The sequence below is a fragment of the Populus trichocarpa genome, chromosome 10 (genome assembly GCF_000002775.5).
Source record: "Populus trichocarpa isolate Nisqually-1 chromosome 10, P.trichocarpa_v4.1, whole genome shotgun sequence".
NCBI classification, from domain to species: Eukaryota; Viridiplantae; Streptophyta; class Magnoliopsida; order Malpighiales; family Salicaceae; genus Populus; species Populus trichocarpa.
In genome coordinates, this window is record NC_037294.2 from 15,938,662 (window position 1) to 16,009,559 (window position 70,898).

At 34.1% G+C, this 70,898-nt stretch overlaps 7 protein-coding genes and 2 long non-coding RNA genes across 10 annotated transcripts; 3 read left to right on the forward strand and 6 right to left on the reverse strand.

Annotated features, from left to right (window-relative positions):
• Nucleotides 1-796: 796 nt before the first annotated feature.
• On the reverse strand, nt 797-3,596 carry LOC112328971 (desiccation-related protein PCC13-62-like). Its single transcript, XM_052456487.1, has 3 exons — nt 3,582-3,596; nt 1,091-1,557; nt 797-1,017 (listed from the first exon to the last, which is right to left on the reverse strand). The coding sequence occupies exons 1-3, from the start codon at nt 3,594-3,596 to the stop codon at nt 804-806; spliced, it is 696 nt and encodes a 231-aa protein (XP_052312447.1). The 3' UTR covers nt 797-803.
• A 471-nt stretch (nt 3,597-4,067) lies between these two features.
• Nucleotides 4,068-9,710, reverse strand: LOC7468114 (uncharacterized). The gene is made up of 10 exons (XM_024610742.2): nt 9,453-9,710; nt 7,828-8,702; nt 7,358-7,487; nt 6,814-7,265; nt 6,427-6,507; nt 6,230-6,328; nt 5,503-5,661; nt 5,266-5,352; nt 5,054-5,125; nt 4,068-4,531 (listed from the first exon to the last, which is right to left on the reverse strand). The coding sequence occupies exons 2-10, from the start codon at nt 8,623-8,625 to the stop codon at nt 4,214-4,216; spliced, it is 2,196 nt and encodes a 731-aa protein (XP_024466510.1). The 5' UTR covers nt 8,626-8,702; nt 9,453-9,710; the 3' UTR covers nt 4,068-4,213.
• Nucleotides 9,711-13,195: 3,485 nt separating this feature from the next.
• On the reverse strand, nt 13,196-14,886 carry LOC7468115 (F-box protein At5g49610). Its single transcript, XM_002316019.4, has one exon. It carries the CDS (start codon nt 14,462-14,464, stop codon nt 13,385-13,387), a length of 1,080 nt encoding a protein of 359 aa, XP_002316055.1. The 5' UTR covers nt 14,465-14,886; the 3' UTR covers nt 13,196-13,384.
• A 2,397-nt stretch (nt 14,887-17,283) lies between these two features.
• Nucleotides 17,284-18,106, forward strand: LOC7468116 (uncharacterized). The gene has a single exon (XM_024611302.2). The coding sequence runs from the start codon at nt 17,518-17,520 to the stop codon at nt 18,064-18,066; it is 549 nt and encodes a 182-aa protein (XP_024467070.2). The 5' UTR covers nt 17,284-17,517; the 3' UTR covers nt 18,067-18,106.
• An 821-nt stretch (nt 18,107-18,927) lies between these two features.
• Nucleotides 18,928-22,712, reverse strand: LOC7485847 (uncharacterized). 2 transcript variants are annotated; one of them, XR_008060433.1, is made up of 5 exons: nt 22,023-22,712; nt 21,290-21,766; nt 19,764-20,369; nt 19,389-19,592; nt 18,928-19,256 (listed from the first exon to the last, which is right to left on the reverse strand). It is a non-coding gene; the product is annotated as an uncharacterized LOC7485847 (long non-coding RNA). The 2 variants fall into 2 exon arrangements; XR_008060432.1 differs by having other exon boundaries at nt 18,928-19,592.
• Nucleotides 22,713-25,098: 2,386 nt separating this feature from the next.
• Nucleotides 25,099-28,713, reverse strand: LOC7468117 (serine carboxypeptidase-like 26). Its single transcript, XM_002316021.4, has 10 exons — nt 28,310-28,713; nt 28,081-28,188; nt 27,844-27,939; nt 27,669-27,761; nt 27,502-27,590; nt 27,095-27,361; nt 26,848-27,002; nt 26,643-26,738; nt 26,123-26,228; nt 25,099-25,495 (listed from the first exon to the last, which is right to left on the reverse strand). Exons 1-10 carry the CDS (start codon nt 28,584-28,586, stop codon nt 25,349-25,351), a joined length of 1,434 nt encoding a protein of 477 aa, XP_002316057.4. The 5' UTR covers nt 28,587-28,713; the 3' UTR covers nt 25,099-25,348.
• A 1,064-nt stretch (nt 28,714-29,777) lies between these two features.
• On the reverse strand, nt 29,778-34,296 carry LOC7468118 (beta-glucosidase-like SFR2, chloroplastic). The gene is made up of 10 exons (XM_006378491.3): nt 34,028-34,296; nt 32,879-33,233; nt 32,547-32,685; nt 32,159-32,325; nt 31,636-31,857; nt 31,144-31,312; nt 30,842-31,075; nt 30,589-30,738; nt 30,372-30,501; nt 29,778-30,135 (listed from the first exon to the last, which is right to left on the reverse strand). Exons 1-10 carry the CDS (start codon nt 34,197-34,199, stop codon nt 29,948-29,950), a joined length of 1,926 nt encoding a protein of 641 aa, XP_006378553.1. The 5' UTR covers nt 34,200-34,296; the 3' UTR covers nt 29,778-29,947.
• Nucleotides 34,297-57,906: 23,610 nt separating this feature from the next.
• LOC7485848 (gibberellin 2-beta-dioxygenase 2) lies at nt 57,907-62,069 on the forward strand. Its single transcript, XM_024610166.2, has 3 exons — nt 57,907-58,467; nt 60,417-60,783; nt 61,554-62,069. Exons 1-3 carry the CDS (start codon nt 57,929-57,931, stop codon nt 61,812-61,814), a joined length of 1,167 nt encoding a protein of 388 aa, XP_024465934.2. The 5' UTR covers nt 57,907-57,928; the 3' UTR covers nt 61,815-62,069.
• Nucleotides 62,070-63,815: 1,746 nt separating this feature from the next.
• Nucleotides 63,816-64,746, forward strand: LOC127905903 (uncharacterized). Its single transcript, XR_008060434.1, has 3 exons — nt 63,816-64,080; nt 64,146-64,182; nt 64,340-64,746. It is a non-coding gene; the product is annotated as an uncharacterized LOC127905903 (long non-coding RNA).
• Nucleotides 64,747-70,898: the final 6,152 nt, after the last annotated feature.

Here is a 70,898-nt window from a genome sequence, read left to right on the forward strand (position 1 = left end):
TTAAGGATTGTTTGGGTTGTGGTTAAATTCATATTTCATGATTTTTTTTAAAATATTTTATTTAAAATTAATAATTTTTATATATTTTCGAATATATGTTAATATTAAAATAAAAATAAAAATAAATTTTTTTTAATATATTTTTAAATAAAAAAATATTTTATCAATAATACACCACTTGATTGAGAACTAGTCCGTGGGATGTATCTTGTCATCTTCGTGGGTTATTCAATATTTTTTTTGGAAGTACTGTGCATATACTATGTGTAGAGCTAATTTTATTGATGTGGCACGCATCATGAAGTCCAGCCCGGCTGTTTCTGTAATTGCTAGCAAGGCGTTAGGCAGCTGATTGCAGATGAGATTTAGCAATGCGACCATCAGCTCTCCCTTTTGGTAGAATCCTCCAGGAATACTTTCATTACCACTACCATACACAACTCTCAGTATCTCCTCTGGTTTCCTTGCACATCCAAGAGAGAACTCATCTCCAGAAAGAACTTTGCCTCCAATTCTCCCCCCAGCACCCAACCTTTTTAGGAACTACAAGGCCTTCATCTTTTATACCTGCCTCTCCTAGCTTGTTTCTTAGGACCTAAATGCGATTTGTGAACTCTGCTACCGTCATAGCATGCTAGAATAGCAAAGCTCGGATTACAGCATCTTGGCCACCCTTCACAGCTAAAAGACCAGCAACAAGCTGAATACACAAACACAGACTCTGACTTAAATTCTTAAGATTATAAGGCGGAAATGTATGGGATTAAAGTTTTGTGTTAGGGCATCATACCCTTTTGGAAGTATTAGCCCTGGAGATTTGGATTTGCCCCAACATATCCTGCGAGTCCAACATAAGGAATGACATGGGATGCAATGAGATTGTGAAGTGAAGAGGCATAAGGGTCAAAGGGTGGAGACAATGCTCTCCCAAGAGCAGCATCCTTGGTTAGTGCAAATGATTTTGGACTCAAGTCCAGCAATGGCCTTGGGAATCCCTGCAAAGCGTTCTTGATTGCTCTGCATCATTAGTATACAGTCATAATTTGGATCGACTACCAAACCAAAAGATGTGAAAAAATTAATATCAGACCTCAGGTGTCCCAATTCTTGCCATGCAAACTGAATGATGGCATCTCTAGTAAAAGGGTCAAGATTAGCCACCCTAGCACCTAAGGGTGGTGGTCCTCTCGTGCTTAAATTTGGAGCAAATTTGTCCAATCCTTGACCTAAAGATCCATACAGAAAGAACTCAGCCTCAAGGTACTCTAAATTTAAAGGAAATTCAAGAAGATCAGTGTCTGATTGCGGGACTGGAGAGTCTCTAGATTTCTCTGTAATGAGTGGAGACGAATAAGAAGCTGGAACTAAAAGGAGGGTCAGAGAAGCAAGAACAATAGCTATGGTGGTAGAAGTAGATGGTGTTATGGTTCTTGTTCTGTTGAGTTCGATTTTCTTTGCTACCTGGTGACGATACTGATGGTCGTACTCTTTAGGCTCTGATTCTGAACAAGTGTATGATGCCAAAAGATTGAATTGACAGGTGGGTGGATTTGATGTCTACAGCAGTTTATTACTAAATTTATTTATTGTTATGGAACCGTACGCTACTTCTAGTCACGAGTAACTTATTTTTCTTATCACAAAAATCAACTAAATAGGTTTCCTTCGTGCGATTTAAGAAAACGATTAAGATATTGTTGGGAACGAGAATAAAATCATGTTTTTTTAAAAATATTTTAGTTTAAATTAATTTTTTTAATTGATTGTGTTTTAAGCGGAAGAAAAATAAAATAAAAAAGATCCTGTGCATGATCATTGAATAAGATCAAGGGATTCATCCGGGAGAAGCACTTCTACATAAACATAGTTTTAGCTTTTTCATACAGGGTTTCACTGGAACCCAGAATAAAAGAATAAGCTAGCTTCCCAGCTAAATTGAAAAGTGTTTTTTCTTTCTTTTTTGATAAATGGTTTGAAAAATGTTGCAGGCAAATTATATCATTCTGCATTTACATTTATTATTACTTGAAAAGTTATGATTGAAATAGAGGCAATACTAAGTAAGGTTCCGTTTTGGGTGAAATCGAGGCAATACTAAGTAAGGTTCCGTTTTGGGTGAAATCGAGGCAAGATTAACATGCTAACGTGGTTGCGGGTGAGGTTCACCCGCAACCACGTTAATAAGTATTTAGTAACCAAAATAAAAGTACTTTAGTGGGTAGGACTCACATGACACCGCTGGTTTAGGAGATTTGCTGCTTCTCGTCTGGGAAAAACAGCAACAATGGAGCATGGCTTTACTGTAGCTGTTCACTAAAGTGAACAGTTTTTTTTTTTTTTTGAAAAACCAGTGCAAGTGAATTAATTCACTCGCACTGTTCACATGAAAAGTTTTACATTTTTTTTTTGAAAAACCAGTGCAGTTAAGTGATTTCACTCATATTATTCACGTGAACGTGAACAATATTTTTGAATTTTTTTTTAAAAAAAATTAGTTTAAGATGAATTAAATTTACTCGCACTGTAATCTTAATTTTTATAAATGATAATATTTTACCTAATTTTATTGCACGCTCAAAAAATTTTAGAAAACTGTAGTTCTTGTCGAATGAATTTTGTACGTAATGAAATTGTAAATTTTTTTTTAAAAAAATTGAGTTTTACTCGAAAAACTAGTATTTAATATTATTTAATAACACTACATAAATTAGAAGGATATCGCATGATGACGTAATATTTGTGGAATTTGATCACAATTCCAATTATGTTCTTGCCGGGTCCGACCCAGTTAAAAAAAATCAGTTTTTATTTTTATTTTAATTGTGTTTTATTCAAAAAATTAGAAGGAGATCGCTTGATGACGTAACAAAAACTTCAGTTTTTGTTGTTGCGCGCTTAAGAAACCATGGAAAATATAGTCCTTATTTGATAGATTTATTTCGTATGTGATGACATTGCACATAGTTTAATGGAATAATAAAAAATATTTGATATCAATATTATTTATTTCATGAAGTAATAACAGTGATTAAATATATAATATTTAAATTAAAAATCATCCATATATATATATTATTTTATAACCTCAATTTGAAAAGTATTTTTTTAACCAAACACATTAAAACTACTTTTCCTTCAACCTCAATTTCAACCACAGTTTTAACCAAACACCTATTTTTTCAAACCAACCTTAACTAAAAGTACTTTTTATAAAACAACTTTTTTCAAACCACAACCACAACAGCTACCGCAATACCAACACACTCGTAAGGTTCCCTTTTGGGGGTGTAATGTGCCGTGAGAGCTTGTTTGGAAATATGTTTTAATTTATGTTTTTTTAATTTTTATTTTATTTTATTAAAAGTTAAATTTTTTTTTATGTTTTTGGATGTTTTGATACATTTATTTTAAAAATAATTTTTAAAAATAAATATTTTAATATAAAAAATATTTTAAAAAACAATCATATTAATAAAATATTTAAAATTAGTAAATGCATCACAATTTTGTATGGAATACGCTAAAAACTCTTAAAATTTCGGCAAGAAAAAAGTTAGTGCGTGTGTATTAACGTTAAGTACTTTAATCCGACGCATTCTTATCAGAAAAGAAAAAAAAATCAGAGATAATCGGCATAGATTAGCACGGAAGTACGAATCAACATAAACTTTTTTCAATTGTTAGTTAATAATTTTCATATGATTTGTTCTAATTTAAACCTTTTCTTTTTCCTTTTCCTTTATTTTGAAAATACATTTTCTTTATCTATCCCCTTAATTAACTCGCCAACAACGTCCGCTGGAGCCTGCCTGTTTACTCGAACAAATACTTGAGCATATAGCTGAAGCCTTGTAAAGTGGTAGTAAAAGCTGTGTTGAGTGTCACTGCCATTCTTGCTGGCAATCTATTTGTTTGATGTGATCCTCATCTGATTTCCAACAGAGAGAAAACCCAAGGTAAACAAACATCGCAGCAATATACGAAATTTGATGCAGGCTTAAGACCATTTATACTCATGCAGTATCCAACTCAATGGACCATTTTTACTCATGCAGCATCCAACTCAATGGACTTGAAACCTTTTCCCCAGGCCTTCATTCAAATTAGTAAAGATCACAGACCTCTCTTGAAGATGAAGCCTATTAGCCCTCTTTATAGGGTCACAAAATGCTTACAAGACTTGAGGTATCATGGATGTAAGAATATCTAACTTTCACCACTGCTTCTTCCCTTTTTTCTTCCTTTTATTGCCACCACTACTGCCACCTCCACTGCTCTTACCATTTCCAGCCTTGGCTGATGGGCTCTCAGTAGAGGTACCAGCACTGTGGTTGTTGAACACGCCTGCTTGCACTGCATTCTGTAACCACTCAAAGAATTCTTCTTCTGTCATGGTTTCCTCCACATTGGGGGCTGGCATCCGACCACTTCTTTGTCCTGAACTTGGTCCTTTGCCGGTATTGTGTTTGGAGGTCACACTGGTGTTTACATGAAAACTTGGCTTGTGACTGTTGGCTGGGCATCTCATTCCCTGCACCAAATTCAACATCATGCACATTCAATCCCAGTCCCTATGTGAGAGGATATACAAGCATTTTGCGTTAAAAGTAATGCCACTTGTTTATTTTGCCATAAAATAACTTTAAATTGAATTCAAATAATCTCATGATCGTGGAAATGGCATTTGAAGAAACAATATCAAACAGTTTAACAAACACATCACTGCAAGTTGATAGTATAACTCAGTCACACCACCAAGAAATTAGTGAAGGGGGGCAAGCAGTTGCAAATGCCTGCTAAATTATTCTCTCCTATTCTACTATGCCATTCCAATTAACTTGATGTTACTTGCTCCATTGGATTCGTTGAATAGCATCTAAATAAAGTCAACAGACACCAGCAACCCTTCAGTCATCCCTGATCACTAATTTTTCCTAAATTGTTTTATATTTCCTTGTCAGATAACCTCACTAGGAGTATGTTCAAGATATCAGGAGAAATTGTCTTCAAGACATGTTCAAAACTTTCAGATACCAATAGGAAATTGATTTACCTGACAAATATACCAGTCAGTGGCATCATATATCTTGCTATCTGCACAAACATATGCAGTGGGAACATCAACCTGTTGAAAATAATTTTATGTGAGAAAGCCAGATCATACTCCAATATACTGAACAAAATGATCATTTCTATATATATCACATACAAGAGAATTTTCTATTGTCCTTTTCCACAAACAAAATTCTGACCAATTGCACATACCTTCTGCAGTAATCCAAAAAGGAAGGGTTGTGAAGATTGCTCAACCCATCCATCTCCATCTTTTGCTTGATGAAAATCTTGGCAGTCCTTCAAAGTAAAACGCCCAAAATTTAAAAAAAAAACACCACCATCCCATTTGGAAGGAGCAAGTCTGGAACTATGGTAATCAGCTGAATACTAACTTTTGTAAACAAATGAGAATCAAGAAAAGAAATGTTCGGGGGGGATATAAAAAACCTGGCACCATCTTGCTTGCAATTTTGATTTCTTGGTATGTATCCAAAGATGAAAGTTGCCACACCTTTTGCAAGCTATTCTCCTTGATTCTCCAAAAGGGTCGTCACCATCAACCTCTGAACGTGCAAACCCAGAGGCAAAAAGACCATGCTCTCCATTCTGGTCAATCAATCACATTATCAGCCTAGGTTATTTGAACGGATTGGCATAATTCAGAGAAGGAAATTATTGCCCAAGACCAAGTGAAGGGCTGCATAGAGATTATCTAGATATTGCTTCCTTGCAATACATAGGACTGAGCATATGAGAATATAATGCTCTAAAACATTTCAGACAGTTCAATGTGCTTATGGGAGCAAATACGGAACAACGAAATGCCAGATGAGTGACGGTTTCGCCAAAGGTGTCATATGTCACTCTTTTCAACATAGGTTTCACAATCAATGAGAACTCCAAAACCATGGACTAGATTTATTCCCTTCCAGTTACATTTGTGGAATGACCAATGGCCGAAAGTTACACAAGTCCAAATAAAAAAGATGTGATTTTTGACTTTTCAAACACACAGCAATGCTTTGAAGCAAAACAAGCTACAAAAAAAATGAAGTAGGCAGAGAAATAAACCACTGAGCCGGTACCAATACAAAGTGGATGCATAGGAGAATAATTCAAGGTCAGCTATCAAGAGTGGCACAAAACAAAAAGAACAGAAATTATGTATGCAAACCTTTTGTGAAGTGCTTTGGAAACTACGGAAATAGTTCAGCAAGTCTTCCCTTCTCAATTCATCATCATATGCTTTTCGCTTCAAGGAATCAAGTAACACCTAAAAAAGACATTATAAGAACAATATAGTCAGATTATGAATCCAATGCTAAGTGCTTTTATTTCATGCAATAAACCAGGCCAAGCAAACAAATTTACCTCGTATGCATTTTGAAGTTTCTTAAAAGCTTCTGCAGCCTTCTCATTGCCCATGTTCTTGTCAGGATGAACCAGCATGGCCTGATAACCAATTCAAAAGGTCTGAAGTGATATATACAAGCAATTTTCAGTTTTCTCTTTTCATTTGATTACAAGAAGTTATCATGCATGTTTACAGGGTCTGTCTTTAAACTCCATAAAGGAAAATCTAATTTGGTGCTAATTAAAGGGTGACCAGCTGAAGAAACGTATCTATCCAGTCATTACAGAGTGACAAAACATGGATGTTTATTCACTGACTATACATATAGTTAAGGTTTTAAAACTTGCAACAGAATGGCATAATAGTTATTATGAAGTGTGTGAACTGACAAATAATGGCATTACCTTCTTCCTATACTCTCTCTTCAAAACAGAAACATCCATGTTTTCGTATCGGGACAAACCCAATGCAGAGTAGTGATCGGTACAGTTCAATAACCGAACAACTTCCTCTTCGGAGGTCAACTCGGAATCAGCCCCACTGGTTGAAGGTACTCCCGGGCTACGATCTGCTGAAAAACCCGGGCCAGTCTCAAAGGATGAAGCATGAAAGGAGTCCTCGTTGAAGAAGCCTGGACGACCTTCCATTCCTGCAGAATGTTCAGAGGTTCTACCAGATCTTCTCTGTCGGTTGATGTTATTCTTTAGGATGTATATCAGAATATCACTTGAGATAAATGATAGATTCAAAGCCAAAAGTAAACCAAGCCATCCAGCATATGACCACACACAGTATGTGGAATATATAGTGATGATCAAAAGTGTGAGACGTTCCTGGCTGAACATGAATGCCAAGCCTGGATGATAATGGAAATAAAACTCAATATGCTTTGACAAATATATCCAGACAATGAGGTGCTAAATGTCAACAAAGGGGAAAAGGAATTACCACTGATGATAATAACAAATACTGTTGTCCAGAAGCTTCCATAAAACCACAGGAAAACCAGTCCAGAAATGGCAACTATCAAAAGTCCAAGGATGAGACCTATGAAAACCCCCACAAATGCAGCTATGGCCTGAGTAATTCAACATTTGAAACAGATCACAACCATGCATATAAATGACAGTTAAACTGAAAAAAAATGACAATGGAAATCACCTTGAGGAGGTAGCAGGGAAGTGCAACAATGCAACATTCAGCAACAAAGTGATGCAAAATTCCATACAATTACAACATTACAAAGAGAATATGACAATAGACTAAGAATTTAAGGCTTTTAAAAATATAACAGAAAGAAACTAACAACTTAGCAAATTTAACAGCAATTGACTGGTTTGGTTTTAAAAGGAATAGGTATAAAGATGCACAGGAAGGATTCTAACAAGTGTCTAGATGAAAGCATAAACCAAGCTTACCAGGATGATAAGAATTTTGGATATTCCAACCATTGCAATAACTGACAGAATACTACACCAAATGACTGAAAAAAAGGATGTTGTCCCCAGCCGTAAAAAGGAATCCATGCCTCTGAGAGTACAGTCCAGCCATACCATTGACAAAAGAAGCACAATGTTCCCAAATTGCAAGAGCCATTTTAAAACAACAGGATATGCTTTTGCAACCTTCATTTTAACATAATCACGAGAAGCATATATATTGGTTTTTAGAGAAACAAAAGGTTGCTCCTGCCTCCCCAGCCACTCACTTGCCACCTTCAACATGGACAAAGCTGATGCCCTCAAGTTTCCAACCACCATATCCATATTTTCCATCATATTTTTCAGATGCAGACCATTCAACAAGTGACCCAGTCCACTTTTTGCATGCTCTGGGCCACTTTCACTGCCAGGTAATTTTCCATTGTCTTGTGTTACACCAGGAGTTTCCACCGAAGGACTGCCACAGTCCATTGAATTGGTCATAGAAGAGGCGGGCTCCTCAACATCCAGCACTTCATGTATCTCTTGATTCTCTTTTCTCTGAAAATCTCCAGAGTTTTTCATAAGATTGTCCTCACCCTCAGCATGGGCTGTTTTCCTCGCTCTATCTGTAGGATTACTTGGCTGGTTGCCATTGGGGAGTTCCTCTCCAGGGTAAACCTTCATTTCACTTCCTTTTCCACGTCCATTATTATCTGAATCTGAAACATTTTTCTTGTGATTTGATGAATGGCGGTCTACCCCATTCCTATGCTGATTACCTTTCCGAGCCATGGTAGTTTATTTACGAAGCACTTGTTAGAGAGAAAGGTGCATAAAATTCAAGATTCCTCACACATGAAAACCATATCCTGTCACCAAGGAACATGAAAAGTTAAGTCTGCGAACTTTTTATGCATTGCTTAATACAAGAAAAGGCAACAAAAGCTTCTCTCAACACCAAAAAATTAGATGATGCAAAATCCAAACAGCATCACAAAATATCTCAACACTTAAAATATTTATACATCAATAAAAAGCACATGCAAAAGAATCTTTTATCTTTGCAAGTCCAAATTTTCTACTTTCTAAAAGTTCTCCCCCAAAATACAATGGGAATTTTGCTCAAACAGGTGAATGTGGTTGTAGATTTGTGTTGCATGAAAGGAAACCCCAATCGACTTTAGAAACAGGGAAACAGAACCACAACAAGCAACAAAAAACCCTTTGAGCTTAATAAGAAAACTAGCAATAACATTAACCTTGCACACAGGCTACTATCACCAACAAAATGAGATCTAATGACAGAAATGGTAACACGCCCCGCATGTGGGAGATTGAAATCAAGCCAAAAAAAAACATTCCAAGAATTTCAGATGCAAACATCATCAAAAACTTAAAGAAGAAAAAAAAAAGAAACCTAGAATTCAAAGAACAAACAAATTTGGTGACTTCAACTGAAAATCAAGGGAAAAAAATGAACACCCACTAGAGAGCCAAGCCCACAAATTTAACAAAAGCAAGAAACCCAGTAGCCTACTATCCTTAACGATGTTAAGAAAAATGAGAGCTTTAAAAATAACACGACAAAAAGATGATCCGATCAGTAGTAAAAGGCGTACCTTTAGCAGCAAACCCTCAAGTCCACAGCTTACAAAGAGAGAGAAAAGTCGGACCCAGAAGACAAAATATAGTTTGTTAGTGAGAAAAAAGCCCTAAAACTGAGAAGTATATGAGCATTTGATGAAAATAAAACTAAGAAAACCAGTTCGTTATTTATTTTCTTAGCTTGACTTCTTCTGATTGAAAAACAAATAGAGGAAATAAGGCTGTTTCTGTTTGTGTGTGCAGTAATGATATTGTTAGATTTTGTGAATGAAACATAACGGAGCTGTTTTTTCTCATAAGTATCGTCATCTTCATCCATTGATGGGGTCAATGGTGTTGTTTGGTCCCTATATTACCATAATTTATTAATTTGATCCTTTAGTTTTACAATCATCTCCTGCTTAACTGCCCAAAACCAAAATAGTTCAGTCTTTTATTTCTTAAATATCATCAACATACTTTATTAATTTTTTTACGCTAGTCAACGGAAATATTGAATTGCTAGTTTTAATTAAGGGATGAATTAGGAAAAAAAACTAGTACAAGGATCAAGTTAAAACACGATTGAAAATACACTGTTAAACTCCCGAGGTGCGGATGTTTTGGGTTTGTAGTAGGGCTAGCATGGGTTTGGTATTTTTATAGATAGTTTTTGTGGCTGTAGTTGAAAAGAGTAGGATTAATAGAAAATATTTTTAATTGTGATTTTTAAAAAGTATTTTTAAAAATATGTGTTTTATTAAATTTTTGCATATAAAATAAATAAAAAACAATTTTTTATTAATAAAAATATATTATTTTAGTTTTTATAGAATCAATATTTAAAATACAATTATATATAAATTTGATGTAAAAAGTTACTTTTTTTTAATAATTGAATAAAAAACAAAAACTATCACGGGTTCTTACGAGGTTACCATACAATACAATACAGCAAACATTTAATCACTCTTTGCATTAAGCTGGTCCAGTCCAAGGTTAGTGGGCATTAATTGGTGTCTGGACGTTGTCTCCTACCCAATCGAGGCGAAATCTTTCGTTTTGCTTTTAATGTGTGGAGTATAATGAGAGCCATGGATGCTGAAAAATCAGATTAAAAACCAGTACTTAGTATGATATGATTTGAGTATGGGATTTGATCTGATTTGGTTGTTCATTGTTATAATATGATGAAGTTCATTGATATTAAATCTGAATTAAATATATACTTCAGCATAATCGGAGTGCTGGGTATTTAAACCTAATGTTTTCGGCTTGATTATGGTCCTTATATGTGCAAACCAAAATCCCAAATCGGTCAAAAATTTATCTCCATGTATAAAAACAACAATACCTTTCTGGAGTTTTATGCTCTGTTCAATTAACAGTTGTGAGAAGCCGAAACAGTAACAAAGTAGATTTTTAAAGTGATTTTTACTCGAAAATGTGGTTGTGGTTGTTTTTTAAAGTGTTTTTTATTCGGAAATGTATCAAAATAATATTTTTTTTATTTTTTAAAAATTATTTTTGACATCAGCACATCAAAATGATTTGAAAACACTAAAAAAATATTAATTTTAAAGAAAATAAAATAAATTTTTTTTATTTTTTTAAAAATATTTTTAAAATACACAAATAAATATGATACAAGTTAAATATTAAAAAAAAGAAAAGTGGTCAGTAGTTTTAAGATAGAAAGGAGGAGGAGGTTGTGAACCTGAGCCCATAGATTGGAGACTTCAAAACAGTTCTACTTCGGTTGACAAATACAGTAGAAGTAGATTTTAAGGAGCTCAGAGGCAGTGGATCTTTTGCGTTGTCCTGTTGCCAAGCACACATGGCGCTAACGAGAGAAGGAAAAGACAAATATTGTAATGAGCAGCAGCAGCATATCACAGGAATGCCATTTTATCCGCAGTGTATTGGAATTGGAATTGTTTTTTAAAATGTTTTTATTTTTTTAATTTATTAAAATAATGTTTTTTTTTAATTTTTTTAAAATTTAATCTTGATATTTGATTCAGAATTATAAAAAAAAGTTTTTGAAAAAATTAAAAATATTTAAAAATATTTTTTTAAATGGAAAACAAATACACTTAATTTATTTGATTGACTGTGAATTTCTTTTTTGAAAAAAAACCCACGTTGATTATATTGTTTAAGGACACAGGAGAGGAGATGGCAGGGCTTTATTACCTGTATAGTTGTTTTTTGAAGTATTTATTATTTTAAAAAATAGATTAAAAAAATATTTTTTTAATTTTTTAAAATTTATTTTTAATATTAAAAAATTAAAATGATATGAAAATATTTCAAAAAAATTTAAAACAAATAAAAAAAATTAAATATATTTTTAAAATACAAAAACAAATATTCTTTTATGAATAAGACAAAGTATCCACACACCCTCTCTCTCTCTCATTTATCTGGCAACAAAAGGCCTCTTTCCACGAGGCTATCAGATATGTGTAGAGTTTGATACAGGACCGACCACACGTGGGGCGTGCCTCTCCACATGCCTTCACTCCTTTCCTTTTCCGTGTACAGGTCTGGAAATTAATTCCATTGAGATTTTTTTTTCACTCTTTATTTTTCACTCAGACTCAAAATAACAAGATGGGAACAAGCTTGCTAGCTACTTTAAACCACCATCTTGAGAGTTACTGCATTATTTTTTTATTTAATAATAAAAATATCTTTAAACTAGTTTACGTGTCAATAGAAAATAATTTTTTTTTTTATGTTTCGTATAATTTTACTTTTCTCCTTGAAGCTGGTTGATCAATTATGCCTCCCAACCTCATCGCAATGACCATAATAAAAATTGCCTCAGCGTTGATGATAGATCTCAACAAACTTTTCTTAAGAAAAAGGGAAAGGATTTCAACAAACGCTCTCCCAATTTGACAAAAGAGACCTTACCAAACTCCATTTCGGCTTTCTACCAAGCCCGCCTATCCTCCAGTCAACTGCCATGGATCCGTATAATGCATGCGCCAATGCAGAGAAGGTCACAAGTCACACGGCTAGCCAGGAGTAAGGTAATTGCACCCTGCCTTCTCCTAGTGATAATTTTTATCAGTCTTCTGAAAATGGGAGTATCAGCCTTCTGAAAATACGGAATGCCCACAGCTGAGATCTCCTAGGCATAAAATATTAAAATCTCCTCCAACTGAAACCATGCTTCCCTAGCAGAAAGGTGGAAAGGTAGCCAATAAAGCATCAATCAATCAGTGGTTAAAGATTCCAAGCCGTGGGTTCGGGATTTGCAGTGTCGAGATTGAAAATTCCCCGCCAAGAATATCGAGAAAAAGAAAAAAAGAAAATCACTAGAGCAGGCTGCTAGGAACACAAAGCCAAAGTGAAGTAAAATTTGCTCACTTCCGATATGCATTCAGATTAGACTTAAACCAAACGCATTCTGAATCGAAACTTTAGTTTGAGAAAGAAGAAGAAAGGAAAGATGTTGTGTAGAGAGTCAATACTAAGCAGTTCCGGGTGGAGCTACGAGAAGCCATTTCCTATACTTCATATACATGCACAAAAGGCATTTCTCTTGCCACCCGCAGAGAGACAGTTCTAGAAGCAGGAATTCCCATGTCAGTCTAATCATAAACACACGCAGAAACAAAGGTTTTTTTTGATAGCCATCCAATAACGGAACTGAAAGGTTAAATGCTTGCCAACACGGGAAATAGAGCCCAAAAGAAGTATAATCAAGTGCAAAGCTGCAATCAATTGTCTCAGAAGAGCCACATCGCAGGCATCTCAGTTCATATAAACAAGTAGAAAATTTACCTTGCTAATTATTCATGATGAAGGAAAAGATCCAAGCCAAAGCGATAACACCATAACAAATCACATAGTTCACGAATAAAAAACATGAATATTTACCCTGATTATAATGTGGAAATACTGGAACCTATAAATTTCTGCGCATAAACTTGATCAAATACAGACCACATTTTTAATTACACAAGAAGATTGAGGTCCGGAAGGCATGTGCTGAGAACCACAATGGCAGTGGAGAACTGTTCTTCACAGAATACATCTCTTTCCACACTCTACTCTTCCGCTGATACACCAAAACCTGCTTATACGTTGCCAGGAAAACATATTCTCTCGTCTGGCTTATTGGGAAAATACCAGGTACCATTCCCCTAATACATCTCAAGCTCACCCTATCCTCCAAATGCCACTGTTCACTCTCATAGTCCTTCATCGCCCAAATTTTCATCCATGCTTCTGATATCTGAATCACAGACAAGCACCCATCCAACTCCACCAAATGCGCTCTATTCCCCGCCCTGTAAATCACCTCATCTGGCAACGAAATCTTCCTCCAAACATCACAATTCAAATCAAGTGAAAGTATATACGAACAACCACTAGTTAACCAATGAAGCGAACCATGGACAAAAACAACCTGGTTCCTATTCATGAGTGTAAAACGATCATCTTGAAAAGATACAAACTTCCTCCATTTATTTGTATCCGAATCAAATACCATGCATATAAATGTCCCATCTGGCCTGTGACCGAAAGTCCGATGATAACCAGCCAACACAACATTAAACTTCTGCACTGATAAATTACAACCTAAACCAACAAGAGTAGCCTCACCATCAGGATAAAACCTAGTCACAGGCCTCTCCCTACTCCTGGGAAGCAACCTGAACTCTCTGGTCATCGGATTACAAACATAATAAACACCCTTATCAGGGATACTAGAGCAACACAACAAGCCATTACATGAGGCCCTGACTTTCACCCTATCTTTCAAGAAATCCAGTGAAAGTTCTGATACACCCCTTAAATTATCAGCACAAATTAAGCTAGATTTCAACTCTGGTGAATCTGAAACCTCTACCAATACCATTGAGTTCTTAGTTGCTACTTCATTGTATAGTTGAACAAAATACTTATCTGATGATAATTTGTACCAAAGTTTGCATACAGTTTTGGCTCTAAACAAAGACTTAACAGGCAATCTAGCGAGAACTTGAATAATAACTTCATCAGGTAAAAACCCATCTCTTGAATTCATAATGCAATTCCAAAAAGAAAATAAAATCCCAGATACCCAGTTGAAAAAATAACAAAAAGGATATCGAGGATTAGCTTACCAGATTGAAAAGAAACCAACCTTCTCTAATCTGGGTTAATTGGGATTCCATTTTTGGTGTCAAAGATGCATTTGAGTGATAAAGAAAGGAATTTTACAGTCTCAAACATGAAGAAATGAGCAAAAAAATGGGATTTTTCTTTCTCTTTTTTAGTAACTAGAGAGTTTTGAGATCAGATTGAATAGGAGCTTGAAAGGGAGAGACTTGATCAAAGGGAAGGGAGAGAATCAGGGAATCATCAAATGCTTCATCTGTTATCTAACGGTTATGGTTTAGTTTGATAACAGATTTGATTTCTGGACCCTTGATCACTACTATAATAATGGGTCCAAATAGACGTGATAACCAGTTGCGTGCAAGATCAAGTGGTTTCACTTTCAGGTTCCGTTTTTCACTCTTTATTCTGTGTTTTTCAAGAATTTTAATTATTTTTATATGTTAATATTAAAAAAATATTGTAAAAAATAATCTCTACTCCATTATCAAATACCGTAAAAAAGTTTTAGTAAAGGAATTATTTCAAGTATTTTTACAATACACACATGAGCGATTTGATATGTTTAAATTATTTAAATATATTTATAGTAAAAGTGTACATGAATATTTTAAGAATATTAAATTTTATATTTTTTCCAATCTAAACATGCTACTTTTATAAAAATATCCACACCACGTTACTAGGCACTTTTATTTATTTACTTAAATATACATTTGTTCATTTACTTGTATAAGAACAGATCTCCTGTGATAATATCCATAGATCCTATTTTTATGTGCATATGGAGTAGCAATACACCGAAAGTATCTAGCTATTTATTTGTTTTTTTTTACTAAGAGACATATTCTTAAGTTAAAACGACAGAGTATTTCTCTATTAATTAAATTTATAAAAACGAATCTTTTTATTTATCATCAGAGTTAGATCTTGTAGATGTACATGGAGTTTTTGCACCTTACAAAGTGAATGGCTATTAAATACACTGAACGGCTTATCTATTTTTCCATGGGATGGAATCTTAGGAAAAAATATTCGAATATGAGCTTAGCATTTTGTCTTTTCATATGAAATGGGTCGTGATGAAATCTTCACACTTTTATGACACCATTTTTAGACGCAATATAAAATATATAATATAAACTCGAATTATAAAGTTATAAAATTACAATTAAAATATTTTAATTAATTATATGTTGACAATTTCAATCAAGTAGTAAATAATAATATAACATAATTAAAATAAAAATAAAATAAATAATATAAATATTTAAACACCTTAAAATACATAATTTGAATAATAGATTGATTAAAAATATTAAATTATTTTTAATAAGTGTTTTAAGAGCCATTCATTATTTAAAACACAAATAAATGACGTTTTTGTTTTGCTAGATAGATGACGTGTCGTTTACTACAACAAACTCCAGCCATCTCCGTCAATTGTGAAATCAAGATTTAACTTATTTGAACTCTAAAACCTAAACTTCAACATATGTTTGCTTAAAAACATCAAAAAATATCAAAGAATCTTCAATAACCATATTTTCAACTTTAAAACTATTTCCTAGTCAATCTAAAATCTCAAAATCAAATCAAATCTAAACAAACTTTGCAAGTCTCAATTTATTGTTTTTGTCATGTTTAAGGGCTCAAACCATTTATATTGAACTCCCTTTTCTTCCGGTAAACCCATTGATACTAAAATTAACTTTTTTTGGTCATGATTAAAGACTCAAACCACTTTTGATAAAAAAAAAATTTCCACACAAAACCAACCGCGTCTAGAATGGCCTTTATCGTGGCTGAAATGTAGTAGACAAAAAAAATTTCTCTTTTATTTCCCTTTCCAACAATTTTCTCTCATATTTTAACACACAATGACTGAAATGCAAGAAAAATAAAATTTGAGGTTATTTACTGAAAATAAAAACCCAAAAGCGCTGGATTTTTTCATCATTTTTTTATGCCTGAAATGTGGCCAACCAAAATCTTTTTTCTTCCTCTCCCTTTCCAGCACTTTCTTTCTTTTATCTCAACATTCAGGGATAGAAAAGATGGAAAAACAAAGTTTAAGGACCAAGATTTCAAAACTAAAAATAACAAGGATAAAAGGTGTAAGAAACTCTAACAACATGTTTGAAACTCTCTAAATTGAATTCGATTAGGAGGTTTTAATGAAATCTTATGTTTGGAACTCTTTTAAGTATTAAAAATTAGATTTCAAATAGAATTTAATCTCTAAAAATACTATAAAAGTAAATTAAAAGTTAACCTCTCCAACTCTTGACTCTAAAGAGAAAAAATTAAATGTTAAAATTAACTTTTATAAAATATTCATTTACTCATTTTTTTAGAAACATTTAAAGAAATAAAATGAAGGTAATGGGGGTACTGTACAAAATAAAATGAATTGATTTTATCTCATCAAAATATATGAATTTAAGTTATTTATTAATTGAATTCAAGTTAAACACTATAATTAAATTCAATTATAATAAAAAAAATTAATTCCAAACAACTTATAAATTCATAACTAAACATTGCAAAGCACTGTGAAGCAATATAATAATCCACAATGCTCAGGTGAGCATCGCGCTACAATAAAACATCTTGGCTTTTTAGTTTATTACTCTAATTTAAAATAATTAGTTTAATTTAATTAATAGTTTAATGTCCAGCAAATGCTTCACCTTATTCGTAATTATTGTAGTGCTATATATAAGCACCTGATTAGCTTGCTCCTTTATATGGCTGTACAAACGCCATACGCCAATCCTCATTCTTTTCGTTTTCTTCTTTCTTTCCTTTCTCCGAACCAATCAAATTTCTGAATTGCTTGAGAAACCAAAACAGCATATACTCACGCGCATTCGTTCTCCGCCGTCCTTCAAGAAACAAATACCACATCACACCAATTCATTTTCCAACTTCCTCGAAAACCCCAGGTATCATTACACACATCCCCTGGCTCCAGCCATGTCAGCGCCAGAACCAACTGCAAACCTCTTGACATCAAGACATCGTAGGAGGAAAGACATGTCTATGGTGACACAAGATATCAGGGCCAAGGCAGAGGTTTGTTATGGAGATGAAACATGCAGAGAGAAGATTATTTCCTTGCTGACAGAAAAGGGCTTGCCAAGTGGTCTGATAACAGTATTAGAAGAGATAGAGGAATACCGCTACATTAAGGACACAGGGTTTGTTTCGCTCAAGCACAACAGCAAGAGAAAAGATCACAAGTTCGACAAGGTAGCCGTATGCTATGACAATGAAGTCACGGCATATTTTGAGCCCAACAGGATCAGGAATTTGACTGGTGTTAAGGCCAAGGAGTTCTTGATTTGGATTACTTTGAGTGAAATTTATGTAAGCGGTGACATTCCAGTTGCGTTGATTACATTCAAGACTCCGGCAGGATTCTCCAAATCTTTCCCATTATCATCGTTCACTTTTAAAGATGAGGAGGAGGCGAATGAAGTTCATGAAGCAAAAATTGGAAAAATAAAGGGGGTGAAACTGTAAATGAAAAGATTTATTATATTCAAAACCTAATTTATTGGTCTCTCTGATTCTCGTGCTTCATTTTCTGGAGTTTTCACTTTTATGCTTATGGACATTTTTTTTTTTAATTTTTTTAATATAGTAATGATTTTTTCTTGGGCCAATTGTTTAGGTTCAAAGTAAAAGCTTGTGTAGAAAAGATAATAATAATATACCTATACCTGTTTGTTGCCTAAGAATATGCTTGATTGATTCTGCTGCTGCTTCTTGCCTATTCCCTGCATTCACGTAACCAAAGGATAATTCTGGAAAATGACATTGCCATGTCAGGACTCAGGAGTCGAGGTGGTTGAGAAAACATTAAGCCTTTTGTTTTGCACATTGGAGCCCCGGGGGCTCGGGGGGCGGGCAAAGGCAGCAACATTGAAAGGGAAATGCTAAAGACAGCATTGCACTCTTCTCCTTCTATGTGCAAACATCACGTGATTTGATCTAACGACTCACGGACAGCTGAGGCTGGCAAATACCAGCCGAGAGTACTGCTGTAGGCTACATAAACCGACAAACCCTAAACTTTGATCAGCTGAACTTAAATCTAAAATAAAAAGCCTGGAGCAATAAACACTTGGCTGCATTCCTTTCATTTGTCCTAAAACCTAGTTTTGGACTCTAATACAAGAAGATATTGCGAAGATGGTTTGTTTTGCTCAGTAGCCAATTATATGATCGAAAATTAACCCATCAAATTTTTATTTTGTTTCTACCAGAATTACTCTCGCCTTCAAATAAAAGGATTATAAATAAAATTGAAAACTTTTCTTGCTGGTTGCTGACACTAATTATTCAGAGAATTTAAATAACTTGGCAGAACTTGGCCACACATGTCAAATATAATGGCAGCCTAGAGTTGAACTAAGTAATAATATGTTCAAGCAGAGATATAGCTATCATTAGCATTTTACATAATCAATGTCAGTGCAGTCTCCTTAAGTATAAAACAGTTGGCACTTGGCATTGTTACCTGGCAACTGGGCTTTAAGGACAGTGACCAAAACATCCAAAGTGCATGACAGTTAACCTTATAATACATTAAAGCCCCAATCAAGATGGAAGCAGTGATTGCATAGAAGCTTAAAAGCATGTTCTGGCAGAAGACATTTCGATTTTGGACTGAATCCAGCCACAGAATCCGGGGATCAGAAGCACCAATTCTGCAACCAGAAGAGAAAAAGGAGGCATTTGACAAGTGCAGCAAAAACCAAACAGATCAGGCAATGGGAGGTCCAAACAGCATCAATTGTGGCAATAGTTAGGTTAGTGAAACAAGGGAATCTTTTACACACCTACGTAGCAGAGGAAAAATACAGCAAATTGAGTAACGAATAAATAACATATCCTTGGCATGTGTCAGAGAGTTCATCCAAACTATTCAAGTATAAACCTGTACATTCCAAAGGCATTTCATACATCCTTAACTTCCAGCTTTCCCTGAGATTTTATGATCAATTCCTACTTGATTTTAGAATCCGATAAAGGTCATACACAACCTGTTTTGCAAGCATAAATCAAAGTTTAGTTGAGACCATAACCAGGTGTGCTGAAAACAGATGCCTAACCAGTTATTCTGTGAGATTTTATATCAATTCCTACATTAAAAAACTGATGAAAGTCATGAGAAACCTATTTTGCTTGCATTAAATCAAAGGTTAGTTGAATACCATAGTGCTCAAAGGAGATGTCAAACAGTATTGTTGGTTATGTTTGGAGCCATATACAAGCGAGAATTCCAAGTGGAAGACATGATTTTGCATGTTTATAAAGTGGGAAGCAGGATTGTGTATGCCATAAGCCATGTCATTGTATGGGTCTTGCGTTAGTGTAGGTACAAACTGCATATCTTTGGAACAGTGAACCAATTTCTATCAATCCATTCTTGATGAGGCCTCAGCTCGCAAAGTTCAAACTCCAATTCCTCTGTTGTTTTGAAGTGCACTGTGTACTTCAGTTTATTATGAACTTTGACAATACAGCCCATCCACCATCCATCATTATACCAAGCATCAACTATTTCAGACAATTCAAAAGCGTAGGCACGTTGAATACGAGGGTGTGAAGGCCTTATGTCTAAGGGAACCAGTTTCATCATCTGTTACAAGGTTGTGATATTGAACCAGAAATTTGTCATTCTCCATCACTTCCACAATGGTTGCAGAGTACCAAGAACCCTGGAAACCAACTTCTTCACTTTTGACCTCCACCCTTGTTCCCTTGCTGAACTTGGGTTTTGGAGTCCTTCCATTACCCTCCAACACAATTGACTCTTCCTGCATTGTCATAATTTAAGATAATGAGCCCCCATGGAAACAGAAAAAAAAAATAGAAAAACACGATCATTCCATTTCCATGGAGTACAATAGCAACAATTACCAATATTATTTTTAAACATGTACTCTACACAGAGCATAAAATCATGCATGCATGCGAAAAAACAGTTTCTTTGGTCATATACATTACAGTCAGATGTAAAGTATACTGCACAATTGATATCCTAGTGTAGTATGAATGCTTATGCAACATAAGCATTTGCATTTGATTAGCTATTCTGCACATACAACTTGGGACAAAAATTTGGAGATGCTACAGCCTTTCACATTTTTAGGTGGCTGCACAGAGACCTTGATGGCATAACCTTACGTTGCAAACAAGTAAAGGCCTCAATTTATAACTAATATGTTTTACAAGGAACAAGCTGAACGTGCTGCATGTTTTCTGTTGACAGTTCAGGGAATTAGGGAATTGTCCCAATTCTCTATTTATCTAAACATAATCACATTAATTTGGATCCAAGTACAACTGGAGAATCCAGAATCTTCTTTTCTGAGGAACGCATTCATTCTTGCTTAAAAATATTTTTGAGTGCTTAGAAAAAACTCAGGAACTTAATAGCTAACAAGCCTCACCAAGATTAGCACTTATAAGCCTACTTATGTACAATCCACCTACTGGTTCTGAATTGAATCTAGCATAAGATTTTTTCCTCAGTCATAGTTTGCATAGATAACACATTATCGACAAAAAATTTCACATATTATTTTTGTCCAATTCAAAGCAGCAGCAACACATAAAAACATAGCGACCACACTCTCATTTACTGAATAATTTCTTATTAAACAACATACCATTTTCCCTTACTGTGCAACAACACATACAGAGTTCCACAAATAGAAGCCTTTAAAAGTTATACCTTGATCCATTTTCCATTAATCCAATCTTGATGAGGTCTCAACCTAGCATGTTCAAATTCCATAGTGTATTTGTAGAGTTGAAATGGACCATATACTTAAACCCACTCAGCACTGAAGAGACCACACCCTCCCACCACCCCTCATTGAACCATGCGTCAACCTTTTCATGCAGTTTAAATTTGATGACATCCTGAACTTCGGGTGGATTAGGTCTGATATTCTGTTCAGTCACTATTTCTCTCAGGGGTGCAGTTTCATCTTCGGTGACAAGGTTCAGGTATTGCACCAAACAATAATTGCACCAAACCAAGAACCATCGTAACCTTCTTCATCACTCTTGACCTCCACCAATGTCCCATCCCTAAATATTTGTTGCATTTTATCTCCAGCCTTTCCTACAGGATCGGGTTTTTTCAGTCTGCATTTTATCTTCAACATTATCTTTCTCGATTTCACCCCATCCCAGAAATATTTCTCTGCAATTCAAGCTATCACAAACTGAGTGTGCGTGTTAAACACCAAAAAAAATATCACGGAAATACAGTAACAACACTTCAAATCATTACCACAACCCATGTTCAAAAAACACTAACAAATACCTTAAAACAATCCTACGCATCTCACGATTATATATATAAAAAAAAAAAGCAAGAAAAAAGCAATCAACTTTAACCAAAACACACAAGCACACAAAAAACAAAAAAACAAAAGAAAACTGATTGTTGAAAAAACCTGATCAAGCAGAGGCGGGATCCAAGACCCTTCATCCCATTCACGATGAAGCCTTAAATTACATTGTTCAGAAACAATACCTTCGCTACATTCACCATCAAAACCAACAGCATACCTCGAATTCTCTAAAATATCCTTAACAGTCCCTTTATGCGACCCATTATCACAGTAAACATCAACTTTCTCGTTCACTTTAAAGGGCTCGTTGTTTCCTCTTGGAAGGGTTTGGCCTTACAAACCCCAAATCAACAAATTCACTGAGGCGTTTTGGACCTTTTGAATTTGATTCAACCATCAAGGTTTGGTACTCAATAAAGACTTGATTTTTATTTGATTTAACAACTGTAGCTGGATAGTAAGTTGAAGTGCTGGGACCATTTTCTCTTTTAAGGACCTCAAGTCGATCTCCTTTGTTAAAAAGGGCATGGGAAAGATGTGACATTTTGGTTTTCAATTAGCTAAAGTTCGGAATTTTAAGATTTAGAAAGTGGATTTTGGAGTATTAAGGGAAAAAGAAAAACCCCTGTGAGATAGAAAGTAGAGAGAGGGAAGGTGATCATGGGAGCTATATGTGTGATACGAGGTTGACAAAGATGTCTTGTTTAGAATGATGTTTAACTCCCACTTTTTTTTTTCAGTGTAATCTTTGTGGATGACAAGGGATGGCAAAATACGTTCAAGTCTCTTGTGTTCTTGTGAGGTTTGATTTTGTTTATTTGCTTACGGATTTAATGTGTTTTTGTATTGTAATGTAAAGTGTTTTTTATAATTGTTTTTATTTAAAAATATATTAAAATAATTTTTTTATTTTTAATATCAACATATTAAAATTATATATATAAAAATATTAATTTAATACTTTTTTATATCAAATATATTTTAAAAACACACTCAAATCCATTTAAAAGTCAATATAAAATAAGGTTTTACATATAAAGGTGAGGTTGTACGATGATGTTTCCATGGTTTATTTTTTTCCAGAATACCAGTGGCAGTCATAAAACAGAAGGGACAAGGAAATTTCTCGTATATGAATAACATATCTAAAACTCGGTTTAAAAAGGAATATTATCTTAATACTTGAATTACATATTAAAAATAAGTTAGCGAAATACTCTATAATTAAAATTGTGAAAACCAAAAGGTCCTTTTGTATATAAGAGTTGTTGACCAGAGCACTCGTAGTTTAGTTTGACTTATCTTTTTTTTTTCTTAAAAAAAAAAAGAATATTGTAGGAAGTAGTGGAGAACAAACTTGATAACTGGAGTTAGAGGTTAATTACGCTACAAGGGATTTTTAGACGAATTAGAAACATGCATTAACTCATTCTTAATTATGAGCTTACCATTATTAAATGAAATAAATACTGGTAGGAGTAGCATTTCTCTCAAGTCTCGTCAGTACGAAGTTGATAGAAAGGTACTGGCGGAGGGTTAGAGACTTGGCCGGTTGTCTTTCTTTTTTTCTTTTTTTTTAAAAAATATATATATATACAGAGAGTTAAAGCCTGTCCTTTTCTGGTGCATTTTTTGGACATTCATTTGTCAATTCATATTTTTTTTTTATATATTTCGAAAACTAAATAACGATGAAAATAGACCTCGTGATTTAAAATCCAAGCTTGAAAAGTCAACTGTAAAATATAAAAAAATTAAAATAACATTTCTTTAGTTTTTTATTGAAAAAAAAAAATAAATAAATTGACTCCATAATCTAGTAACTTGGATCATTCGGTTAGTTTTGATAAAAGATTAAAGTGAATTGTTTTAATTTTATTATATATATCACAATTGATTTATCATGATAAACTAAGTTAAACTGGATCAATTATAATTTGATGAGGTTTTTTAAATTAATTTTTGATTTAATTTTAAATCATATCTCGATTATATAACTTATTGCTAACGTATTTGGTATTTTAAATATATAAAAAATCATAAGATTGAATATCCATTTTATAAAGGTTTTGTTGTTTTCAATAGTGCTGCATTCATAATTTTTTATTTTATTTTTAAGGATGTGTTATTAATAACAATCTTAAGAAAATATACAAATTATATATTAAAAAAAATTCTGCGTTGTGTTGTGCTCGACAACACAATCCATAGACCTATATTATTTATCCATTCACGTTTTGAATTGTGCTAATTTATCAAAAATAAAATAAAATTACAGTGCTATAAAAAACTAATTTTTTATTTATCATAGTTATTACTGGATTGCTTGCCACGAAAAGTCAGGAACAAAGAAAGCTAATAATTCACGAAAACATTGCTTGAAATTCTATTCTCGCCGCTGATCATAGTGTTGGTTGGATTGATTATGATATAATTTTTGTATTTTAAAGTGTTTTTTATAAAAAAAATTAAATTAATATTTTTTATGTATTTTTTATTATTTTAATTTGTTAATATAAAATATAAAAAAACATAAAAAGTATCATTTTAATATATTTTTATTTTAAAAACATCTTACATAACAATATTAAACAATTACCGTAAATATTTTTTATATGATATTTTTAGTATTAGTTTGGAAGTTTGAAACGAAAAACAAAACTCTGTAAAGCGTAATCATTCTACCAGTCTCTTAAACTATTTTATTGCGCATCATAATACTATGTTTTATCATAGTAATTCCCGATAAAATAAAAATAAAAAAATAAAGAGGAGCAATCGCCATTTGGATGTGGTTTTTTGTGTAGACTTGTAGCTAATGGTGAAAGCAACGGTTAAATAGCTGCGACTATGCGTTGGTCGTATGCGAGCCAGAATCCTTATATAAATTGGAGTCATTATCGTGTAATTAAAAAGGGTACGTTCATTTAAAACATTACTAATCATATTTCAAGATGATATTTTTCAAAATAAATAATACTTTTATTCTTCTAATTTTTTTTAATCATACCCCCCATGTGATAGATCTTATTAAATAGTCACCGAATAATTAAATAATTTTTACGAAAGAAATGAATTTTTATTGTAGAATAAGAAAATACTTAATATCTATAACTCGAAGTAACTATAATTATAATATTTTAAAAAACCATAAAAAAGACATGTGTGCTAAACAAGATTCAAAATTCAACGATCCCACTTTATAACTTCGAACTTCGTGGGCTCCAAAAAAGACCTTTTCAACTCCCTTTTTAAGAGAACCCCAAAAAGTATAAGAAAGTCCGAGAGGGACACTTTTCCCCCCTTTATAAATAGTTCTGATAGACATTCATGGTGATGGGAAAATAGTGTTATGGACAGAAATTAAGTGGATGGGGCAAAGAAATGGTGATGGCCTTACACTTTGAGCCATTGAATAGAATGAAGAACTATTTACGTGTAGGGAGAGGTTCACCGGACAGGAAAGAGTGGATAAGCGAGAGAGCCTCGCCGGGCTTGTTGAGAGGAACCAAGTGACCTGCCCCTCTCACAGTCACAAATGTCAATCCCTCGTACTCCACTATCCTTCCTCCAACCTGCAATATATATATATATACACACACGCGACGGCGATGAAACCATGTCAGCGTTAACAACCTGTTCCTCGACTTGGAAAATCAAGTCTTATGTGCACGGCAGTAATCTTGAAAACATCAATCTCCAACTCTTTTAAGAAATCACTTCTGTTTTCTCCTACGCAGAGTCCAGTTTATTTGCCTATTCGGTGGAGTAATCATATTTACCGAATTGGTGGACAATTGGGTCTCATTTGGAACTCACGGCACGGTATGCTCATCTAACGGTCTACCATTTTCTGGAAATCTGATCGGGCCATTAGATATGGTTGATTTAGCTCTATCATTACAAAAGTTCCAGCCTCATTTCTACTCGTAAAACTGGGGCAGATTATGGACTTAACCGAGCACTATGAGATAGGCTCGTTCAGCCCATCTACACCTCAGGTTAAAGGTCCAAAGTCCAAACCGCATAATTCAGTCCAGTTAGCGCATTAAAGAAGTGGGTTCCGCTAATAAATCTCTTCTTCTTTTTTTTCTTTTTTTTCTAGGTTTTTGAAAGAACCTTTCGATAAAATAAAGTAGGATAATATTATAGCACTTGATTGAAGGAAAGAAGCAAGGAAACGATGGCAAGGCAAAAAGAACCTGATGGTTGTGAAACCAAGAACGCCAGGCAGATTTGAGAGGCAGTCCAAGAGCTTCAATACAATATCGTGACCCAATAACGGGTACTCTGCCATCTGCGTCCCCACTGTTCCAAACAAAACACCAAACCCAAACCCAAATCCAAATTAGTCCGTCTCAGCTTCACTGATCAACTAAAAAACAAGGCACAAAGCCACAAACACGAAAAAGGTCATCACGGGCTCGCTGGGTGTGTGTGAAATGTGAATAATTTGCAAGTTGCAACACGTGACCCCTCCTTCCAGTCTGAAAGTCGAACCATGCTTTTGTCTTTGCTTGCTTTATTAATGGTCCCGGTATTATATTATTGGTCAGTTTTTGGAATCATATACTGCCATTCTAACAGGTCTATCCATCCTCAAGGAACGTTACAGAGTGGCTCTAGACTTGTACTACTGGAGGTAAGATCACAGCAACATGCATGGAGCGCCAGGCAGGAAGTACTAAAAAAAATTTACACACTGAAACTCAGGTACTTTACCTGTATATCCAGATCTTGAGACCGCCCTTGATGAGCTTGGTGTAGATTGGGAGGACAGAGAACACAGTAAAATTGTATTTGTACAGAATGAGAGCGCTGGAAAGAAAATAAGTGTTCCATTAGAAATATACCATATATAAGATTGCACTACAAAGAAAAATGTTTATCAATGAACAGATATCTGGTGTGTGACAAGTTTACTTACTTGCAGACCCTCCATTTCCCTCTAGAATTTCCACTAATTTTTGCATGAAGGGATGATTGAACATCAGCCCTGTTAAAATACTCCTCAGTGTATGTTGAATAACAAGGGTCGTAACCTCCAGGGATTCTAAGCCTTCTTATCATGTAATTGTTCACCTGTAGCACCCACTTACATTCTTAATCTACCCTTTTTTCAACGTATGGAATGGAACTTTTCTTTTCAAATTCAATGGAGATGACATTATTACCTTGGTGAGTGAATCATTGCTACCAATAGATGAAGATGTAGTGTTAATAAGACATGTAGGGGCATATATATTGTAGATATCAATTTCGTTGTATTTCTCGAACACTAAGTTCATGGCGTCATTGCAGTCACTAGACCAGTTGGAAACTGTGAAATCACATACTTGTTTGGCCTTGTCATAGATCTGGTCTGATATTACAGCATGGCTCCACGCATATTCTAGCAAGCCTTTGTAATCATAGTAGTCATTGGTTTCTGGATTTCCTACCTGCACAGGGGTTGCACGGACAAAGTTCATGAATTCCTTGAATCGAATAGTGGTCGTGGTAAATTTATACATGAAAAATCTTATAAATTAACTTGATGCAGCTATGGATCAAAGTACTGATATTGGGCCTAAGCTCTTACAATAAAACCCTTCAGATTGATCAGTGGATATTTAGTTTTATCCTTGTTTCTATCATAGACAAGCTCTGCCAGCTGAGGCACATAGTGGCCTGCAGATACCAAGAATGAACGTTAGAGAGAGGGGGGAGAACCCGGAGAAGGGGGGTTAGTTGACTAGGCAATCTCACCAGCATAACTCTCTCCTGAAATGAAGAAATCACGGCTTTTGTATTGGGGAAATCTTTGCAACCATTTCACCAAGAAAGTATAGGCATCCTCAGCTGGTGAAAAGACCAATTACCATCAATTACAGATAAACATAAAAAAATTATAAGAGTTTCACTTTCAAGAAAGATGCCTCACCCACAAAATTATCATCTAATAAGGTGAGATCAGATGAGGTGTTGGTGTAAGAGAACCCAACTCCAACTGGGGATTCAAGAAATAGTATATTTGCTTCTGCAAGGAGAGCGTTTCAAAAAGTCAGCCTTGATCATCTTTTCTAGCATGGAACCTCCCAAATCCACCAATGCATACAGATTTTTATATGGGCAATTAAAGAAAACTAAGTGAAGTAATAGAAGTACATGCAGAGAGGACCTTTACTCCAAGCATATTCGTTGAAGTAAACGCCAGCGCCATCTTTAGAAACTCTTAGTGGACCTAACTCTGAAGCAGCACCATATCCAATAGATGAACAGCCGGGCCCTTCAAAAACACAAGCAATTTGAATTACATAAACGAGGATATCAAAGGTATAGTATCTAAATTGCGTTTATATAAACATGTTGAATTGGAATTATTAAAAATAAATAAAATGTGACAGTACCTCCATTTAGCCACAGAAGGAGAGGCTTCTTGGATGTTTCAGATTGAGCTTCAAAGAACCAGTAAAAAAGGGCTCTCCCATGTTCTTTATTGACGGTGACATAACCTGAGAACTGTGAGATTGACGGGTTAGAAGGTTGGCCCGGCAAATTAATTACTCTATCAGATTCCTGAGTTTCAGGGTTTGTTTCTAATGCTTTAATGCAAGGAATAACTAAGGAACCAAGAAATAAATATATGCACAAGAGAGATAGGAAAGGTCTATCAATTAAAGCCATGGAGATCCCTTTTAGTTATCCTCTAAACATTTTCACATCATATATATGAAGTGCGGCGAGTATTTGACCACTCTTATGCGAGTGCGTAGAGAGAGAGAGAGAGAGAGAGAGAGAGAGAGTCCAACATGTGCATCAGAAATTCAGATGGGTGCGATCAATTATTTGCAATCCTTTAACTTTTTCAACAGCCGTGATGGTCCTCTTTCCACTAGCTACAAGTGTCCCTGCTGGGACTGATTCGGATTTTTGTCGAGTAAACTCCAAACAGAGTCAGATGATATATACTGATACAATGTTAGGTGAAAGCGTGATTTGTATTCCAAATACAAATATAATTATATTATTAAATTAGTTAATAAGATGTAATTTATATTATTTTTTAATACATTTTTAAAATGAATTTTTTTAAAATTTAAAACTAGCACAGATTCTAATAATACATCAAGAAATCTTCTCATGTAAATGAGATTTTTTATATTATTATATAAGAAAGACACTGATGACTTTATAATGCATCGATAATTATCCATACATGGAAGTGTTAGCTTACACAAAGCAAGCAAGGTGGAAAAGGAGTGCAATGCACAACATATATACATCCAGCACAATTGGTGTTCCCAACAGTTGGAAGAAGAGGTAGGGATAAGATAACACATCTACAATTGAATTAAAAACACAGCAGTGTCGTAGAACTATGCAACATTTTGTACTTATTCACGCAATAATACTCTTATTCAGGAATTTGCGATATCTCATCTACCTACGAAAACAGTCAAGAGTCTAGACTGAACTTCCAATTACAAAAGTAGCCCTCGGGAAGTTTGAGCCATGTTATTCATTGCAGCATCTGGAAAAGTCAACGTTATTCATCAGAAGGAGAGCATAAGCATTTTTCACAACTGTCATTAGTTATGGACACTGCTAGAAGAACGAGTAAATAAGAAATGGCTTGTCAGAGGTCGAGAACAATTTGGAAACGTTGTGTTCGGTCCAATCTAGAAGTCTACCATCTGTTCGAGGCTTTAACAAATTTCGCAAAGGGGAGGGATGCTATTGTTCGATCACTCCAAAACTAAACTCAAAATCTTTCGCAAGGAAGAACGTTAATGAGAGAATTGGAAGCTCACTAAACTGACAATTTAACTGGCAGGATCTCGGACAAAACATGCAAGGCAATGAAACGCCTATCTATGCACTTAAAAAGTATAACTCTTTGTTAAAACAATACTCTAATAAGGCCTCATAAGGTGTTGTTCTGAGTTGATTTACAAACTGCCATAAATGTGCTGGAGCATGTAAATTAGCAGATTTATAAGAGGAAGCGTGTGTACACGAGTTTATTGAATAAGCAATCAGAAGCTTTATGTTAGAGGCTGGAGAATCAATTCAGTGTCATCCTTCCAATCTTTTCTTTTACTTTTGATCGAAAATGGTCGAAGAAAGCATCTTGACAGGCGGCTTAACGGGTCCTGGAGACCTTCCATCTCATAATGTCCAAATCGCCAATCTCTTTCAATATATGGCCGCTGTATAGGTTGGTCAAGCCCTCCTGTTAATAGAAGATGACGTGTATACATTAATAGGAGGATATCACGCCCAAATAGGAAAAGCTTAATAAAAATTCTAAGCTTAGAGGATAGAGAAAAAAGGATTCCAGGGCAAGTTGTGCCTAAAAGCATAGACATATCTAACATCTTGTTATTGCAGGGAATTAATTCCAGCTATAATGCGATGATGGGGAAACAAATTAGATTCAGGAAACAAGAGAATGTGACCTCTGTTTACCTGAGAACATTAAACCATATTTATTCACCGCCCGATAAAATGGCCTTGTTTTTTTCTCTTTAGCAGCTCTTTGGAGGTCATTCCATGCACGTGCCCGATCTTCACGTGTGATCATCCCTGTAGATGCGACCTGAATTTACAGCAAATTTAAGTATGATAAGGAAAGAATGTGAGGAGAGCACCAATGAATCAAAGGCAAACATGCAAAGTTTTCAACCTTGGAGAATAGATGATATGAAGGACGAGGAATCCTTGATAAATTGTTTTCACGATCAACTGCCACCAGTCCAAACTTGGGACCATATCCATCAGCCCACTCCCAATTGTCAGAAATAGTCCAGAAGAAGTAACCAAGCACAGGGATGCCCTATGAATCAAACACAGGAATATCAAGCAAGCTCTTATCACATGGTTCTATGAAAAGCAACATAATTTCAACACAACTGAAAAGTCAAGTTTAGAGTCTGGACCATGATCATGGCTGCATAAACAGCTAGTAAATGTTCCAAAATATATGGTCGACGAATCAGATCTGTCTCATCAGAAACGCCATTCTCCGTAATAATGTAAGGAACCTTTAGATGTTTGTACCTCTCATGGAATTGAATTAGCGTGCGATACAGGCCATCAGGATATACTCCACGTCCAGATTCACTATATTCATTGGTGTCTACTAATTTCAGGCCAGCACCACATACCACTTCCTGACCATTAGTTATACAAGTAAGAATGTTATTGTTCAAAGAATTAAAAGTTTAGAGGAGTATCAAACCTGTCCATAGTAGTTTATTCCAATAAAATCCAGCTTATTGGAGATACTATCCACATATGGGAAAAGGGTGAGGGAGTTGGCCACTGAAACAGCAGCAACATCAAACAACCCATATGGCCTCATGAATGATACATGGTGTGCTACCCCAACTATTGACTCTGATGAGGTGCTGCAGAATTAAAAAAAAAATGATTTAGAAAAGCAAGTAGCATTGTCAATAAATTAAGATAATTCGTCTGTTAGGTAGGCAAGGGCAAGTCAAGCCAAGAAGAACTTCGGACGGGATATAAAACATGATTGCAAAACAGCCAGCTAACCCAGAGTAACTGGGATAAAGGCATTGCTCAAATAATTTCTTAATGAACCACATATAACGTATGTGAGTGATATTTCTGAGTGCCTTTGTTTCTCCAAATATTACAACTTAATATCCTTATTTTAACTTTGGAAATTCTTCAGACAAATTTTCAGAAAGAGAGGAAAATAAAAAACCTCTTTCCATGGATATAGTCGTAGGCCTTTGAGTGTGCAATAGCTATCCAATGCATGGCCTGGTTGAAAACACCTGTTGGTAGAGCAGAAGTGGCAACTTCCAGCATATCAGGATGACCGCCTGGCCAAGCACCCGCACAATAAGTAAGCATGCAAAAGACATGAGGCTCATTAAATATCACCCAATAGTCCACAAGCTCTGATACACTGTCAACAATAAGCCTGCATTGATGGAGCACATTCAAGTGTTATTTACAAACTCAAGGAGCATATTCCATCATTTTGAGCCATGGCCATTAAACCAAACTGAGAGAATATTCAGAAACTTCTATATCTACAAGAATGTAATTTGAGCAAGAGTGCTCTTTGTTTGTTTTTGTTCTTGTTCATGTTCTTTTTTTAAAAAGAAGATAAAAGAGAATCAGAGTGGTCAAGGGTTTCAGTTAGTAACAAAAAAGAAGAAAATAATATGAACTGCAGAGTACAACATACTGGGTAGTCCACCACTTAATAGAATGCCAACCTGGTAAAATCCATAAAATAATCAACAGTTTTCTCCAGCTTCCATCCACCATATTCACCAGCCCATGGTGGCAATGAGTGATGGAACAGGGTCAACATCACCTTCATTCCATAAGAGTGAACTCTGGTGATGATCCACTTATATCGCTCCAATGCAGCAAAATTAACCTAAAAAAGAAGATTATGCAATTGAAATGTAAACTCATCCCCCAAAAAATTTAAGGGCCAGGATACTTTTTCTGGTATCTTATCATGCGAGAAAGGCTTCTTTTGACAACATTAAGTTCAAATTCTACACCACTAATTTCCTTGCTTATCCAAACATCAACAGGAAGCATTATAACACATCAAAAGCAATGTCTAGCACGAGCACTCGGCTTATAACTTACAGTCTCTTTAAGCCCATTGACAGGCTCCTCTGGCATGATTCTTGTCCAATCAATTCCCATTCGAAAGACACTAACACCAGTATCCTTTGCCAGCTTCAGCTCTGTATCAGGATCAGACCAAAATCTCAGCCTCTCTTCCCTAAAATCAATTGAACCTATCAATTAATCAAGTGAACAACCAATGATGCAAATTACAGATGGAATTACTGATTAGAAAAGTGCTAGCTACTGGAAGAAGAAAGATGGATATTGTTATTTCCTCTGCACGTCAATATAAAAAACAAAAAATAAAAAAAGCTCACTGCTCCAAAGTACTATAGAAGAAGGCTTACGGGTGGGGAACATTGTGCCATGCAGCTACATTGTGATGACACTCTTCGTTTGTCGTAGGCAGTTCATCTTCTGCATGCTTTTCAAACCCTCTGATCATGGCTTCCATAGCTACTTTGAGAGGCTTCCTCTTCTTCATATCCACCTTATTCACATCTTTATTAGAAACAGAAGCTGGCTGAGATCCACCATCACCAGCAGCCGAACCCATCAGCGCATCTGCTGTTTCCATGCCCTGGTCTGGCTGTGATTTGTCACAAGGATTTTCTTCTGCGAACTGAAGCCAAGAATCATTAAGCCTGTCCTCAACATGGGCCGGGGCGGTTGCCAATCCAAAGAAAAACTCATCTTCTCCTTCTGCCAAAAATCACAGAACAAACACTGGTATTACAAATCCATTCATCATATCCAGACTGATCAGATGCTCTTACAATCAACAAGTCCCCTTAATTCCAATCCCATACCAGCAAGAAGAGTTATCACACCCACCATTCCAGCAAATTCCGATTTGTATGGAACAATTAAACATTCATCCCCCAATCATTGGGTCTTTTTCTCAACGCCAAAAGATTCCCAGTGGATAATGCATGAAGTCTGAGGATCATTTCAATCCCTATGTACATGTTAGAGAACTCATATTCAACCCAAAAAAACTCGTCAAGCTTTGGGTGAGCTGAGCTAAATCACATCATAAGACTCGTTAAAGCAATGAGGGATTCTAAATTCATAACAATCTATATATAATAGATATAAAAGCGCGCGCACTCAAAATATTTGATTCGACTAAATTCCGTTGTCAAGTTAATATTTTAAAATTGTATAAACTCTATCCATATTACGATAAACTAAAATTAACGAACTTTTTTATTGCTCCATTTTCTTAAAATAAAAGGTGCTAAAATAAGTAATTAAAAAAAAATTGTAAAAATCAGCGTTCTTTATTTTTTGTGCAATTTCAGTGCAATCTTCACTCGCCATCTATATTTGCTTGAATCACAACAACGAGCTCTCCTTCACTTCACTTCATCACGAACTTACAAGAAATAAAAACCAAAAATAAAAACTACAAATGATACACGAAAACAGTAAAATCGGTAATTATCTAGGGATTGGAAAGTTGAGAAATTCTAAAGATAATTGGCAAAACTTACCGTTTAAATTGAAAGACGCAAGAATCTCAGCTGACTCGTCGATAGGTGACTTGAAAGGTTTGAGGTTCTTCTTCCGGTAAAGCGAGAAAGAGAAGACGTTGGCGGCGACGGTGACTGTCGCTAGAACTCCGGCGAGTTTCGCCGCAGATATAAAGAGAGCGAAAATTGGCATTCTCAGAAAAAACAATAGCCGACAGAGAGAGCGTTTGATTTCTAGTTGTAACTTGTAGAAGCTTTGGTGATGCTAGTCCCGAGAGATGTATACGTGACACTTGTGTGCATGCTGAAACCAAATGGTCCAGCCCTGTCGTATTGCTTTTTTTTCTTTTTTCTTTTTTTTTTCCTTGCTATTACAATCAACTCAGTCCTCCTTTTAAAAAAAATATCTATACCATATATACTGTGCGTGCATTAGGTGTATTTGTTTTAGATTTTGTGGTTGAGTTTAAGATTAGATAAAATCTATTTATGTATAAAACTCAACCATAAAAGCTACTTTTTATTGTTTTTTTTTAGTTTTTTTGGTGGATCCCACACACATAACTCCATCTCCACCTCAAAAACAAACACCCTAGAATAGTTAAATAAATGAAGACTTTTTTATTATTATTATCAGAGAAGAAGGTTTGCGTTCTTGATCTTGAGTATTGGGTTGAATATTAGTATTATTAATAAAGGCTACCCTTGTGGTCGATAATCCAGCCATTTTTCTTGCTTTATCAGGAGACCCTGTGAATTATTATTAGCAAAAACTAAAAGAGATAGTCTTATAAAATACAATTTAATGTGCTGATGTTAAATACTCATCATGAGCTTATTATTGCCAAATCCCTTATAATTTATTAGCATATTTCGATTTTGGTTGAGGTCACAACCATAACCATTTTTTAATTTCTTAAGAAAGAAAAATAAAAACTTTATTAAGATGAAGTCGTGAAGGTGATTGCAGTAATTTCTTTCTATCTTTGTGATTTAATAGGCCAAAAACCTCTTTAAAAAAGCTAAAAAAGCTTTAAAAACCCGTTGGGCTCGGGCTACCAAGCCCAACTCCCAATGAGCATGAGAGTACGCCCGGGTCGGGTGTATGCCCAACACTCTACCACCCTCGTGGGCTCATGCTATCACACCCGAGCCCATTGTGTTTAGGTCCAAACATCGCATCTGGATCCATCTTCACTTTTAATGGACTTCAACAACTTACCCGAGCTCAACACTCCCTTGAGAATTATCTCAAAACCCCACACAGGTCTCTTGATTTTTATATTGATTAAATACATATTATTTTGAGTAGAATATAAATAAAAATATCACAATAGTAAAATTACACTTTAGTCACTCATTTCCATAAAAAAACAAGATTTATGAACTATAAATACACCTTCAATCCTTCAAGTTAAAAGTTTGTAATTTCTTAATTCTTAACACTTTTACCTTGTATATTTTTAAACTCTATCTCTCTAAAATATTAACCAATTATTCAGTCTTATTCTTAAGCATTTTGAATTTTGAAACTTGTCATTCTGTTTTTTTTTTCTAAAAATACAAACAAATTATATTGTTTACCTACGAAATTCTATTGTTGACGGTCACTTTATCTTCAGAAGGATATAGAATCATAGAAAACCTAAAACTTTGATTCAAATTTAGATGGAAAAAAGAAATTTATCAAGAAAGAAAAAAAAAGGGTAAACAAGTGAACATGTATTTAGAACAAATCTTTAAAGATACAGTTTATGCAATTTAAGGTACTAACTGCTAAGATAGTAGGCAATAGTTGTTCGCCTAGTTAGAGAGTTGGGCTCGAGTCTGGCCTGGACCAAGACTAGAAGGGAACCATATGCGCTGGGGCCTGTAGCCCATGCCATGATTTCCCCGCTTATTTGGTCTAGAGGAATTGCTCTGGGCCTAAAAGAAAAGGAAGCAAGAACACCTCCTAACATGAGGGAGAAGGAGACCCTAGCAAAACAACGAGAAGTATCGGTCCGCGTATCTGTGATTTTGATCACATGATTTCTATTCCCAACCAAAAGTCAAACTCTACATTTGCACAGTTTGTTTGTGCGATCTTGCACGCTTTTTTATTTTTTTATTCATTTTTTTTAATTTTTAATTGTTCTAGCATGCTGTTGTGAGATATAAATTTTAAAAAATAAAAAATATTAATTTAATATATTTAAAAAAAAAACACTTAAAAAAAAATATCCAAGAATCAACCACTACAGCCATGGCTGTAGAATTTGAATAATTATCGATAGTATGGCTGAAAATTCCAAGCCACAAAATCAATTTGGATTTTGTGTGAGCTTTGGATGAAAAACACTGTGATCACGGGGCCTCCAGCAGCTTGCAGATGTCAAATGTCCAGCTGTAATTTTTTGAAAACTTTTGTCACCATAGCATTGTTAGACTCCACACGGAGATTTTATTAATGATTCGAATAAAAGAAAACGGGGGTGGTGTGGCCATTTTACCAGGGAAATGTAGGTGGACCACCGAACCAAAATTCAAATTATCCAGCAAAGAATCTTTCCAGGTTTTGTTCCTTTCTTCTCCCCATGGGGTCTTCTCTCCCAAAAATACCAAAACATCTCAGCATTGGATGCACATGCAAGATGAACTAATGGGACATTTTTACACGGATGGCATTCGTCTTTCCAGTCAGCACTCCTTCTTTATCTACATTATTGAATTCCTGACTTGGATATGCAATTCTTATCTTCATCGATCGATGCCACCATGTGTAACAATGGAAGCTCGAGCTCTTACACAGCTGCTAAATGATATCACCTTGCTGTGATGAATTTATCCATGCATGTGTGCCGGTACTCTGGCACTTGAGCAGATGGTTTCTCACTGTGCTCATTGAAGATCTCGTTTGTCACATCGAATAATCATATATATAAACGAGGCAACGTATCACAATTCGCCATGCACGCTGCTCAGTCCACAGCTAATTTTGTAAGAAGATAATTTTGCACATGTAGCATATATATTCGTAGAAGATAACTCACGTTACCCTGCGAAAAAAAAAAAACGAAGAAGAAGATAACTCTCTCTCTCTCTCTCTCAGACACGCGCGCGCGTGTATATATATATATATAAAAAAAAAACATAAAATATTAATTTTATTTCATTTCAAATTAAAGATTATCATAAAGAATTTATATTGCTAGCTATAGCTAGAAAAGATCTTCATATTAAATTTACAATAAAAGTTAAATTTATGGAACTAAGTGAATATAAAAATAATAATTCTAATCTTTTAATTACATTGTTAAGAAATACTTGTATTTAAAAGAAAAGAAACTATAGTACCATGCATATATTTTCTTCATTTAGAAAACAGCTACAAACGTATAAAGTAAGTCTTATATAGTTTTCCTTTTTCCCAACTTCATTTTTTCAGAAAATTTGAGTATTACTTTGTTTCGAAAAATGGTGATTGATCTATTCTCAATGCTTTCCTTTTGGATTTATGTTTCTATTTTATGCGAGATTAATGTTTTGAAAGGGTTAATTAGAACATTCAAGTTTGGCCTGCTCATGCCTTGCGACGAGGCACAAATGCACTCGTGTTTTGGTCAAACCCTTTTAAATTATACCAATTATATATCCACCATATATATATATATATGCCGTCTTGTGCTGTTAGCTAGGAAATTAAGTCTCTGCAGTTCCTTCCACTTAATTTTGGTCCAAACAGACGGGACACAGTGTGTGTTCATCTTTCAATTCAAGTCAAATTAATAAAATAATAGAGTGGAAACACAACAAAATACACAATAAGTAGATCAGTGCATATAGAGACACAAAGCAGTGGGAGTATGAAAGGCACATGGTATGGGCACGGAATGGGAATAACGGGACTATTATTAACATAGAAAAAGGGACGAGAAACGTCTGCGCTGCCCGTCCCTCTGGGGTCAGGGTGAACCGATTGTGATAGCGATTAGTTGCAACTGTAGTTAGAATGATTATGGGAAAGTTTAAAAAGGTGATCATCGACCCTAAATGGTGGAGGATTACAACTGGCCCGCCGGTACCTGTGGGCGGCCGCCGTCTGGAACAATACCTATAATCATTTTACATGTGTCATGAACCCACCACCGACTAATTAAACAGTGTTTCACATTGTGTTTAGGATGTATTTTAAAAAATAATAAATTTTTTTTTATTTTTTTAATTAATATATTTTTTGATATTTTCATATCAATTTGATGTGCTGATATTAAAAATAAAAAAAATATGTTTTGGAATGAAAAACACTTTGAAAAGCAATCGTTATTACACTCTCAAACACTCAAAATATATTACTTTAAAGGGTGTGGGTTTTTTTACTATGCAAAGCTTTATTGTTTACCCTATCACACATTGCTGATGATATGATGTGGACCATTTTATACCTTTTCAATTTGATCATCAATCTTATTTTTTTAGAGATTTAGTCTTAATTGAAGACCAACTAATTTTGATTTTTTATGAAAAGTGAGATTAAAAGAAGAGGGATCGAAATGAAAAGGACGTCAAATATGGTGGCATGCCATAAGTTTCGCAAAAGATGCATTTTGGTACTTGAACTTTAAAAATAACTCAAATCATATAATTTCAGTACCTCAATATTTTTCTAATTCAATTTTGGTACAAAAATTTATTTTTGTTATTTTTTTAGTCACTAGTTTGAGAGTGGAGAGAGAGGTCGCCATGTTCTAGTGACGAAGAGAGAAAAGTGTCATTGACACCAATTTAGATAACCCAAACGGACGATATTTGTTTCATATGGTTTCATTTGATGAAAAGAGTTCATATTAGGTGTTTTTATCTTTAAAGTTCATGAAAAAACAAATTTGAGCTTGGGTTGATTTTTGAATTCAGGTTGATTTTGATTTTTTGGGTGGTTTTTAGAGTTTTTGATGTCATAGATAAGTTTATTACGGCTCATACAATGTCTTATAGGTGTTTTAGGTCTAAAATGGGTTGGAAACAGGTTTTTGGGTAGAAAAACGAGTTTTTGGGTAGAAAAACTTATGTCTTGATTTTTCAGCCACCATGGTAGCTGAAATCTGGGCAAATCAGACGACACATCATTAGATATTTTTTTTCCTTTTTATTTTATTCTATCAATTTAATTTGTGTCTCTATTTCTATTATCATTTATTTAAATAAAAAAATTATTTTGATAAATAAATTTAGTAAATATAACTAGGTAAATGTCCCGTCTTTTAAGATTAAATATCTTAATCTACACGTGTCTCTTGATTTCTCAAGTTTTATTTTTAAGTATTGTTAATAACTCTTTATTTATTTATTCACACACATAGTTCTTGATTTATTTAATTACATGTATGGATATATTTTTTTATTTGAACTTAAATTTTTTAAACTATAAAAATGTATTAAAAAACATTTGCACATATAATTCTTTTATGAAAAATAAAATATCAGTAATATAACTATTACGTGATAAAATATGTTCCGTTAGCGATCCTGATGTTTTATATTTAGGGACGTTCCCAGTCACATGTTGAAATTGCTCCAGTTTGGCAAATTGGATTCTTTTAAGATTTCAGTTTTTTTTTTTTTTTTGATTCCACTATCCCATGTTTGAACTGGTTTTTATTTTAAAAAACTGAAATCGAAACAAAATTGATCGGTTCAATCGGTTTCAGTTTTTTTTTAAAAAAATTTGTTTGGTTATTTTTTTATGATAAAAACTGAACCGAACCGAAAATGATCACCTCTAATTTTAATCCCCACTATTTTATGCTAAAACTTTTAATATAATTAGATAAACGCGCTTCCAATTTATTAATTTATTTTCTAAAATAAAAATGAATTGTTGTGAATACTAGTCATAATATTTTATTTTTAATCTACATCTAAGTTTTTTTCTCAAATATTTTAGGATAATTTTTGTGCGGTCTATAAGAAATTTGAAGGGATTCTCTTTGTAATAGTGAATTAAGGAGCAGTGTTGGGTCGAGTACCCCTGTAGGTGGACGAAGCCTCTATTATAGTATTATCCTAACACGACCTGAGCAGGTTGGTTTTGATGTTTTTTTTTTTAAAAATAAAATAATATTTTTTATTTTCTTAATATACTGATAAAAAAATTATTTTTAAATAAAAAAACTTTAAAAAACTCTTTCACCGTCTTTTTAATATCTATTTTTGCTGCGCTAGTTTTCATGAATCAAACTACATGCTCTCCATCTTTGATATATAATTCACACAATACTGAAATATCTATAACAGATTTAATTATTGTATACTGGATTGAAACCTAAGATAAGAAGAAACCTTAAAACTACGGTTTGGACTCTGCACTCTCATAGACGCATAAATGTTTTTTTATTAAAATTCTGAGCTAAACTAAACAAAATAATAAAACTAGATTGATTGATTAGATTTAAAATAAAAATCTTGCAACTTGGTTCGATTCAATTTTATATTCTTAAAACTCGAAGTTCAATTTAATCTATGGATTTTTTAATTGGAATGTTTTTAAAAGCTCTTAATTTAATAGTTCTTTATTTAGTAATAGATATTTTTTTTATTTCAATTTGGTTTGGTTGGGTTTGATTTTTCAAACCAAAACCAAACCAAACTTATTTTTTAGATTTTTTAATCGAAATTATACAATAAATTTCAATAACCATTCATTTTGATTAATTTATTTTTATGGATATTTTGAATAATTTGCTTACCCCTAGAATAAATTAATTTAGGTATACGTATATGCTTGTTAAGACTTCAGAGAAAGACTTAATTTTGTATGGTATGAAAATCAAACCAAAATAAATTCAAAGAAATGGAGAAGTGATTACATAAAATTTTACACATAATTATGCAAACCATAAAGAAACGCGGGCCAAGGATTTGGAGAAGGTGAGTTACTTTTGTATTTGTTTGACCGTTATCTTGGAAGACCGTGAGGGACTATGCCTCCCCTTGCCCTACTCCCTTGAGGTTTCTACTCCCCACGAACTCCCAGCAAATTGTTTATGTTTTGCTTAAGCTTTGGACAATTAAAGAAACACCGTATTACAAGTACTTGGATTAATTCCCAGTGCCCGATTCCTTGTCCAAACTCCAGTTAAATTTAATATTTAAGCCTTCCAATTCCCTCGAGGCACAAGTATAATTTATTGGGTTTTTTTTTTTTTTAGTATAATGTAAGTTAGGGTCAAGGTTCAATTTGGATGAGATCATGAGAGCTTACGATCGAAACTCATTGATTTTGTTGTCTTTTCACAAGTTGATCCTGGTATGTTTGACTCGCAATTAGTAAAGCTTAATTATTGAGAAAAAGATTTATTACTCCGTGTACCTTTTTTTTTTAACACTGCAATATAAACGTAGAATTCAAGGTATATGTACGTAGAAATTGCAAGGATGCTATTCAATCCTATAAATTAAGGTTTTTTTCACCTAAAAGATTCAGTCCATTTTGAGTGAATTTTAGAGAGTAAACTTAGTGTGTAATCAATTAAGGTATACCTAATAAAATTTCATACTCAGATTTTACGCCAGCCCTCACCGTATATGTTTTGTGGTCTCAGCAAATACATCATGATGTGACTATTATATTTATATATAGGAAGGCTAATACAAATATTAATTATTTTTTACTTATTGACTGTCCAGTACTGACCCTTTTACCATGCATTTGTAATTTTGTATGTGTTATATTATTACACCATACTAGACGGTCGGCCGGGCAATTTGGTCAGTCCCGGCGGGCAGCATTTCGAAAAATTGACGTAACCTGGAGTCTGTTTATTCTTTCTGGGCCTTGGACCTGTCACTATCAGGTCCAACAGGCAGCCCAACTAGCATGATCTCCTTCATATATGCCCATCGCACTCCACCCTTTTTCATTGTAATATTGCATTTACTACCACACTTGACAGCCTCTTTTGCCCCCACTCCCTCTCTCAAAACATGAGGGAAAGAGAGAAGGGGCTTTCAAAGGTGAAAGAAAGGCACAAGTTTCTGCAAGGTATGGAGTAGTTAGTGATGAATAATGTCAAAAGCTCATGGCTTTTGGTGTTACTCGAAGTCAACACTATCTATATGGTTTATGTATTGGTTCTTGTCTCGATATATATTCATATAATTATATTTGAAAGAAAGATGAGAATATTCTTTATGCTCTTAGATTTATAATCTCAGGCATGGTGGTTAGAGGAGGATCGACTAGGTCTTCTGATTATTTGTTTACTATCTTGATTTCATGTGTAATAATTGATATAATTTCTTGTATATGCTATGATTCTCATACAGGTAACCTGTATAAGGGTATGAACAAAGCCATCATGTGTTACACTACAAGCCAGGAAGGAAGCCTAGTAGATGGATTCTTTGCTGGCTTTCAAAAGGCGGTTTCTTCATGTTAAGTGGCCGGTGCTATCCTACCTGAGCTTTTTCTATTATCTCTTCGTTTTTTTTTTTGTTTTTTTTTCTTGACCTTGTAAGACCTTTTCTTGACCTTGTAAGACCCCATTTTTTGTTCTTTGTTTCTATTTTTTGTATTATCATCAACTTTACATCAAAATGTCTTGATGTAGAGTTTTGACTAATTTTTTCCCCGTTTCCGTCCAACTCATCTTCTCCTTCCTTGTCTATCCCTCCTGAGCTATGAGCTGTTTGAATTAGACTAAATAACATTTCCCTTCAAAATCACCCAATCAAGTACAAATCAAAAACCTCTCGATCGAAGTTCATGCAAGCGATGGAGCCTTACTTGCCATGTGGGGTTTACGTTTTCTTACATGTGAACTATTGGAGGAAGAAATCAACAAGTTTGAGCTAAGTGTTCATTGAGGAGCTAGGTAAGAGCTTTAAAGAGTACTTGAATCGCTTGTAAAAGTCTTTGTCTTTCTTTCTCTGTAAAAAATAAAGAAAGACTCGTCTTTCTTATTCTCTGCACGTTAAGGCCATCAATTTAGATTGTTGTTAGTGTATGCGTGTGCAGAAATATGCTGTTGCAGACATCAGTTTCATTGTTTTATATGTTGTTGTCTCAGAAGTGAGTAAGTAAATATTCTCTCAGATCTGAGTGTGTAAGAGTTCTCCTCGTGACTGCTCTTATGTACAATACAAAATATTCATGTATCCACTGTGAAATTTGGATGTGTCTCTTTCTGTGTCTTAAAGTCCCTTTTGCACCACGATGTCAGTCTATAAAAAAGCTGATCACACTCAGTGCTTGTGAGATTTTTTTTCACACACCTAATACGTCTGACTGATGAGCTTATTAGAGATGGAAAAGCAACCCAAAAATGGAATTTGAACTCGATTTGGGAGTTGATATGCCCTCATCAGTAGAACATATTTGCGCATAGAAGCATTCAGTGTTTTATACTCTTATTTACCTTGGGTATTTAGGGACAAAATATGCATGTCTTGACCTCAAATACCAAATTGTGTGCTCGAAGACCAAGAACTTGGATTTGAGATGGAAATAATATCACAGAAGTCAACTTTTTGAAATACAACCCTCCTCTTTTAATAGTCACTAGCTCGCCGTGATTTAAATAACTTGATTGCTCATTCTTAAGAAGAACAATTATTTCTTTTATACCATTTAGGATACTTTCCCAATTAGTATATATTAATAAGCTTAAATTCTTCACAGGTCATCTCGCACCTGAATCGGTATATATATTCACAAGAAATTTATTTCTTGTAACATTTTTGTATTTAAATCTAAAATTTGGAATTTTTTTACTATATTCTCCTTATGTTTAATGGTAATTTTGGAAGCAAATTCATTGGATTCGCAGGTATTTAAGGTAGTATTTGGAAGTGCGGTAATGATTATTTTTCAAAGTATTTTTCGCTCATGAATACATGAAAATAATATTTATTTATTTTTAATAAATTATTTTTGATATCGACACATCAAAACGATATAAAAACACTAAAAAAATTAATTTAAAGTAAAAAAAACTACAAAACACAGTTTCAACCGCGGAAATAAACGGTATCTAAGTTAATAAGCTTAGATTAGGTCCATCGATTGGCAGGAAGGTGAATTATCTTATAAAAAAGAATTTCAACAAGTGTGTCAAATGATGAGTGCTGTTGCAGCTTGAGAAAGCAAGTTTTCTACCAAATAACTGCAATTATGAAAATTAAGAATGCTTTGTCCCATAACATTTTCAACTTTCGAGACACAGAGGATGGTAACAAACAAGCAGTTATTTTTATTTCTTTTTTCACAACCAATGACAAGCTAAGCCCATTCCTCCTGGCATATATTTTACCACCAAGCTATATGTGCTTTCAATGGGACAAGGTCCCATGCAGTGACCTGACCTGCCTTGCAAGTTAAAATGATGTATCGTCTACCAAAGGTATATTGTCTCATTACCATGCCCAATTTCACTTCACATCCACGTAGGGCTTAATTAAGATTCCTACGCTACAATCGGAACATTTTGTCAACATCACAAAGCCTTTATAGGCTACGTGGACCAAACACTCTCACTCACGCTTGTTGATTCTATCTGTACAATTATTCTCCATGAAGAACTGGTAGCCTTATCTGCAAGAATTTTAGGTACGAGATGTGCTTTGACAGCCATGTTGATCTAATTTCATGAAAGCAATTTGAAATGAAAATGTCCAATTATATAACGGTCTAATGGAAGACGGAGACATCAAGGGGACATGAAGTCAAGCCATTATGTCTAATATTTTCTACCTAGTAACATTTAACATATATATATGCTAAAATTAAAGAGCAAACCCATTTTGTACATCAAGGAAGAGAGAAAGCCATGGTTTTCTAGAGAGGAGAAACTCTATTTGTCTTTGAGGTCTTGAGCTCGCAAATCTTAGGATGTCGAGCTTGTCTGGGTTCTGTTTATAAAATGCTCGTGGGTTTTTTCCCCCAAAAAAATAGTGAAAAAAATATTAGTTATAAGAGTTATGAAAGGAGTGTTGACTGGAGACGCAAGGAGCATTAACAAGTTTGACTGTGGAGACATAATTTATAACCAAACACTGCTTAAAAAATTATTTTAAAACAAGACAAAAGCTAAATGAAATCTTTAAAAAAAAAAATCTTATTAAATGCAGGAATATTTTTTATAACCACAACTATGCCCAAGAGACCCTTCTACCGATCCACCAAGGAAACTCTCGTGACACCATAAATCTCATAAAATAATTAATGTCATTGGAAAAACTAATTCGGAATAGTCGTTTCTGCAGTGAATAACAAACAGGATCTGAGAACTTAAATATTATTCCATGAACATGAAACTAAATTTTCCTTTTGTTTTGTTTTGTTTGGTAAAGTGGAACTAGAATTGTTAATTAATGTTTCATTTCTATTTTTTTCGAAAGACCCACAAATTATTTCGATCGGTGATCGCTGGTGAAAGTATGATCTTGCGCGAGATTTTATACTGGAATTAGGACTGTGTAACAGGAATAGAAGAACTCTCCCATTTCCAGCTCAGATTTTCTTTCCTGGAGCGGCGTGCCCTGGAGAACAAGGAGGTCCAAGAACTTGTTCATGAACATATGGAACCAATTCGTTAGTGCAAATTTTCTCGAAAGACGCACAAACTATTTGGATTGGTGATTGACTGAGAGAGTATCTTATGCGAATTTGATGTTAATAATTACTTCAATTGATCAAGTCAAGAATATTTATGATATCGATTTGCTAACTAATTATTATCTCTTTAGACTGAGTTAGGAATTTCGAGCATCAAAAGGAGGTCAGAGAAGAGTCGGCTTCTAGCACAAAATGATGGTGTTCCACGAGTGGGGATTGAAAAGCTAAAAGCCCTGGACCTCCCATGATGCCATCACTTTTAGCCGTTTACCTTACTTGTTGCAGTGATGCAGGGAATGTGACAGGGTAAAAGTTAAGCAAGCTTGAATAGAACGACCCTCACCTGTTCTGGATACTGAACGCCAGACATCTTCCGATGCTCCCTCACCTGTTCTGGATACTGAACGCCAGACATCTTCCGATGCTAAGTGACTTGTAAATTATACGCGTCGAGATTTGAATCTGAATACGATTTTCTTGAGATCTAAAACTTGAGTTCAAGAATATAAAATTTCTAATAGATAAATCATTTTAAATACAGGTTTTCTATTACTTAAAACTGAACGTTGAAAATCTTCATTTCGAATTTCAGCGCATAAAAAATGATCTGGAATATCTAGCGGATAGCCTGTTATGCTAGAAGGGAAGGAGGGGGAAAGGGATGAACCTCATGATTTCACTTGCAGTTTTTCTATTTCATTCGAGCTCTTTCTGTGCTAGGTATCGCCAACATCGGGCCCCTTTTTTTTCAAGCCTTTTACTATCTTTGGGTAACATGGTAACATGGGTCACTTATTAGGTTTTTTAAACTTTTGCTCTAATCATTCCTTTTATGACCAATGAAAAGGCATGTATGGCCAGGAAAAAAGAGCATAGAAAAGGAGGGGATATGACGTCTGTCGATTACCTCTCAATAATGCCTTGATGAGAAATTTACAGCCTGATTTTGACATAAAGAAAAGAAAGAGGGTAGTTTCGCACTAACTGCACTTGAATAAAATATTGTTTTTTTTTTAAATATATTAAAATAATATATATTTTTTATTTTTTAAAATTTTATTTCTGACATCAGCGTATCAAAATGATCTAAAAACACCAAAAAAAAATTGACACAACATAAATTAAAAGTTTGAAAACTTAATTAAACTTGAAATTAATTTAATTAATAAAATCAGGCTTGCACACCACATTTCCCAACTTAAGGCTAATCGAGTTCCTTGAGGCCTAAGAGTCATTCATCACAAACAACTCCCATGCCTACAAAATCAACCTACTAAATAGTTATTTATTGTCATCAAGAGCCCTACTCGAAGTCCAAGCCCAACTTGAGACCGACATAAACCTTTTAAAATCTCAAAATCATTAAGAGCTTATGATGAGATTTAAACGAGTAATGAAAAATAGACCCTGAAATATAAGATTTCATGTGGAAACCCACTGGGTTTTTGGCAGAAGAGTATAAAAAGATATTAGGTTTTGCTGGTCTATCAGTCCAAAACAAATATTGTAACTGGGCCAGGCAATCTCGTGGCAATCTTTTTTAAGCTTGAAATCTTTACTTGTTGTTTTATGCATGTGTATCAATAAAAAATTTACAAAGATATTTAAATTATTTTTTTAAAAATAAAAAAAGAACAACATAAGAATATAATTATAATAAAACTATCTATATATAACTCGAATATATAAGTTCCAAGTGTAAGTAAAAATTTATTCAGTGTTTCACTAAATTTTAACATAATTATAGTATAATTATGATTCTTGTCATAATTTAATTTTTGACTCTATTTATTTTATCCTATTTTATTTTATAAAAAAAACAAAATAAAAAAAATAATAATGAAAAGAAAATGGAATGAAATGAAATAAATGAGGATTAAATTGAAATTTGGGTAAAGACAGCATAAATTAGAAGTTTGGAGACTTAATAGAACTTGAAATTAGTTTAATTAATGAAATCAGGAGCTTAATTGAAAAAATATTAAAGTTTGGGGCTGATTCGGGTTAAAATTGCAAGAAATTAAAGTCCGAGGATCATTTTGTAAATGGCGTTAAAATACAAGGGTTCAATTACAATTGATCCAGGGGCAAAATTAAAAATAACCATTTTATTCAAGAAAACGGCGCCGTTTCCAGGAATACTATTCATCGTCTTCGCCACTTTGTTTCCAGACCAGAGACCGATTCAACAGGAAATGGACCAAAATTGTTATGGACCACGTCTCCTGCCCACTATCCCCACGTTGCTATTTCCAGGGGCCACGAAGTTGATTGCAGGACTGTTGCTCCTCTGTTTCTTCTCAAAGAAACAGAGATGAACGTGCCTCACGATCGTGAGGAACGAACGCACGAACAGAAGCCAATCTCTGGCTTTATAAAAGCCAGAGAAGACCACGAAAAGGGGGTGGGGGGGATGAAAACAGAGAACAAAAGAGGAAACCCCAGAAAAAAGTAAAAAACCATAGAGGCTGAACGGAAGGGAAAACGAAAAAAGAAAACGGAGAAGCTGGGAAAAACAGAGCTAAGAACCAGCTAGAAAAGAACAGAACAAACCGAGGGACAGCGAACGAATAAGTAAAGAGGGGGAGATAGGCCACGAAACCAAGAATCACACAAGAAAGGGGACGACACCGAGAACGAGGTAGAACCAGAGACAGAGGACGGAAGACGAAGAAGAAGAAGCAGAGGACAGAGAGAGAAGTAGATATAGAGAGGGACAGAAGGAGAGAGGTAGAAGAAGAAGGAAACCAGAAATCAAAAAAAAAAAGAAGGAAGAGAGAAAGAAGACCAGAAAAAGGAACAAAACAAACGCAGGAGGAGAAAGTAGCATTAACCGGCCAGCCCTCCATTACCGTCATCACATCTTCAAGTGCAGCAACAGGTAAGCTGCGTTTCCCTCCCCTTTGATTTTAATTACTATGTTTCTGTAGCAGGCGTGCGTGAGCAGTTCACTACTTCACTCACGCCTGCGGGTAAGAAAAAAAAAGGCTAGCCGGGTCACTGACTTGGGCCAGTGACCGGGATGGGTCGCTGGGTCCAGCCCAGCCTCAAACAAGAAAAATAAAAAATTTATTTTATTTATTTTATTTTTAGTTATTTTAGTTATTTTTATTTTTATATTTGTCAAAACAAGCCCCTTTTTAATATTAGAAAATTCCAGAAATATTCGTGGGTCATTTTAAATTTATTTGTAGGTCCATCGTATTTTTTTTAGGTATTTCACTGTATAATTAATCTATGGATTTTTACCGTGCAATACAAATCTATTGTACGATACTTTTTTTTAGAGAAAAATAAAAAATATACATGCATTGATTTAAATTTATTTTATTCACTGACGTCAGAGTCGTAAATATCATATGTTTTTTTTACTACGTAATACTTACCGACGCCAGAGTTAAAAGTATTCGTAGTTTAATATTCTCCGACACTAGAGTTATGAATATTATAAGCAGACCATCATAACATAAATCAACAAACTTTTAATAATTTAAGACAAAATCAGTGATGTAGCATGCCACTACAAGACGTTTTAAGGGTGATAATATCTTCCCTTTTAGGTAACAAGTTTTGTACTATAAAATCTCTGTTGACTGGTTAGGTTTTTTAGTGACCATAATACTAGGTGACGACTCCTTAAAAAAGATAATTCCCCATTAAAGAACAAGATGTCAAAATTTTGTTCTTTTTATTGAATTTTTTAAGGTCGCCGCAATATCGGGTGCGATAATTTTTATAAATTATTTTATTTCAGAGTTGTACTTTTTAATATGATCATGATAAATATTAAATATATAAACGCGAACAATGACTTTTTTCTAACCATTAACTAAAGAATAGTTGGGAGGTCAAGAAGAATAAAATGTCATCCTTAAACCTCATTTCTCATCACTATAATCAGCCACATGTGTCGTCCAAATATATTAGAGCAGCTGACGCATACACAACACATATTAATCATTTTTTTTAATATTTTATACAAGTTAAACTATCAAATTGTTCATAACCCCAACTGATAATAACAAAAAAATGTTATTGTCAATCACAAATTTGCCCTCGGTCCCAAGTCTCCAAAGTTTTAATTAAAGATTTTTTATCTTTAAATGTAACATAAATACACATGCATAAGGTGTATGATGTGGGTATAAATTTTGTTTAGAGCTTGATTAACTTTTAATATAATATATTAGCATTGTAATTTTTATGATTTTTCATGTTAAATAATTTATTTTTATTATAAATGATACAAATAATAAAAATAGAGACACTAATATAAGTCTTATGCTTCCTAAAAACAGAAAAAAAGTTCATGAAAAAGGGGGGAGGGGGTCCAAGGGCCGTTCGTCACAAACAACTCCCATGTCTACAAAATCAATCCACCTTGCACCAAATCACCAAACAACCATTTATTGCCATGCCTGCTGCTACTGTTTAAGCAGTCAATACAATCCTGGAACTAGTTTTCACGCATTATGGCACTGAGTCTTTTTTTAGTTAATTTTTAGGCAAGCCTTCAATATATAAATTTGTGTATTTGCAAGAAAATTTGTCCTTGCAATCTCGTTTTGGATTCGAATACAAGATTATGATGTGAAAGAATTCCTCCTCGTCTAAAATAGGCCTACATCTTTAGGGCCCAAACAATAATTTAAACGCCCTCCCCAGAGGCAGGCCCAAATTGAAGCCTACATAAACCTTTTAAAGTTTCAGAATCATCAAAAGCCCATGACGAGATTTGAACAAATGATGGAAAATGGACCCTGAAATATGAGATTTCACGTGGAAACCCACTAAGAATTGGGCCCGATGAGTGTAAAAAGATATTAGATTTTGCTGGTCTAGCAGCCCAAAACAAATAATGTAACTGCACCAGTCAATATCGTAGCAATTCTGTTTAAGCTTGCTCCTTGTTTTATGCATGTGTATCAATAAGAAATTTATTAGAATATTTAAATTAATTCTAAACAAATGAAAAAAGAACTATATGAGAATATAATTTTAATAAAACTATCTATGAATAATTCAAATACATAAGTTACAAGTGTGGGTAAAAATTTATTCAATACTTCACTAAATTTTAACATGATTGTATTATCATTATGGTTTTTATAAATTATTTTATTTCAGAGCTGTACTGTTTAATATAATCATGATAAATATTAAATATATACATTCGAACGAGGACTTTATTCTGATTATATATTGACTAAAGGATCTAATTTAATAATTTAATAAACTGTGATTTGATATTTTTAAAATCTTAATTATTAACTTCTACCTGTTTTAGTTTTCTTAATAGTAAGAATAATGTGTCAATAAAATACTATACAAGTTAATAGGGATGATTTAAGAAGCTGGTCGTTTTGTAATATTTAAAGTTTAATGTGATGTATAAATAGATTACAATGGAAATTAAAACGATGTTAATCTATTTTTTTTTATTATAAATTATATTAATCTTCTGGTCTATTTCTTGAATGGAAATAGAGTTTAATTTACATATTAACACTGGCACATATCCTGTATTGCCTTGTACAAAAAACAAACAAGCTTTGTGCATAGATTTGTCTTCTTAATTGAACATAATCCCCGAGGAAAAGGACACCAGCTCGACTGCATCAGTTATATAGTCGTAGTTTAATTTGTTAACTAAAACATTTCAGATAAACTGTCTTTGTTCCTGCGATAGACTGCTTAATTACCTGAATTATGCACAAAATATCTTGGCAGATGACAGTGTGGATGATGAATGACGACGTCCAGGATTCGGCAACTTGGTTCGCTGGCCCATTATTTTATTGTATTGACTATCTGCTCGGGCATATGATAAAAAAAAAAAAATGGGAATTCTTCTCGTGACATCAATCGCCACACAGAGACACCAAATATATGTATTTCGTCCATTCCTGTCGCTTTCCATATATTAAATTTGAAGACGACTTGAAAACCCATGCTTGCTAACACCCAATTATACAGGACTTTGACTTTTTGTTATTCACACAAGAATCTCTCGTCCCATGCAAGGATGTTTACAATAATACACGTTGCTATGTTTTAAATATCATGGAAGCAATATCTAGAGATTAAAAAATAAACCAAATAAATCTTAATATTATATATCATAATTAATTATTAGCTATTGTCCCTTCCACTCTTGTTATCGTCACCACCACCTTTTTACCAACAAATTTAATTATCGTTGGATTAATTTTGACTAAAACAGTATAGTAAACACCAAGAACATGCCCAACTTGTAACCATTTATTTCCATGCTCTTATTGACAAGGACTTAATTGGAATACTATGAGGATGCAAACAGAAATCTAATCCAATCCATGCATCATAATAAATTCAATGCTTCGAGAGCCTCAAAATTGGATGAACTAATATTTGATACATTTTTGTCACTTTTTTCTCGATTTACATTTAACATGATCATAATATATTCCAATAATATATTCCATTTATCATAATAAATTCTCGATTTGCTTTTTTCTATTTTCTCGACGTATATGTGTGTGTGATCAAACACGCACGTCGAATATTATTTTCTCTGGCCAGTAGCGCTTGACGTCCACGTAAAATAGAAATAGAAGATGCATTGATTAAGAGCTTATTTTCTCTTCTTTTTTAACGGATGCCATCATTCTTGACTTTTCAAAGATCCTTTAATTGAAGAGAGTAGGCTGCCGTTTGGTGATGGCGTGAGTGTAGATTACCTTTTTTGGCTATTAAATCACTACTCCTCCCCAAGTGGCCAGACATTGGGAGTTCCCTTTTTTTCTTGCATGTAAACAACTTGGGTGGCTAATGCATGGTCCCAAAAGCCACTGAGCTAAAATCACTGCTCTCATTTAGGAGTAACAGAAGGGGGTCTTTAACTAGAATCTTCCGACTATTGAATATATATATGAAACAAAAAAAACATTTAATTTTTTCATGGATCATGAACTTTTTTTAAAAAAAAAGCACAGCCACGTAAGAAAATCTGCTAGTATATTTTATTTCTTAAAAAAGCTTGTAACTACAACGAGGTCGGTGATAGTCAGTGCCTGCGATGCTTGATCAAAGTGCCCTGCTCTGGTCCAGTGGCCCATCCTTTCTGGTCTGCCCATCAGCAGCTAGCTCTCCTTAGTATGTACACTCTAGCTTCTACACAAACGATTCAATGCATGTCTTTGTGAGAACAGGTTTAGTTTTTTATTTTTTCATGGTATGTGAAGAGAGAATGGTAGATTTGGAGACTAACAGATCTTGTGTTTTGTTCTGAAAGCGTGTCTAAATTTCACTGGAGAAATTATTGGTGGTGCTAACAATTTTACAAATCATTCATATCATCGAATAGATAAATAAATAGGATGTAATAACAAGCGAAAATTTATAATATAAACAATAAAATATTTAATAGAACTCCTATATCTAGCGTTATTGTTCACTTCAGTGAAAATAACAAGTGTGTATGTTGAAAGAAAAGTAGATATTCTGAGTCATTGGATGAGAAATTAATAGATATTTCGAGATATACTACTAAATAAATTGACATAATAAACCCTTGTTTACATCATCACAAGCATACAATACAATAAACGAGGAGATAAAGAAATAAATGAAATCCATCAACTACCTATGAATTTTTTTTCCTCAAGGAAAATGACATTTGCGTTCGAGGGCATGGCCAATGGACCCAGAGAGCCAGTTCACAGGGTTGTTCACAGGGTTGATGTTACAGCAATCGACACTTTTTTTTTTTCTTTTTTTTTGTGCTCTCAAGTAGCCGTGATCTTCTGTCAGACGCTATCATTCATGTCAAGATATCAATGTTACAATATTTATTTTGAAATGGTGGGTTGTTAGATACCATGTTAGTGTAGGCTGTTTGACTTCCTACCATTATTTTTCATTTTATAGCGTCCCTTGCGAGGAAATTGAAACATAGCCTAACTTTATTAATTCAGATGAACAGGGGCATTGTCTTTAACTTCGAAAGAAAGGCTAATTGCTCAATCACGGGGGATTAAGTTTCCCTATTTCCCTTCTAATTAGAAGCAACGGATAATTTATTAATACTCAATCAATTAAGGTTTGTCATTAATGTATGGTGCATAATCAGTCTATAAATGCAGCTACCATCATCCAATTATTCTCTCGTCTGCCACAGTAAATTAATTTGCCCGCCTCTTTGTCCACCCTGTATGTCTGGTAGGCTGGACTTTGGATTCTATGTTGATTAACATATCAAAGACAGAGAGAGTCTAAACGCGCATAAAATTAAAATTTAGGGCAAAGGATATCTCTGACCCCCAGTTATCAAGTATTACAAACCGGGTTCCCAAACAAAAACAATTTTTAATTGGATTCATCATCTATATATCAAACATTACGTAATTAAACTCGTCATTAAAATCTCTGATCAAACGACATTGTTAAGGACAATGAGGTCTTCATTGTTTATATTTATAAAGTAAAACTCTTTAAGGAAAGTATTAATTGGGTAACATTCAATAAATAATGGATCCCATTTGAGAACCCAGTGGTAATTGAAAGGTAAATATGTCCTCTGTCCAGAAATTTAAGAGTTGCAAATCAGGAAACTCAAGAGTATTTTTTTTTATTTGCCGTACATTTTGATTTCCATGCATGTGTCTAATTATTGTTTCAAAATTTATTTTAAATATTAAAAAATAAAATAAATTTTTAAAAAAAAACACTCAGGAACATAAACTGTACCACTGACCGAGCAGGGAAAAAAAAAACAGAACTTTTCCTTCGACATGAAGGAAGTGCTGTGTGAATAAGCGGAAGCTATTTCTTCGAAGGGACAACAAATCATTTTTAATCTCTGAAAGCATATCTATTTGTAGGAGGGGATAATTAGATGCTACTAGTCATTCTTTAATTCGTCTAACTCCATTATTTGATAGCCACTTTAGGAAGCGTGTTAGTCATCAATAATTGTGTCATGTCTTTTCGGCCCTTACCCTATTGTTTCACAGCAAACCAGTCAGGTTAGGGCATCTCCAACTGTCAAGATAAAAGAAGAGCTAAAAATTAAATAAAATTAATTCTTTCTAGCTTTTCTTTTCTACATTGCAGCTTTAAGAAGAGGCTCAGATCAATACAAATATCAATGTTAAATATATTAAAATATAAATAGATTGTTAAGATGACTTTTTCCCACTGATTAAAAAAGTATATCAATCAGCTGTGCATTCAATTTTTATCCTTTAAAACAGTAAGAATGAAATGACGACGGTGATGCTTGGGAGGCTTGTGTAGGGTATCGTTTTACCAATAAGAAAGGGCCATCCCAGTTGCTCGTGGAAAAGGGTTTCAAAACCTCCAATTATTGCTGTTCTTGCAATTTTTCTGGAAGCTGAAAGAGTAGAGAAACAGTGGAGAGTGTTGTTCCGTATCCAGCAACCATGGTGGAGTTATAAAAAAATTACACTTTTATTCGTGTAAACTAGAACAGTTTAATGGATTGACGTAGTATTTTCTAAGAGATTAATTACTGGTTGCATGTCCTTGTAGTATGATTGATTTGGAACTTGTGATAATGGCACGTTCTTCGTTCATGAAAACAAGTTTATAAATATTAAAATGAATCTTTGTTTTGAATTTCAACAACTAAACGACTCTAATTCATGTCATTTTACAAAGAGATTTCTACATTATATATCTCTTTATCACCATTTTTTGGTAATTACGTTCAATTAAGGATTGTTCTCCAAACGTTTCGAGGTGTTGTCAGGGGTGGACTTTTGGGAGGCTAGAAGGAACCGGGCTACAGTTTTATTTTTTTGCCTGACTTTCCTTTAAATAATCTAAAATTTCAGGCTTTTCTAATCTTGGTTTCCCTCGAAAAATATCATGGCTTCGTCTCTCGGTGCTGGATAAATGATAATAATACTTTAATTAAAATAAAATTGAAAATCGTTGTATCTAGGAGTTCAGGATGCTATGAATGGTAAAATTCAGATGTAAGCTAGCTAAGATGTTGGTTGACACAATTTTTATTTTTGTTTTTAAAAGGTTATTCGTTGGTTTAAAAATATGTTAAAATAATATATTTTTTAAATAATTATTTTTAATATTAGCACATTAAAACAATATAAAAACATTAAAAAAATAATTTTAAATATATTTTTTTAAATTTAGTCCATTTTTGTTTGAGCCGTACTCCAAAACAAAGGTTATGTGTTTTTTATTTAAAAAAATAATAAATTAATATTTTTTTATAATTTTGATATACTGATATAAAAATTAAAAATTAAAAATTTTATTTTAAAAAGACCTTGCACGAAAATCCAAACATCTCCTAAGTCAAGAAGGTTAAAACGTTTCCCTTGATAGTAAACAAAATGTATTCACCGTCAATCTGGTAACAACGTACCTAAACTAAATTTTAACTAAGATGAGAGAGTGGTCCAGCAAAGCTATGAGAGAGTAGTCCAGCGAAGCTTTATTCCCGTTTATTTCTGTGGTTATAAAGTATTTTTATAAGAGTTTGATTTTTTAAAAAATTAATTTTTAAATTATTTTAATAAGATATGTCTGGAATGGATTTTAAAAAATAAATAAATATATTATTCTAGCATATTTTAAAATAAAAATATCTTGAAAAATAATAACAAGCGTACATGGAATATAATTCTTGCCTAGAAACTGAGCAGGAGTACCCAACCTGCTGCAAAACCTGATGTCGACACTGTTGTAACGTGAGCCGGGCTAGAATATACTGAACAGGTGGCTGAAACTACATCACGGGTCAATTATTTTTTTAAATAAAAAAATATCAAGAAAATACAAATATTTTTTTTAAAAATCAAGATACTAATCATTGATTCAAAATAAAAAAATCATTAAAAAATTAAAAAATAAGTTAAACTTAGTAAATTTGATGAATTTATGTCTCGAGACTTGATATCAAATTAATTAATTTTATAAAAGAAATGAAATAAATAAATAATATTAACTTTTAATGAATCTAGTGATGATGAATAAAATAAATAAAATAAAAAATAACTAAAACCAACCCGATTCAATATTCAGAACTTGTGAAACAGATCACAAGATTAGATCATAATATAAAAGGCAAATCTAAAAAAATAATAATGTAAAATTCCTAACCAATCAAAATAATTAGGATAGACTTGAAAAAGAAATGTATATTTAAAAAGAACAAAAACCAGGTTTAATATAAAAAAAATTAGAAATAACAATCAAAAGACTTCATACCGGATTTGATATAAAAATTAAAAGTTAATGGATTGAATTGAAAAGGAAAAACTAAGTCAACAATTGGTTAAAGACAACATATATTGTAATTAAAAGAATAAAAATCAAACTTGATATAAAAAATTAAATATTAATAAATAAAATTAAAAAATAAAATTAACTCAAAATTTAAATACTTTACAATTAAAAGAATAAGAACATTTAACTCAATGAACAAATAATCATACTTATTTTTTCTATTGCAAAGGCCGGCATGTTTTTTGAGGATGGGAGAGATTAAGGAAAGAGGAGGAAAAAACATGTCACATGAGCTTAACTGATGGCCTTCTAACCCCACGAGTCTTACCCTGTGACGTAGGCAGTGATATCTATCGAATGCTACCGTTATTCATATCTATTTTGGCATTGCACTCACCGCGGCTCAGGCATGTACTAGGCACGTGATAATCACTTATTAATTTAAATAATATTTTATATATATATTAGAATACTCAATTACATCGGACCTCCATGAAAATAGTACCATTACATCCTAAGCTAAAAAAATATTGTTTTTTTAGGGGTATTTAAGTAAGTTAATAATTACACTACAAGAAAGGTAAAAAATCCCTCTAATCCCTTTATTTTCTTTAGTGACTAATTTGATGAAAAATATCTCTCTACCCCCTGATACTAAGCTAAGTAAGTTTTAAAAAATAATTTCATTAAAGCATTGGAATGACAAACGAGGGAGAAGGGGAGGTGGCCGGGTGTATTTAAAACAAAAGAGTATCTGATGTCCAATAATAATAAATAAAAAGGTGATACAAAATTAAAGATAAATCCAGTCAATAAAAAGAGTTTTGAAAAGTTCATCCAAGAAACATAAAAAAAGAGTCAAGAAATCAATGAAGGAAGTCAACCTTTCTTACATTAAACAGGATTTTGCTAGTTGTACTTCACCCACCCAAAAAGTCTTAGATTCTTGAATCCCGAGAAAATTAAAGAAACAAATTATTAATAAAATAACAAAAAAATAAATGATTTTATTAATTCCCCATCCTCCTTCTATGATTCTCTCTCTCCTATATATCTATAGCAACTTAGCAAGCATGAGCAGGCACCTCACCGTTTCTCACCTCCTTCTTTCCAGTCTCTCCATCTCTCAAAATATTCCTCTGTCACCTCTTCTCTTCTATATCTTCCAAGTGCTCCTCTTCCTTGTTTTAGTTTCCTTTATCTTGTGTCTCCGAAGATATATAATTATAGACATGGTAGTGGCATCCCCAACTCAAATTCACGGGGAAAAACTCCTGGCCATTGAGCTTCCTGTAATAGATCTCTCAGGCGAGAGATCAATGGTGTCCAGTCTCATTGTCAAAGCCTGTGAAGAATATGGTTTTTTCAAGGTAAAAAACCATGGCGTTCCTCATGACATCATTGCCAAAATGGAAAACGAAAGTTTCAACTTCTTTGCCAAAACATTCGATGAAAAGCAAAAGGCTGGGCTTGATAATTCCTTTGGTTATGGCTGCAAAAACATTGGCTTTAATGGTGATACAGGAGAGGTTGAATATCTACTTTGTAATACCAATCCTCTCTCCATTGCTGAAAGATCCAAAACCATCTCCAATGACCCTACAGAATTCAGGCAAGTGCTTACATCCTTTATATTGCTTTGAGCTTTTCATTTATTGTATTTGAAAATTTAACACTATCCCCATTTATTTATCTAGAGTTTATTTTCTCCTTTTTTCTTTCTTGAAATTACGTTTGCAATGTTAGTTACTTTCATGCATGTATTTGCTCGAGAGTCACCAACCTCTTGATGAAAGTGCAAGAGAGGTTTTTTTTTTTTTTTTTGAGTGCTGCCTTGAGAACCCGAGGTAAAACATGTTTCAGCGAAGCTATTGGTAAAAGATTGGTGAATAAAGTTAACAACAAAATGATGCAAAGCCTATAAACTGAGAAGCCCACTACTATTACCAGCAAAGTACTAGCATTTTTTTTAAATCCAAATTAGATTTATTTTCGAATTTTGAAAATGAAGCTACCATGCAAGTTGCTAATTCAATGTCCCGAGCACTTCTATATATATGTAAACATAGTGCTGGCTGGGAACTTTCTTGGAATTGAACTGTATCTTTTAAACCTCTTGTATTCAAGTGCACCTGACATTCCTAAAAATGCAAAAATCTTCTCTGATTTGCTGGTAGAATCTTCCTTAATGAATTTCAGGGTGAAACAAGTTGCTTTTTTTTTAATATTTTATGTGAGCAGAATACTCGTACATGTTATCATAGGAATTTCTTTAATCATCCTTGGTAATGTGTGGTATGAAAGGAACATGAAAATGAAGAGAACTAGGTTTCCATAAGGAGAACGCTAGCTATGAAATTATGTACAAGCTAGCGTGACTATTAGCAATCATCGCTCAGTAATAATTCACGTCTAATTTTCAGTAATTAAGCAAATTTATGAAATTAGTAAGTTACAGCAACACTAAGTATAATCAAGATCATTGTATAAATCATACAAAAAATTAAGAATATTACAAAACACTCCATTTATCTTAAAATAATAACGAAATTTTAGATATAAAATCTGTAGTGTTTACAATTTTTCTTACAAAAATGTAAGAGGCAGGTTTCGTAAAATCTTTAAAGTTTTGAACTTTACCTGCAATTCCAATATAATATTATAAAGAGTTATTGTAATTTATCATTAACAAGATCATGCATGTAAGAAGAGCGATCGATTTCAATTCCATCTTTCTTGAAATTTTTTTAAAAAGGGACCAACACTCGTGATTTTTATGAAATTCAATTTAAAACACCAAATCACACGGGAATATGGAATTATATTTCCTCCTGGAAGGTGGGAAACATGTCAGAACTTCTTTCACTTGAGAGTCGAAACATTCTCCATTACTGTTTGGAAGACTTTTTTTTTTCCTTCCAAACAAGAGAAGTTTTATGTATTCAGATACTAAGGTGGATTCACTTGTTAATGTCTTCTTAAGTTGAATGGCCGGTAATCTAAAAAAAAAGAGGTAAAGAAGAAAGTGATGGTGGTTGGTTTAAAAATCATTTAGTTTTTTTTTTATATATATAAACCAATCAAAAGTTTCTTTTTACTAAAAAGAACAAACAAATATTGCCTCCAACGTCTATGTTCATCTATCTTGAATGTCGTCAGCATGCACATGTAAAATTTACCTAGTGGCAACACACATGATTAAGTGTTTCTTTTTCTAGATCACAATCCAAAACATTTGAAAAGAAAATGAAGATAAGGTACTTATTTGCATGAAAAAAATATGGAGAATCAAAATGCACAAGTCAGGGAGATTGTGAAATCTGGGGGAAGGGCTTCGGTGACTTCTTTTCGCCAAATAATGCAATACTGGAATTTATGAATATTAGAGAAACTGGGAAAAGCAAAGGGGAAGCAGGTCTAGTGTACTTTTCTAGACGGGTGACTGGTGGCTTCGTCTTTTTTCTTTTTTATTTTTAATCCCTCCTAGCCTGTTGTTATATTCACCGACGTCGATAAGGCGTGATTTTTGTGATCTCTCTCTCTTCTATTTCTGTGATACAGCTCTGCAATGAGCGGCTACATAGAAGCAGTTAGGGAGCTGGCATGTGAGTTATTAGATCTGATGGCAGAGGGATTGTGGGTCCCAGATAGATCAGTGTTCAGTCGACTAATCAGAGATGATGACAGTGACTCAATCATCAGGTTAAATCACTACCCTGCCATGCCTATACTCTGCAAGGATAAGGACTCCTCATCACCTTGTAACCACAACAAGGTAGGATTTGGAGAGCATTCTGACCCTCAGATCTTGACCATCTTAAGATCCAACGACGTGGGTGGCCTTCAGATTTCCCTGAATGATGGTGCCTGGGTTCCAGTAACACCTGACCCCACTGCCTTCTGTGTTAATGTGGGTGACTTGTTACAGGTTGGTCTACTGTTTTTCTCCTTCTCCTTCTCTCTCTTATCTTGTAGTTGATCTGGATTTGATGGAAGCTACTGCTACTATAGCTGAGCTAGCTAGCTAGCCAGTAACCAGGAGGCTTCGGATTTGGTTTCTTGATGCCAATGGGGCCCAAATCAACATCAGTTGGGAATGAGTAATTGAATCACTAAGTGCCCGTTTAGAGTACGGTATCCCTTGCTTTTTAGTATTTTTAAAAGAATAGTTTTTGTTGAAAATAATTAAAATATTTTTTATTAATATTAATGCATTAAAATAATAAAAGATTTTTTTAAAAAATAATCTAATATTTTTTTTATATAATTTCAACAAATAAACACCAGCTAGATTCAGAAATATTGGAACTGAAAAGTACCTGGCCGTTGGTTGGTCCTTTTATGATGTGTTTAGAAGCTGACTTGAGATTACCGAGGAAATAATTCTGTACCCTGACTTCACCATTTCCAAGACATTTTCTGTGGAGTATCGTTTTTCTTGGGTCTCTTTGTTGTGAAAATGAAATTGATATTTTTTTTTTAATTGACAATGACAGATATGTTTCTAAGGTCTTTACAATACCGGTTTTCTTGTGGAAGGTTTTTTCTTGAAATTTTCATTTCAAGAACTAAATGCTTGTTATCGTCAAAATCATTAGCTAGTTCTCATTTACTTTGACATGACCCTTTGCTCAGTCCAATTTGCCTTTTATTCAAGCATGGAAATCTAATTCTAATTTCTCTCTCAAAATTTTGTAGGCAATGACAAATGGGAGATTTGTAAGTGTGAGGCACAAAGCCCTAACCAACTCATACAAGTCTAGAATGTCAATGGCCTATTTTGCTGCACCCCCACTTAATGCAAGGATCGCTGTTCCACCAGAAATGGTTACACCCATCAAGCCTGCCTTATACAGGCCTTTCTCCTGGGCTGAATTCAAGAAAGCTGCTTTTGCTCTGCGACTTGGAGATAGCCGCCTTGGTCTATTCATGCTGGAAGTAGATGACCAAGTTGCTTGATGAGTTTTTGATAGTTTAGTATTATGGAATATAAATGTTTAAATATCTAAGTCTAGCGTCTTTCTGTACCCCTGAAGGGGAATTTTGCCGTTGGATATCCTTGCCATTGCTACTGTTTATCCAGCGAGAGACTAGTAGCTTGGGGGGCTAGGGGGGGCGAGAGTAAATGGTATGTGACACTGTAGTTTAGCCGTTAGTGTAAAATTTTCCCTTTTGAATAATATTTAGTGGCCAGTGGGGTGGTGGTTAGCTCTATCATGGATTCTTTTGAAGTGTTAAGAAAAACAAGAATAGAGAAAGCCTTGATAGGATAAGATGTTAAATGAAGCCAATCAAGACAATATAAATTTGAATCTGGAAAATCGATCTTTTGTAAACAGTAACTAGAATCAAGGAGGGTGTAGAAATGTTGAGTCTTTGTGCATTGTATTTGTCTAGCGCGCACGAGTTACTGATACCAAACTACTTCAAGAAGAAGTGTATCAGTAAAAGGTCAAGGACAATGCTAGGCTGGAACTATCAATTTATTTATTAAAAGGAAAGATTAAGATTAATCATATATGAGGAACAGAAGCTTATACATAATGTCAGAGTTCAAAGAAATTTAAGAACAAAACCATCCACATCATTACAAGTAGGTTAGAGGCTCTAACAAGACAGAACCATCTAATTCAAATCAGTCATGCACTCCAATGAGCAATCAGAACTTCAGAATCCTTGGTCTGTTATCATTTTACCTAAAGTCAGCCTCGAAAATGTTGATTTAGGGCTGCAAATGTTCTTTTCTGTTATTGTTTTACCAGGTATATAGCTCCCGAGTCAGGAAATACCTACTCAGGCACGAATTTGAGATCTTGCAGCAAGGCAAGAACACTTCTACTGACCAGTTCTGCTTAGTGCACAAACACAAATCTCCAGGATCTCATAATCCTCGTCCCATAAAAACAAGGATGCCTTCTCTGGGCTCTCTAAAATCATCTTTGAATGTTAGGAAACCAGAGACTGTCCATGTCTGACAAAGCCTGGGTTGTTCGCCTATAAACCTTCCACTGTCCGTGTTATAGGTGTCGCACTCGACATCGCGACGGCCTTAAAAATTATTAAATCTTTGAAAAGAACGGATTTCTAGCATCATGTTCTTTAATGATGAATGATCTTGTTTAAGGAGTTGCCACCTAATATTATGATCACTAGGAACCCTAACTGGTCAACAGAGATTCTACGGTACGAGACTGGTTACGTAAAAGGAAAGATATTATCACCCCTTAAACGTCATGCCTAAGGCAGGCTGCATTGCTGATATTTGTTATTGATTGCTAATATTTTTGTTGGTTTATAACATGATATTTTGCGTGTAATATTCCTGACTCTGGCGCCAGTGAATATTCAATTACGGATATTTCCAACTCTAGTATTGGTAAATATTACGTAGGTATCAAAATGAATAAATTTAAATCATTATTTCTTTTTATTTCTGACTCTGATGTCAGTGAATAAACAAATGAAAATAAATTTATTTTTATGCATACACATTATTTTTATTTTTAGGTGGTTAAATAAAAGCAAAAATAAAATAAAATAAAATAAAATAAATTTTCATTAGTATTTTTATTCCTGACTCTGGCGTCAGTGAATAAACCAATAAATTTATTTTATTTTTATGTTATTTTTTTTCGCATGCACATTCTTTATTTTTCTAGCTAAATAAAATAAAATACAATGAATAAAAATAATATAAATTTAAACCGATATTTTTATTCCTGATTATGGCGTCAGTGAATAAAATCAATAAATTTATATTATTTTTATTCATGCATACCCATTTTTATTTTTTTACTTTTTTCTTTTTATTTTTTTTATTTTATTGTTTTTTTGGGGGCTGGGCTGGGCTAAACCCAGCCCAGCATATATATTGGTGGCTGGGCTCAGCTCAGCCCCACAGGGGCTGGGCTAGGCCCAACCAGCCCGGCCCGGTCACTGGCCCAAGCCAGTGACCGGCTGGGCAAACGGCTGATGCACGCGTGCAGCACTTTCACGCGTGCATCAACAGTGCGAAGGTAATTAAATTACCTTCGCACTGTTCAAATGCAATTTGAACACAACACTATAAAAGGGGAAGTGGGCGTACCTGCTTCTGGAGATGATGAAGAAATCTGCAACGCCGATGTAGCTACTGTCGTTCGATTGCTTTCTTCTCTTTCCCTGTTGTGGCCACCGTCTTCCTTTCTTTTGATTTCTCGGTTCTTGGGATGAAGAAGCTGAGAAGGTAATGGGTATGTCTGTTTCTTTGAGTTTTTTTTTTTTACTGATTTCGGGTTGCTTTTACTGCAGGGACTACGACAATAGCAAAGCTAATTCTCGCTTTTATGTAAGCTGCTCTCTTGTTCTCTCCTTCTTTCTACGTATTGCTTTTTTTTTATTTATGCTCTGTTTTTTTCTGTGGTTTGCTCTGTTTTTGTCTCTGTTCTTGGGTTGATTTTCTCCGTTCTTGTTCTGTATTTTTTTGGGTTGATTTGTTTCCTCAGGAACGAAGACAATGGTTGTTCCTCTGCTTTTCTCTCCTCCTCCTTGTGTTCTGGGTTTTCATCTCCCTTTTATAGACTCCCCAGCTGATTGCCTCTAACCAGTCCTGCCTTTGCAGGACTGTTATCTTCCACGAACGAGATCGTGGGCGAGAGACGTGGTCCTCTATTGGATCGAATCCGTTGCAGATTTTCAGCCTGTTGAATCGGGATGGAGAAGACGAACACGGCTGTTCCACCAGCAACGGCGACGTTTCAAGCAGCAATGGACATCTTCATTTTGACCCCTGAACTTTGGAAATTCGGCAATTGGACCTCTAAGCAATTAAAAATTCCTTTTAATTTTGCCCCTTTGGATTAATTTCAATTAAATCCCTAAATTATAACAATGTTTACAAAACAGTCCTTAATTTCCGGATTGTTCTATTTGGTCCTTACCTTATTCTTTTAATTGTGCCTTTTTGGATTAATTTCAATTAAATCCCTAAATTATAAAACTGTTTACAAAACAGTCCTTAATTTCTGGATTGTTTAATTTGACCCTTAATTAAATCTTTAACTTTTAATTTTTTCAAAATTGATCAATTAACTCTCAAATTTTATAATTACATCCTCAAATTTTAAATTTTATGTTGTCTTAACTCCATTTTCATTGTCAACTATATTTAATTTTTATTATTTTGTTTAAAAATTGGGTTATGATAATAGGATCTGGCAACTGATCCACTGATAACCTCTTCTCTGCCAATAAAAACCGCCTTTTGTGCTAACTCTGGTTTCCCCATTTTGATACAAGCCAATGCGAACTGGAATAACAAGCAACATTGCATTATGGAACGCATTTACACAACTCGATAACATCAATTTTAAGTCTTTAACGAATATTACCTGCCACAGCTTGGCTATCAACGAGCTGACCTTTATTTAGTGTTCATTGATCATTCGTGTGTTTCATAAAAAATTTCATCGGGATTGGTTTACATTTAAATAACCGTAACCTGAAAGAAAAAATATTGTTAGTTAAATATATTTATAAAAAACAATAAATAAAAAATAAATGCAATTAAAAAAGAATCTTATCATCTATTTCACAATCTATCTTGTAAATTTTTAAAAAAATTTACCATAAATTTATTATTTTAATATATTTATTGAAAATTACTTGATTGTATTTTAATTATACTTCATAATATTCTAAATGGAAGTTAATTTAGCGGCCTCATAATATTATCAGGAGGCGGGATTAATAAATGAAGGAGCTAGAATAGCGCCGCTCTAATTTAAAAATGCTCAACCATAAACCAGGCAGGGGGTCATAGTGGCATGGGGTATAATTGTTAAATCCAGCTTAGCCACCCGTGTTAATCTAGATTAAATCTGTAATTAGATTGGTCGTTCATTGATTTAATTAAACCTAGTTGATCCTTCATGATTTAAATCTTGGTCATCTTTTTTAGGCTAAAATTATTTTGTTAGCCCACCAAAACTAATACACGCGACATAACTCAGTTTTAATTTTATATATATATATAATTTTAATATTATATATTATTATAATTAATCAACTAATTCAACCCACTAACCTAGAGTCTCTAGTTGATCCACAATTCAATGACCTGAACTAAGTCGCAGGCGGATCTTAACAACTACGCCATTAGAGACTTTGACTCATGGTCAAAATATAGTTAGTTTTGTTTTGTGGGTGCTCAGCTCTGATAACTGGTTGGCTCACCTTTTTCATGATGGATCTACAAAAACTGTTTACTTTAATAATGATAATGCTGGCACACAAGCATTGTTCTTGAAATACACAAGTGAAGAATACAAAGTCATGGCGTTTAAGGAGCAGTTGGGAAATCATTTAATAAAACTAGCAACAGATTGGTTCAATTTCCTTTCTGAAAAAATAAAAGAGGTTTTCAGTACTTAGCAATTCTCTGTATTCAATAATCCAAAGGTAGTTAAAATTATCTTTTCCAGTATTAGCTCACACTCATCATTCTCAACACGACGACTCTACAACTTTGTATCATTTAGATCGAACACAGCTGAAGAAGCTCTCTGTATGTGCCTAGTAGTAAACTGTAGCGGATAGAACTGAAACTCACAGCACTGTATCGAAATGAAAAAATAATGGGAAAGCAAAAGGATACCTATCCTAATTTATATTGCAAATCGATATGTATATATATATATATATATATATATATATATATATATATAAGTTGACAGTCCTGTATATCTAATAGAATATCATTGTCTATTCTTACATGGTCATTAACTTCATGGCCCGTGGGATTAGTCGAGGTGCGTGCAAGCTGGCCCGGACACCCACATTAAACTAAAAAAAAATATATATATATCATTGGCTTGAAGGATATCTAATAGCAGCTGTATAGTTATGAAAGCTATTCTGTACAAATGGGACTGGCCTTTCTTGAATTGGACTGCTTAAAGCCGAGTTACATGAGATGTTGTAAGTATCTATTTCGCACCTGGTCTTGTTAGTTTTAATAATTTGCATGTGTGCCTGCTTATACTGAACTACCCAATTCGACTCATGTTCAACTTGTTGCAAGCTAAATTTTTGGCAGTCCTGAACCTCCGACTTCGGAGTTCATGAATGTCTACATGCCTCTTTTAGACAGTTAAACATTTAGCACTTAATTGAAGATTTCGGATCATGTGATTTCTCCTGGCTATAAGGTTATTTCCTTTTTGCAGACATATCAGAAGCAATATTTGACTTCCGTATAAAAACTACTTCTCCTCAGCCTTATATGGTTGAAATAACGCTCACAGTACACTTGCAGCTCTCGCTCTCTGATCAAGTGTATCAATCTATGCCATGACAGATACATGCGGTCTATACCACTTGCAGAACAACAAATACTTGACGTGAGGAAAGTTCAAAGAACTTGAGAGGAACAAAAAATGGAGAAAGGATGATGGCAGCTTTTGATGTAATTAAGTTTTACCACAACATAACAGAAGTGGCTAAGGGATTCCTTCAGCTCGGAAATAACAAAATTCACAGCAGATGGAAAAATAAGATTCACAGAGGATAAAATAACCAAGACTCTTAATTAAGTACTGATTCCAAATATTAAAATGTAGAAAAATACCAAAACTTCTTGATTGATCGCAAACATTATATATATATATATATATATATATATATATATATATATATATATATATATATATATATATATGGACTGCAAATTAAATACTTCTAAGGTAGCCCAACACCTCACGTTTGAATAGGACCCCCAGTCCAAAAATGCTTCTTTACGGTCACCGCCCTGGAAGAATACCCACCAGCACCACAATCCTTGTACTCGTCCTCATCGGTACAAAAATCCTCATCAGGCAATCCATCAACATAAGCATTCACCCAATGCAGAGTGTACCTACTAGGCAATCCTGGATAAGAAGTCGAACCACTCTTACCTCTTACTTTCTCTCGTAAAGACCCTGGAACAATCCTCATAACATCCTCAACATTCACATTATCAGGCAGCATTCATCCAAGCTCTCTTCTTTCACAGCTCTATAAGCAGCAGTCTCACTGCTTTCCCCTGCCTTCATCTTTTCCCCTGGCTCCCTCCCTTGTGGTCGAAAGGAATCATCAGAGAGTTCCTGCTGGGCTTCCAGTAGTATTTTCTTGGTGCTGCAAGAGGAAAGGATGCGGACAACCATGCAATGGACGACACAGAAAGAGGGTATGGAGTTTTCAAGGACTGTCTCGCCCTCAGAGATTTCAAGCCAGAGGTTTTGGATACTTTTAGTGCTTGGTTTTACTCCCCGTGATTGGGAATCAGTGGTTGAGATACGTGGCTTTAGCGAATCTGATAGAGCTTCTAGTGAAAGAAAAAAAACCGTTTGGATTTATTCGAGGTTGTAGTGGAATTAAACTCGTATCAAATAAATTGGAATCCTATCCAACCGGTGATGTCGGCCTAGAAACTAAATCAAACTTTCAAGGCCAGCCAAGATACGTCAAACCTGACCGACAATACATTATTAAGCCCAACCAAATACTATGATTCATGAAATGAAGTCGGAAAGGAAGAGTTTGGCCCGTAGCGTATATAGAGAAAATTATGGACTCATGAAATAGAGTTTATTTAAGCTTTTAATTAAGCCCATATACACATCACGGGGAGAGAAAATTATAAGCCCAGCTATAAATAAACCTATAGTTTACTTTTGAGATATATAGGTTTAATAAATGCAACTTGTAGTTTGGGATAGACTAATCTATATATTTCACGAAGATAATTGTTCCAAGCTTATCGAGTCAGAAAATTCCATGTTGAATTCAACGTTTTTCGATGATGTCGGCAATGACTCAATTTTCTGCAGTACTCAATGCATAACTCCAGCTGAATAATTAATTTTTTTTTTATCATTCAAACTCAGCGGACTGATCTGTGATTTTGTTTGTAGTCATAATGCTAAACATGAATTAAAGTCAAAGTGCGAGGCTGCTAATGTCGCTAACTTTCATTGTCTGGTTATAAGAACCACGTTAGTTAATTCTAACTAATATGAAATCTCCAACTTAATTTCTTTAGTGGAACAGCTAGGGAATTCGACTCAATTGTCAAGTTTTAGTTTTGTGGGGTATATAGTTGGGTGTTGACCTTAATTTCTTGCTACTGGATCTCTTTTTCAGACCACTAAAAATGGAAGCGTAGAGAATTTGATCAATCGTCTCCTTCTATTATTAAAATCATGGGATTAGTTTGCATATGCTAACCTTTTTTATTATTATTATTATTATTTGAGAATGAAGATATTGGCATCTTAAGACTACGTCAAGGCAACAGCGAATATTTTGGCCAGTTACTTGAGCTTTTAATCGAGACAAGCTTTTTTGAACAATTTGTGACAAATGAGAAATATAAACGAGATCGATCGACCTCAATAAACTTTTCTTGGAATGAGATTTCTGTCATTGTTTATTGTATTTTTTTTTAAAAAAAATCCAACAGATTTCTCTGCCAGCTTAATTTTGATACTGAGATGATGAGAGTCTTGATCTATAGCTTGTGAGTTACAGCTTTCGTCAAACATCATCTTAATTTCTCGTGTCAATCCCTTTCCATGCCAAACCCCATGAAGTATATATATATAGACTATAGATAGAGAGTTATAATAATACACTCACGTTCAGACATTGCTACATATATGTATACTTAAAACCTAACCAAGGAGCTGGCATTATTTTTTCCAAACTTTTCTCCTTTTCTAACCTCTTAGATATAAGGAACCAAGAACAGAGAGATGGGTGAAGGATGGAGGAAAGTTTCAGATTGTGGCTGACATATCGCTATTTCAAGTACAATTACCGTATCAATGATGTAAGCAAGCAAGAAAACTGCTCGTTTCCTACGTAATATGATATTGTTCTTGACATTATTCAAAAGAACGGAATGGATCAGCCACACATTTGTTGAGAAATATTGTATATTTTATATTTTACATACTAGTTTTTTTTTTTTAACTGTAGATGTCCGGGTCAATTTACGCGCACTTCGATTAATCCCTCGAGTCCCTGAAGTTAACGACCATATAAGTCTCAAGTGGCCCTGAAGTTTGTGACAATCAAACTGGTGACCTCTGGAGAGCAAACTCGTGGTCTAACTAGTTGAGATATACCCTTTAGGATTTACAAACTATTTTTTGATAACTAATATTCAAAGTCAATTTTTTATACATAAACAATTAAAATTATTAAATTCTAATATTAACATCCTCTCAAATTTAAGTTTAAATACTTATCTATATCCTACTTTTCCTATTTCTAAAAACCAAAGAAGCTTTTATTTTTCCATCTTCATTTGTTTTCTATTCAGCATCTTTTTTCTTAATTCTACCTGTCTCAGTTTCTTAGGATTCAAAAAACATATATTAAAATCGGTGGATGTCCAAATTGATTTTTGAGAAAAAAAAAAGGTCTCTCATTAAAATTCTCCACCGATGGATAAGCACGATTAATAACAACATAGGTTCTTACTTATAGTAGAAGGGCAACAGGAACATTTACTTTATTTGTTACGGGTTGGAAAGCTCTTCTGTTCATTTCTGTTCATCATGATCTTGAAATTGAAAGAGATAACCAATAACTTTTATCAGCCAGCTGATCGAGGACTCGTGGTTGTGGGGCCATACAGGTTTAATTAATTTGATGGCCCTAAATAAGCTGAACCATATTGTGACTTAGCTTTCATATAAAAGCCTTCACGGATGTGCTAAAGGAGCATGAAAAGGAAGTGGCGTTTGGAGGCGCCAGTTATACTTAAAATGGCAGTAATGAGAAAAGTTGAAGTGCACAAGATATATCTTTTTTATTATTATTAATGTGTATGTTTGGATCAGCTTGTGCGCATCTCGACTAATCTCACGGGCCCTGAAATTAACGACCATATGAGTCTCCAATGATCTTGAGATTTGTGAGACTTAAATTAGTGATCTTTAAAAAACAAAGTTGAGGTACATAAGATATATATCGTTAATACATGTAGTGTGTGCCATTCGGAACGCATATTGATTT

What these genes read in the sequence shown, in the direction of transcription:
- LOC112328971 (XM_052456487.1), bottom strand. An exon ending in CAAGAATTGGGACACCTGAG is followed by an intron (nt 1,018 to 1,090) that starts GTCTGATATTAA and finishes CTAATGATGCAG; the next exon opens with AGCAATCAAGAACGCTTTGC.
- LOC7468114 (XM_024610742.2), bottom strand. Translation starts at nt 8,625, where the DNA reads ATGGCTCGGAAAGGTAATCAGCATAGGAATGGGGTAGACCGCCATTCA. An exon ending in AACTTCAAAATGCATACGAG is followed by an intron (nt 6,329 to 6,426) that starts GTAAATTTGTTT and finishes TGTCTTTTTTAG; the next exon opens with GTGTTACTTGATTCCTTGAA. An exon ending in TGCAAGCAAGATGGTGCCAG is followed by an intron (nt 5,353 to 5,502) that starts GTTTTTTATATC and finishes TTTACTTTGAAG; the next exon opens with GACTGCCAAGATTTTCATCA.
- LOC7468115 (XM_002316019.4), bottom strand. Translation starts at nt 14,464, where the DNA reads ATGAATTCAAGAGATGGGTTTTTACCTGATGAAGTTATTATTCAAGTT.
- LOC7468116 (XM_024611302.2), top strand. Translation starts at nt 17,518, where the DNA reads ATGTCAGCGCCAGAACCAACTGCAAACCTCTTGACATCAAGACATCGT.
- LOC7468117 (XM_002316021.4), bottom strand. Translation starts at nt 28,586, where the DNA reads ATGGCTTTAATTGATAGACCTTTCCTATCTCTCTTGTGCATATATTTA. An exon ending in CCTTCTGTGGCTAAATGGAG is followed by an intron (nt 28,189 to 28,309) that starts GTACTGTCACAT and finishes GTGTTTTTGAAG; the next exon opens with GGCCCGGCTGTTCATCTATT. An exon ending in CTCAAGATCTGGATATACAG is followed by an intron (nt 26,229 to 26,642) that starts GTAAAGTACCTG and finishes TGTTTGGAACAG; the next exon opens with TGGGGACGCAGATGGCAGAG.
- LOC7468118 (XM_006378491.3), bottom strand. Translation starts at nt 34,199, where the DNA reads ATGCCAATTTTCGCTCTCTTTATATCTGCGGCGAAACTCGCCGGAGTT. An exon ending in TGGCACAATGTTCCCCACCC is followed by an intron (nt 32,686 to 32,878) that starts GTAAGCCTTCTT and finishes AATTGATTTTAG; the next exon opens with GGAAGAGAGGCTGAGATTTT. An exon ending in TCAATGGGCTTAAAGAGACT is followed by an intron (nt 32,326 to 32,546) that starts GTAAGTTATAAG and finishes CTTCTTTTTTAG; the next exon opens with GTTAATTTTGCTGCATTGGA.
- LOC7485848 (XM_024610166.2), top strand. Translation starts at nt 57,929, where the DNA reads ATGAGCAGGCACCTCACCGTTTCTCACCTCCTTCTTTCCAGTCTCTCC. An exon ending in AATGACCCTACAGAATTCAG is followed by an intron (nt 58,468 to 60,416) that starts GCAAGTGCTTAC and finishes TCTGTGATACAG; the next exon opens with CTCTGCAATGAGCGGCTACA. An exon ending in ATGTGGGTGACTTGTTACAG is followed by an intron (nt 60,784 to 61,553) that starts GTTGGTCTACTG and finishes AAAATTTTGTAG; the next exon opens with GCAATGACAAATGGGAGATT.